This window comes from Epargyreus clarus, unplaced genomic scaffold (assembly GCF_041222505.1).
Source record: "Epargyreus clarus isolate Ecla_fem2 unplaced genomic scaffold, WU_Ecla_fem_2.2 ptg000007l, whole genome shotgun sequence".
NCBI classification, from domain to species: domain Eukaryota; kingdom Metazoa; phylum Arthropoda; class Insecta; order Lepidoptera; family Hesperiidae; genus Epargyreus; species Epargyreus clarus.
Window position 1 is genome coordinate 15,202,058 of NW_027332215.1, and position 72,089 is coordinate 15,274,146.

The following is a 72,089-nucleotide window of genomic DNA, read 5'->3' on the forward strand; positions in this document are numbered from 1 at the left end:
ACATATACATCATTCATTACACTCATAGCCCTACACCACAATTATCTATGTCATGAGTGCCGCGAACATAAACACAGACGAATGTAAAAACACCCAGACCCAGACCAGAAATCTAAATCCATCGTTCAGATATATATCTGGCCGAGGATCGAACCCGGAACCCTCTGCGCGTGAAACTGGTATGGTGATTGCTCCGCCACGCGAGTCGTTATCACGGCTGGTCGAGATACAATTAATTCTAATTACACATGGCAACTTTTTACTGCGATTCCGTAACTTACAATGGAAAAGAGATAGGTATTGTATCGCGTCACCCGAAACCCTCTAGTCAATTGCAAAAAGTCATTGCATGTAATAAAGCTACTAGCAAATCTCGTCAATTCCTACCGAATATAAAAAAAAAGAACAGCAGACCTCATGCAGGAATTCTTTACGAAATCAGTCACTGATGTCCATTGACAATAACTACTTAATCTCAGGTGGGCAGCGAGCTTTCCTATGTTTATTAGGGCGCGAAGAGGGATAGCATTAAAAATATATATATCCGACAGTAAGTGGCTGCCGCAGCTCATAGACATTTGTAATCAAGCCTAGATAAGATTAGATTCCTAACTGACGTCGGCCACAGATGCGACGCTACCCGTGATAAAGCTGGAATGTCTCGGAAAATTATGTCTCCCTTTCCACGCCCTTCAAAGCAAACCACAGCACCGCTTATCACTGTTGTTTCTAAGCAGAAAGAGGAGTGGCGGTGGTGCCGCCGAAATTAAACCACAGAGGTTCTACCACCTTCAAATATGAAGAATATGAAATATGGACCATGTTTAACAAATTAATTTTAAAGTTCCAAAATGTTAATAATTGTCCCAGTGCGAGTTTCATTTTATTTAATTTATTATAGGTATTAGTTATTATAGTAGCCATACAATTACAAGAAATTTAATTAAAAAATCAAAAAAACCCGAAATCAAAAGATGTTCAAAAAATATTACCCTATTTCATCTTCGTATTGCTCATTTACGCCATATAAAGAACCTATGTGTAAAATTCAGCGGTTTCCCTTTGCGTTGATCTCTGGCACAACAACTTACTCATTTAGTCACACAGTCATCTCGAATAATATATTATATTGTATGTGTAATCTCCTTTTGATTTCTTTTATTTTGATACCCTACTCGATAGGTTCGGTTAACTTTTTTTTTTAAATGTGTTACTATTTCGCGCCAATAATCCACCGTTTTGATTTTTTTTCTAACTTCTCTCTAAGGACACTCGGGTCATTGAGACAAATATAATAACACCTTGACTGTCGAAATTAATCCAGCCGTTTGTTAGGTCCGACCGAATAAAGAAAGACAAACATATAAGATACGCGCGAAAAATATAACCCTTCCTTGGCAGTCGGGTAAAAACCATAGCGAACCATTGCTTTATCAACACAATCGGTTCCATAGATAAAGTGGTTTCTCACAAGAAACCGCTATTACCTATTCGTTTTTTGCCATACATTCACGACCCTGTTTGTTTTGAAAATTTTATTTCTTTTATTATTTTCTTATTTTTAGTATAGCGCCCACCATTATACGAGTACATATAATCTGTGAAAAACAACGCGGGTCGTTAAGGGATTACATTTGATTCAACTCAGTAGGTAACGTCCATCGATTTCTTTGTTCAAGATTTTTTTGACTTTTCAAGGAACGATGACAATACATAAATTTAATAATTTTGTTCCATTCTTAGCAGGATCGTCAGGGTAAACGATTTCTCTCGTGCGATTTTAGCAAGGATCGCATTAAAATCCGATCAGTAGTTTTGGAGATGAATGCTAACATACGAGCAGGTGTGTACCAACACCCTTTCACCCCAAACGCCAAACTCACAACTCAAACCCGAAACTTATATAATGTATAAATTAAAATACAAACTTATATAATGTGCAAAATATTTTTTTTTAGAAAACTTTATTTAGGAGTGTCTCGGGGGTTCGAAGCGTACCGCACCTTCGGCCACACCTTCCCTTAGTCCGCTAAAGGGCTTCCTCAGCGCATGTTTTAAACTTCAGGCCACGAGACTCCGCTCAAAGTGAAAGACCAATGCGTGCCGCGGCGAGTGCAAATAATAATAGACTTGGCCTTTAGAACCCTTTTGTTGTTAAAGAATAAGATGTTTGTTGGTTTCCTTGCGAACTTTTCACTGTTTAATTAAATGACAAACAATTCCTTTCGTCACTTTCGTCACGAGAAGTGAAAGCCTAGGTGAAGCAATTTGGCTCGTTCGATAGGTCCGAGGTTCAAATCTTATATAGGATACTTGCATACCTGAGAAACCTTAAAAAAAACATTTTTTTTAAGGGTACCCATGTGAAGTCTACCAATTCGCACTTGGCCAGCGCGGTAGACTATGGCCTAATCCTTCTCATTCTGAGAGGATACCCGTGCCCCGCAGTGGGACAGTAATGGGTTGATGATGAAATAATTTCTAATGACAGCCTATTAATTTAAACTTGAGCTTAAAACCGGGTTGTCCAGGGTTCAAATCCCAGGGACACGACTCTGACATTTCAAAGTTATGTGCGTATTAGAAATTAAAATCATATTTGGTAATGGAGTAGAATTGGTAATGGAATTGAAACAGGAGGCGTTTTGCGTTGCTAATACACGACGTAGACTTCGCATAAGTCCAGGAATAGGCAAGAGGGGGCATTTATATATCATTGAGACTATACTAAGTCTGTAAAATGAATTTCGTTGAAGGTGTGTTAAATGATTTTTAAAAGAGTGAAGTTAAATGTTTTAAAACAAGGCTACACATCTATACTGAAATACAAATGGTACAAAATATATAATTGGGAAATTAATGGAAAACATATTTGCCTACGTTTCCATAAAGTTTTCGAATGTATTTGGAATCTACCACTGTGCAGTTAAGAGATTTTTTTATTCGTATAATATAGGAGCAGCAGACGAGCTTCCAATCCACCAGATGGTAAGTGGCTACTGCCGCCCATGTACATCTGTAATCAACTCCAGATAGGCTTAGATATTCCTACCTGAGGTCGGTCACGGATACGCCGCTACCCCAGAGTAACGCTACTAAGTTGGAACACCTCGGGAAAAGTATGTGTCCCTTACCACACATCTGGACTATCTAGCGTAGCGAAAAAATAAGTCTATGGGACTGTCCTAGGGGACATTTATTGGTCATCATCATCATCATCATCATCAACCCATTACTGTCCCACTGCTGGGCACGGGTCTCCTCTCAGAATGAGAAGGATTAGGCCGTAGTCCACCGCGCTGGCCAAGTGCGTATTGGTAGACTTCACATACCTTTAAGATTTTTTATAAATCTCTCAGGTATGCAGGTTTCCTCACGATGTTTTCCTTCACCGTTTAAGCAAGTGATAATTAATTTCTAATACGCACATAAATTTGAAAATCAGAGGTGCGTGCCTGGGATTTGAACCTCGGACCCCTCGATCGAGAGGCCGCGTTTCTTAACCACTAGGCTATCACTGCTTTTATTGGTCAATACATTACAATTGATTGGTATCCACACACAGGTCAAGCCATGCAGTGACATTTTGAAAAATAGGTTATGTATTGTGGTGAATACTAAAATACATTATGCTTTCCCGAATTGCTCTTTGTAAACGCAATATCAGTAAGGGCACTCACTGACATGATATTTATACTCTGGTTAACTTGTTAATGTACCATCAAAGCCTTAATTGAATGTTTTAATATAATTTTAATGTTAAATATCATGCGGTTTTCGTCCATCAAGGTACCAAAGTGAATTCCAACATATATGATATTGATATGATATCAAGTTAAAATGGATTGTGGCGTCTACTGTTCGTCACAATAATTATTACGTGTAACATTTTTAATGCTTGTTTCATTAGTAAATAGGCACGCGTTTGGCGTCGTTCTCGCCTGATGGTAAGCGTTGATGAGACCTAAGATCCTTAGCTAGTAGTAGCCTATAACTCGTGATTTGAAAACGAATCAGTATATACGAGTGGTATGTTTCAGTATATAGTATGTTGATAATTGTTTAAAACCATCGGACTGCTTAAAATAAACTCTATGACACTTTAACACAGCACATGTTAAAATCCGTTAAGGCGTATGGGAAGTATGTGCCGAAGACTGAAACATTCTACATACATTTAAACGTATATGCACTTGAAAAACATTAGCGTTTTTCGAGTGCATATAAGTTAGGGTACGTATATGATACACATGAACTATATTTGTCACCATAATCGTATCTTAGCAACCGGCGATACATTATATTATGAAGTCGCCTACATTGTTATGATCAGATATCTCTTTTTACAGATCAATTTGATCGTGAACGCTGATGATCGAAAAGATAAGATCGATACCCAAAATTACGATTTTACGAATTTGTATACAAAGGAAGAAGCAATCAATACAGTTTAATTGATGCTAAGTAGCAATTATCATGAAGGCCTCCTTTCAGCCCACCGGTCAACTATCGCCTGAGCAACTAGCTTTGGCGATGAAATAGTGGTTAACGAGATTGGTAAAAGTTGCTCGGTCACTGTTTTGTAGCTTATTCATCTATATATGTTGGCAATAGATTCTAAAAATCTTGTTTTTTTTTAAAACTCAAAAAAATCAGTCATGCGGACTGTCGACAGAAGTGAAAACTTAAAAATGTATTTTGAATTTTCAAAAAGATTGTATTGATTTAAATTGACGCATATTGATTAAATGTACCACTGTTGAATTCTTTAATGATATTAATCCCTATTTTTATTTGCATACTAAGAATGTATGTTCATTGATTGTTTATATAAATACCTACTTATACAGCATAACATATATTAACTTTTATTTTACTACGAGTTTCTTTTGCTTTATCGCTCGCGGTAGCACTTTAGATTCTCTTACAGTTGTTAGGTAAAGCTCTAAACTACATTTTCCATCTTTCAGTGCAAGAAAATGGACTAATATATAAATATGGCAACATTTATTTGATTCCGCTGACGTACGTCTAGGGTAGGACGCTTTCAGAGACGCCTTACAAAGTCTAAGAAACTTAATTTCAATATGGTTAAAAAAATATGAAAGGTAAGTTGTAAAGATAATTAACATTTTTTTTCTATATGAACAATATAAAGAGTATTTTTTACGTTTAAGGCAATGTACCTAGCGTAAACGTGGACAGTCCACGTGTTTTACAGTCATGAAATAAATCATTATACCTATATATTGAGTACTATAGGCATTGAACTTCAGTCATTGCATATCATATTTATTCTATGAGCATACTTAAAGTCCATTCTTTGAATTAAATCTTGGTTGTTTATTAAAACAAATAGCCGAGTTGGCAGGAGCAAACCCGCTGCATTATCGTAGTGTCAGGTGACCGCGACATAGTGAGTTCCTAGATTGATTGGGCTTACCATTTTGAACGTTGAAGTGCTTATTGTTTTTTAGGACTCTCAACGGAGCGGACACCTCGTGCATATGAAGGTACCGTTTATCATTTGTTTTTATTTGTAAACAGCCTTTCCGTTGTTAGTGATATTCTTTTGTTATAAAATTTGTGATTATTAAAAGTAAATTAAACGCAAAATATACGATTTTCTTGTGTTTTCTACGGGGGTAAAGTTAAACTTAACGAACCGTTAAAGCACTTGTTTGGTGCGTTGGACTTTTTAATCTATCGTCATTTTAAATTGTCTCTTAATTCTGAATTTAACTCACACTAAAGTGATTATAGAATTAAGCGATTGTTTTGATGATAAGTGTTTATTATATTTATATTAATGTTGTATAAGAGAACATAAAAACGTTTCGTTTAAATGCTCTGTGGCTGTCATTTCAAACTTATCAGCAACCCGACAAGTAAAACAATTCCGTTCGTATACCTAATAATATTATTATGTTATCAATAAAGTCAGTGGAACGCACAAGTATAGATTATTGAACTTTGTAAAAGTATTTTAGTGACTTTCACCATTTTTATTACAATTTCTATTCATATAAAACCAAAAGTGACTTTCGGTGCAAGTGGTTTGAAGTGGGTTAAAAGTTTTAACAATGCAATGATCTATGTAAAGCTCTCTCGTGACAGTATCTACGTAGTATTGACGTGCAATTTACCTACTTGAAGAAAAAACGTAGGAGACATTTTGTGTGCTTATTTATTTGAATATTGTTTAATTAATTAAAAGCGTAGAATTTAGTGTAGGTAATGACTGTTTGTGTAGAAATTATCAGTTATATTATATATATTTTTTTGGTTATATCGATTCGCTTGGATTCAAGGTTATAAATTCCCATGTACATGTTTTGCACACGCAATATCGCTGTGTAAGATATGTATATAAGTGTAATATGAAGCAGCTTGCTGTGTAAAGCACAAACGTTATGAAACTGTATAGCGGAGTATATGATTTTCTAACACATGCATTTACGTATGTATACCTGTTTTATTTAGGGTTTAAAACTATGTCGCATAAAGTCTCGTTGGATCCGTCTAAATTGTGGGAGAGACATGGGCAATATTTTTAATCAGTTAGTTAGTATCGTTTTAATAATATTTTGATAATTTATTCTACGTTCTTAATAAATTTATTTTTCTAGTGAGCAACGATGTCGGAGCAACGCAGGCGAAAAGATCAACCGGATCCTGAAGATAAAGGAGTTGCGGCATTTTCAGAACAAAATCCAAGCACATCTCAAGCGAGGGGCGAGGTATGTTCCTATTTGTTATTCGTTATGAATTTTAAACTGTTTTAAATAAAATGAAGCAGAATAATAGATGAGATGGATGTTTTTTATAAGATTGAAGTCGCAAACGGGCATGCAGGCCGAGTCGAACCTTAGAGGGTTCTACTGTGAGGTGCGACTCCGGCGACACCACCGCCATACCTATTTCTGCCTCATAACAGCAGTGTTAAACGCTGTTATGAGGCAGATATTCTGGTTTGAAGCGTGTGGTTAGGAAGACATACTTTTCTGAGGCGTTCCAGCTTAGTCTGTGGCCGACCTCAGGTAGGAATATCTATCCTATCTGAGGATGATTACAGATGTCCACTTACCATCAGGTGAACTACATGCTTATCTGGTGCCGCTCGTGGACATCTGCAACCAGCCTCATATGGTAAAGAGGTTCTATGTGAAGCTGATCACACATGCGCTGACACTCTTGAAGATTAAGATGCTCGTCTCCTATATAAGTAAGCCGGCATACACTCTTTCACCGGAACGGATTTTGTGTTCTGGTGGCACCTTTACCTTTAAAAAAAGAGAAAAAGAGTAATAATTATTATTAAAAAAAGACTAACCCACTGAGTTTCTTACCGGATCTTCTCTGTTGAGGCGTTTCGATCCGGTAGTAGTTTAAGAAAAAATATTGCAACTGAAAATTTGTAAGTGCCGCCGTTGGTCTATAAAAAATATTCATTATTTCACCTATTTGGTTCAACCACATTTACCAGTTCCTTACCGTTCAAGTTCCTATATATTCAATATCAACAAAAATAAGGCTGAAATAAAACTGAAATTGGTTTTTGTACTATTATATTACGATACGCTGTTATGCTAAATGTATAGTTATTTGAGCTCATGTGGGAGCTATCTGATTGTGTAGTTTAGATATTAGAATGAAGAAAAGGTATATGATGTTTATCATCGGTAGAGAACGTTTACGGGGTTTCAAAAATGTTAAATAATAGTCGGTATCCCCCTTGAGAAGAAAAAAAAGGTGGTTATACTCGAGCGCGTCAGATTATCTGTCGGAAATATGTTAACCTGTCGGTTTGCATTCGACACTTGTACGAGAGAGTAAAAAAAAGTGGGAAAAAAATTACTTACATATTAACTGAATTAAACGAAGCTTCCATTCAAAACATTGACGATTCAGACGTGACGCAAATTCACGGCGACCTTTTGAAAATGTAAAAAAATATTACCATTTTGACATACTGGAGCGCGTCATACTTTTATGTAGGTAAATGGTGCACCTTGATGTATTGATCGTGTTCCTCTTTATCTGACTTGTTGTCTTGTTTTTTTGTTGTCTTATTTTCTTAATTACTTAATGTAACACACCGGAAATAGTATGTGTCTGTATACATGATACGTTTTGAGCTTTATTGATGATTTTTGTTACTACGGCTTATCGAAGTCGGCATATACGTTTCTATGGTATTCTAGCATTATTTCCATTATATTCCTTTGACTGCACTCGAGAAAGTTAAGGAAATGTTTTTTTTACACTCCCTAATGCCACGTTTAAATCGTCAGATTAGGTATAGAAATTCATTATTTTCAGTATTTAATTAACGTTAATTAATTTAATTAACTTACAATCATTTGGATATTTTAAAGACGTATATAAGGGTGGGGTGGTACAGGTGGTCTGGTCTCCCTTTAGCAGAAGCGTGGAACTAAAAAATCTTTAAACAGGAGGACAATTTTTTCACCGCCTTAAGATACTATTTATTCCGAGCAACCTTACCCTTACTATATCGTCGTTTTCTTTCGCCGTCTCCAATTTTGCCTTTGACTCTTAATAAAGTTAAGTTAGGATAAGTTAAGATACTAAGAAGTTAAATATTTAGCCTAAAGGAGGGAGTACCGACTAAACGTTACAACAAAATAAATGCATGCATTCATGCACGTTTGCTACTTATATTATTTATTTATTTATTTATTTACATGCCAACAGCAACACACACAATACATTATATAGTACTTAGAAGTACACTATAGTAGTATTAATAATATAAGGTTCGTATGAGTGCCAATTATAGGCATGAACAACGTTGTATTATATTAGTCTATATTTTTAATTTGTATGGAACAAATCGAACATATGAAATATTATGTAACTAAAAATACTGTAAGTATAACGAACAAGTTATTTAGTTTTAAGTACAGTGTGAAAAATATTTTACGAACGTATTTATTTTAATCACAGTTGTGATTTGGTGTATTTAGATTATTTTTTTGGTGCATTTCTTCATAATCAAGTAATAAGCTGGAGAGTTTGGAACGAATTTAGGTTTATTAGGTCGATTGTTTAATTTTAGAGATATGTAAAAGATATGACATAAATTATACTTTATATTGTGTGTATGTGTGCGAATTTCGAGAGCGGCGATGTGTGCTAAATGCATTATCCCGGCGCCAGACATAAACAAATATTTGTACAAAGACTTAGCTCACACATTTGAACACTTATTTGTTTAAATTTTTTACCTGTCACTCATGTCATGGTCTCCTAGCAACTGGACTTTGCGCATGTGTAGCAGGCTCCGCACATATTTGAAGTTTGAACGCTTTGATGTGCGCTCGAAAAACCGACATCAAATGGCAATATTTGAAACAAGCTTTGAACAATACTCAAATACCCGTGCTTCACTGTGTTCAAACATGTGTTCGAGTATGTGTTCAAATGTTTGTGCTATGTCTGGCACGGGCTTTATACGGCCAGGCGTTTTACATTTGTTTTTCTTATATTTTTTGCTCGAGAAGTTATATAAGGCGTTTTACATAAAATTGTTTACCCGCTCGCAGCCGGTGTTAGATATCCGTACGACCTATTTTTGAAAGTTATATTGCAAATTTTAATGGAAATCTTCCTGAAACTTTCATGTGAAGTTTTCCATTCAGTTCTGAAAGATGTCTAGAGTTTGTCGGTATTGTGGACAAAACGGTACTTACTCGTATTTTCAGGGTAGACTCGGGCTTAATATTGGCTTAATGGCTTAACAAAACTGAATAAAGACTGTTCATTATTTCTAATTACATACAATCCAGTTAATATAAATTATTGTATTAAATAATAGATAGTTAGATAGAATACTCTTTATAGTACACTTACAATTGAATATAGAAAATAAGTAAAATACACAGGTTGAGTAGTAATATTTGTATGTATGTTGGCGTTGCCATTACAATCACGAAGGTGTTTTTTTATTAGATTTTCTAAAGTGTCTTTTTATCACTACTACCTCAAATTTGGTACCGGTGGTAGGTACTCCGGAGGTACCACCACACAATTCTTTGTGCCTAATAACAACATTGTTAGCGCTGCTGTGTTCTGGTTTGAAGGGAGACATATTTACTTGTCCAAGGCGTTCCAACTTAGTCCTGAGTAAGGTAGTAGAACCCGTTGTGGTTCGACTCCACACGGGACCACCGCTATTCCTATTTCTGCCTAATAACAGCAGTGTTAGGTGTTGAAGGGTGTGGTAAGGGAGACATACTTTTCCGAGGCGTTCCAGCTTAGTCCTCAGGTGTAGCGGCGCATCTGTGGCCGACCTCAGGTAGGAATATCTAATCCTATCTGAGGTTAATTACAGGTGTCCATGGGCGGCAGTAGCCACTTACCATCAGGTGGACTGCATGCACGTCTGCTACTCCTATATTATTATAAAAAAAACTTGAGATTGGTTACAAATGTCAACTATTTTCTCGTTTACTATTTCCATATTACATAAAAATAGGTCGTCGGGCTATGTGCTTCGCGCCCCAGTAATTACAATCAACTACAAAATTTTAACGATATTTTATATATTTTACATGACCACATAAAATAGTATTCGAATGAATTATACCAATACCGAGCAACGGTTGTTCTATGAAATTAAATGATGCGTGGAGGACCTCACATTAATTCAGTGACATTTGGAATAATTTTAACGTAATAATATTATTTAATAATAATATTTAAAAAATCAAAATAAAAAATATATTGAAGTTAAAGAACATATTTTGCATTGCGCCCCGTGATTGTACCATGTATGGTAGTCAGGACTGTAGCAGGTGTTAACGAATGTTAGCAATTTAGCATCTCAAAAATTACTAGTCCAATTTTGATGCAATTTTCAGTTAAACGTTTTGATTAGATTGATTTTATTGTTTATGTACATTGGTGAAAAAAATGATTATATTGGTGCAAGTTATAATTTAAGTTATAAGATAGGTGTCCTGACAACAATTCGGTGCTGCACCGAGACATAGGGACGATTTCTCGTCGCCTCTAGCACGTTGCCACGTCGTGTCGGGAGACTAAACAATGTCATGGAAATGTATGACGTAAATTGTAAAAAACAATGTTATCGTGACTACTGGCGATGCAATTCTTTATTTTTTGCAAAGCGATTTCCATCATTCATAAAGATTGTCGTTCCAAGTTTCCATTGAGTGATGGATGGCGTAGGTCGTATGATGCGACATAGCAATACGATATGACGTCGTAACGTCGTAACTCGTGTATATGTTATAGCAGTGTCTTGTGCCCAGTATTGGGCAATATGAAATCTATATACTGATCACTAACTACGACTATATATAGTAGTCAGTAATTATAACTACAAAAGTAATTATAATTACAAAAAGGAATCGTAAAAAGTATCTAAACTATATTTAAAATGATTTTGGGCCTTTAAAAATCGCATACACGCACGCGAGTTGTTCATGTACAATGTACATACTAAAGCAGTGATAGCCTAGTGGTTAAGAAACCCGCCCTCTCGATCGAGGGGTCCTAGGTTCAAATCCCAGGCACGCACCTCTAATTTTTCAAAGTTATGTGCGTATTATAAATTAATTATCACTTGCTAAACGGTGAAGGAAAACATCGTGAGGAAACCTGCATACCTGAGGGATAAAAAAAAATCTCAAAGGTATGTGACGTCCACCAATACGCACTTGGCCAGCGCGGTGGACTATGGCCTAATCCTTCTCATTATGAGAGGAGACCGGTGCCCAGCAGTGGGACAGTAATGGGTTGACGATGAATGTACATACTTGTCGTTTGTTAGGTAGTTAGTTAAGAGCCTGTTAGAGCGTGAGTGCATCACTAAGTCCTACCACCAAACAGACCATAGGCGGGAATCGAACCCACACCTTCGGGTTTTAACTTGGGTGGCTGTACGGGCTGTACTCTTATTCCACGTTTTATTTCATTGCTAAATACGCATATGAGTCCATAGAATTGAAATAATCAGTAGTTATAATTACTAGATTAATAACTAGATTCATCATGTAGTTTGATTACTGTCGTTAAGTTATGTTACGATTAAACGTAGTTAACTACAAGGTAATCATAACTACATGTAGTTAAGTACTTTTAATCGTAGTTAGTAATCAGATTACAGATTGTAGTTAACTACGCTTTACACTGGTGTTAAATTGTAATTAACTACGCTTTACTTTGGTGGTAGAACCTTTTATGGTTCGACTCCGGCGGCACCACCGCCACACCTATTTCTACCTAATAACAGCAGTGTTAGGCGCTGCCGTGTTCCGGTTTGAAGGGTGTGGTAAGGGAGACAGACTTTTCCGAGGCCTTCCAGCTTAGTCCTCAGGGGTAGCGGCGCATCTGTGGCCAACCTCAGGTAGGAATATCTAATCCTATCTGGGTTTGATTACAGATGTCCATGGGCGGCAGTAGCCACTTACCATCAGGTGGACTGCATGCTCGTCTGCTACCCTTATATTATACAAAAAAAAAAACCACACTGCTTGTGACATATGCCGAGTCCAATGCCAACCAAACCATACTAACATTTATGATCTCCAATGGTCGACTATTATGGAACGGGCCTACAAGACAATGTTAATGTTTTTCATCATCTTAATTACATTTGTTGATTGTCTGCAATGCGAATGAAGATAAATCGTTTTATTTATAGCCTCGCTTACTTATAAAACACTAATATGTATTCATGGCTCATGTCGAATTGTTGTTTATTATATAAGTTTATCAGCTGTTTCGCGATTTAAAATTTCGTTGCAAATCCTACTACTTTTGTTTAGTCTATGTAGACTAGCCAACGTTAAAATAATTATTTTCCTACTCATTTGTTCTTATGTATAAAAAGGCAATAAAATTAGAAAGTAATTGTCACTTGCTATAACGAGGATGAAAACCTCGTGAAAAAAAAAAAAAAATCTCAAATGTGTGTGAAATCTACCAATTTGCACGTGTAGGTACTGTGACCAAAACTTTTCTTACTCTGAGAGATCTGTGCCCAGCAATGGGACAGTAATGGGTTAATGACGACATAAATACACAACACAGTATTTTGTTCGCCAATGGATTTTTAGGGTTCATCCACCTTGAACCGGTACCTTGTTACTAAGCTTTGTCTTTAAATAAATGGGGGTAATTAATTTTTGTCTGGTATTGACAACCTTAATATCATTAAATAATTGTTTTAAAGGTTTTTAAGCTTATGCATAGATTTTATCGCGGGCTTTGAGCGCGGCAACCAAATCAAGCAATTCCGTGACGAAAATAAGACCTAACACGCCCCACTCGCCTACCATGTAGCTCGGCCAAGCGTTCACTTAACGTGGATTAAATCCTCAATATATTCTTATATCATAGATAAGTATACATATCTCACCGCCTTGTAATTGAAGGAAGCCATTAAATGACTCCGTTTAATGGTTGTCATGGTGTAATTTACGCGGTATAATGCCGACATGCGCAGTTAAGACACGAAATGGAAGAAAAAGTGCGGAGAAATATCGTTTCATTCGTAAATGATCTAAAAACTACATTTTTTTAATATTTTTCAAACACGAGAATAGATGACAGTGACAATTGTCAAAAGGTTACATTTTCTTGTTAGGAGCGAGTAATCTTTACTAATCTATGTCTTATATATAAAATTCTCGTGTCACAATGTTAGTTACCGTACTCCTCCCAAATGGCTTTACCGATTTTCACCAAATTTTATATGCATATTCAGTAAGTCTGAGAATCGGCTATTATCTGTTTTTCATACCCCTAAGTGATAGGGGTTGTTCACCCTTAACATTTTTTTATTGATATGGCAACACAACGTTTTCCGGGTTAGCTAGTATATATAAATATACATATATGTATATATATATTCTCATTCTTCATTATCTATATAATAGAACCCATTCAACCAATCACGTGTACAATTTAATATCTATGATTTTTGTATATAGGTAATACACATAAATTCCGCGCTTATATAGACCAGTGCCGAAGCCTTTAAAAATGGTAAAAAATGAAAAAAAAAAATACGTGTGGCACTCGGAGACTGCCGCGGTAAAGCTATTGCATAGCATTTTTTATGCTATGAAAACGCTCAGAAGGAATTCCAGAAATACAATATATTCTTCCATAATCATCAACATTTACATTAATACATCTTTATCCACTATTTTATCATATCTCCATTATATAAGACATTGCAAATATCAGCTGACATTTCATAACTCCAAGCAAGACTGAACATTCTAAAATATAAAATAGAAAAGGATTTAATAAGTGACGTAAAGTATTAACAACCAGCAATATAAATGGATCAATGCGATGTGCCTGTGACATTTGGCCGAATGTTACAGGTACATCGCATTTTTCATTAATAAATGCACTTTGTTTATTCATATTTAAAACACTTTGTACACAAATTATTTGTACCATAAATCATAATGGCGTTTTGATTTTGTGCTGTCAAGTCTGTCAGTTGTAATTGTACGTTTAAAAATTACAAACACTCTTTTACGTTATTTTATCAATCCAGAATTCAACATAGCTTATGTTGATAAAACATATTATTTGGATAATATGGTAATATAATTTTGAATTTTATAATGGGAATATAAAATATACTTCACGCAATTTTAAGATTTCTTCACGGATTATAAAAAAATGTGTATTACTGCCAACTGTGTTCAAGTTGACGAATTAAGGTTATCAAATAAAATAATAAGGAATGTAAAATAATACTTTATTCAATTATATCCATATTTTTCTATTGACAGTCAACAACTCGGTTGCCTGGAGACTTGATATCCAACAGTCCTCCACCGCTATTTTCACTTACACCACCAGGGGCGCCGGCAGCATTTGGTCAAGGTGACGGCGCACCAGTATACCATTTTCAGTTCTGACTTCATAATGGAGTCTACCTAATCTTCGGATGACGACTCCGAACTCCCATTTAACTCTTGGGTTGGTGTAACTGCGGTCTTGTACCTTATCACCTTGTCCGAACTCCTGCGTTGGCGGTGCATTGTAATGTAATCTGGATAGTGGGGCGGATTTCTTAAATAAGGCATGCATATAGGTTCTTACCTCTCTGCCGAACATTAACTGATAAGGTGATAACTCTTTTGTATTAGGTGTACGTCTCAAGCGTGCCTTGACAGTTAACAGTTTATCAAATAAACTTCCGCTCTTGCTGATATAAAAGAACATTCAGGTATTAGCCGATTATTTTCTTTTTGTACATTCAAAAATTTAAATTTTATTTTTGTATATATTTCTTCAAATTCGTACCTGTATTTTATTTCCTCTTCTAAATTTTCTTCTTCTGTAAGCCATTCAATTTTTTCTTGAATCGCGTAGAATTTGTTCAAATTTTCTTGTAAAGAATTCAGTCGTATATTTATTTCTTCAATGTCAATTTTTTCTATTTCCGAAATGTAATTTTCGGTTCGTTTCATTAACCCACGTAATGTGGCTCGTATTTCCTTATTGTTTTTTAGTTCATTCGACATCTCGTCGCCAATATCAAATAAAATAATAAGGAATGTAAAATAATACTTTATTCAATTATATCCATATTTTTCTATTGACAGTCAACAACTCGGTTGCCTGGAGACTTGATAGTTGGATATCAAGTCTCCAGGCAACCGAGTTGTTGAAAGGTGTTACTTATTTTCGTTACGGAATTTCTCGATTCGGTCGCCGCGCTCAAAGCCCGCGATAAAAGCTATGCAATAGCTTAAAATCACAATAGAATGAAACCCATTGGAAAAGGAGGGGAATATGATCAAAATGAAAGGAAAAATAAATTACGGTCGATCCGAGTTCGGGAAGTGGGAGGGGGTGAGTTTTTAAGGGTAAAAAATGGTTTATCTTGATTTCCGGCTAAACTACACGTCCTATGCGAAAAAGTTCAATGGCAAAGTTGTAGGTAATAAAAAGATCTACAACTTTTGTATTTGCAATTTTTTCACATAACCTCAAAATTTGGGTGAAAAATTCAAAAAACCAAGTTTTTGGTTTTTTATTTATATCTTATTCAAAAATTTTTTTATTTTTACGAAATTTGGTGAAAACTTACCTTATTATGTCCCAAATACACTGTAATTTATTTGATTAAAAATATTTATTTTTTCGCCTTATTTTCACTTAATATCAAAAAAGCACCCTAATTTTCAATCGAAAATTCTGACGTCAAAATATCAGCTTTTTTCAAAAAGTTTGGGGGCTTTTTGTTCGTTGAAATATCTACTTTCTGATGGTGTAAAAAAAATATACATTACTATAGGAAATGTTCTCAGAAAATGCAAAAAATTGAAAAGAACCCAATTGTATTTATTGTCGATTCTCTTCTTGCTAGACTCCACTAAACGATACCACTAAAAATACCAACCAAATACCAAAAACCACTAAAAATTGCAAATACAAAAGTTGTAGATCTTTTTATTACCTACAACTTTGCCATTGAACTTTTTCGCATAGGACGTGTAGTTTAGCCGGAAATCAAGATAAACCATTTTTTACCCTTAAAAACTCACTCCCTCCCACTTCCCGAACTCGGATCGACCGTAATTTATTTTTCCTTTCATTTTGATCATATTCCCCTCCTTTTCCAATGGGTTTCATTCTATTGTAATTTTTTTTGGTTTCAAAAATTATCGACCCTGGTCTAATATTAATTTATCTTGTTATAAATACATTATATTTCATAGCTAGATGTAAAATTACTAAAATATATACGACAATTAAATTATTTATTTACGCTAGGGCTTGAAAAATGGTGACGTCATATTATATCGATAATGTGTCGATAATATAATAATAAAGATCACTTCGTGCATCACAAAAATAGTATAAAAGTAAACTTTGTTGACGTATTGTAACGGAAACTACATATTCTGAGTTTTTACGTTATTATAATTCGAATAATATTTGTATCGTCCAAATGTTTTCAAGCATACCACGTCGATCAAGTGAGGTAAGTGAGAATAATAAATCGGCCCGAATGGACTCCTATTAAATCATCGGTAATATGTAACAAGCATTTCGAGGAAAAATGTTTCATACCAAGCAGTTCATTTATATTTCATAAACTTGTTTCATAATATTAATAAATAATCATCTATAAAAAGGTAGTATTTTATTAATTTGATAATTTGGATACGAAAGCTACGTTGCCACGCCAAGCGCATCAAATTAATACTGGATGTCAATCGATAAAATGTATGAAGGTAACAACACTATTACGCACACATACATATATCAAATTTGGTATTGCGTTTAAACTGACATTGCGTATCTTTGACATCCTATATCTATGGATCATACATATATACTCATATATGCGAGTTATATGCATATATAACTCGCAGTTGTAAGACGTACCTACTTGTATATATCATATTATATTTATATATTCTAATTTGTTTACTGGGTACCTAAGCGTCATAGAATCGTGTCTAATCCCGGTCCTATGAGGCTTTGAGTAGCCCATTGATAAAGAAAGTCCCACTTGTGAAAACAACTATTTTGTACAGGGAGAAATAAGTAAAATTGTGAGTGAGAAATAAATTAAAAAACAAAACATTCTTCCAATATTTCACCAACTTTGTTCTACAAATACTAAGGCATTGATGGTAAAATATTTTATTGTTATAATATATAAAATAAAAAACAAAGCAAATACGAATATACAAATAAAAATATACAAACAAAAGAGCAAAAAAAATGGCCCACTCCTATGATGAAGCGCTCTCGGGAGGGTTCGAACCTCCGACCTCTCAGTCTATCGGCCGAGCGCGCTATCCACTGCGCCACGAGAGCTATGTATTTGATTGGCGAAAGTATCCTACAGTTAATGCTTTTTTACTCGCTACGGAACAGAGACTGTATATTTATGCGTTTGTAGTGAGAGGATGCGATTTTTATGCGGTTTTCAGTGATGGGTTTTGATTTGATTGGTGCATGTTTTTATATAGGTGTTACGGTAACAACTCACCAAGTGGCGTTGCAGTAAACATTTTTTTTTGCAAACGAATGTTAGCATGTATCTCAAAAACTACTAGTCCAATTTTGATGCGATTTTCAGTTATACATTTTGATTAGATTGTATATAATTTTATTGATTATGTATATTGATGAAAAAATAATATTATATTAGATCGGTGCAAGTTCTTAGATAGGTGTCCTGAAAACAATTTACCAGGGGGGCGCTGCAGTAACATTTCCTCGTGCAAAACCAAAGCTACTAGTACGATTTGGATGCGGTTTTTTCGATAATGGGCTTGTTATGGATTAGTGAGTATTCTTAAATACGGGTTACGGTGGCAAATCATTAGAATCACTACAGCCATATATTTCATTTTAGTTATTACATATTTTAGTATACTACTTACTTACTTACCTGTTTGGTTCTCGAAAATGTAGATGTGGCAACAATATAGGTATTCAACCTCCAATGAACATAATACAAAAATAACATTATAACAAAATGGAATGAAAGTAAAACAAGATAAAAATATAAAAGGTTAGAGAATATTGTAGGTGTTTCAACTTAGTCCTCAGGGGTAGCAACGCATCTGTTGCTAACCTGATCTTACCTGTGATCATAGATATCCATGATTGACAGTAGCAACTTACCATCAGATGGACTGCATGCTCGTTTGCTACTTCTGTATTATAAAAACTACAAACCATTCTACTGCTTTAACAAGATTTGAACAATTTTATTTTTAGAGTTTTGGTAGAGTCTCTACCCTTTGTGACCGACCTTTTTGTTGATAGATTTTGCATTTGATCCAAATATTCTATATTATTTTTGGCGATGAATATAAAGTCAGTCATGCATAAGATTGTTTAAAGTTCGTACCACCACGTGCTTTTGATATAATGATGTAATACAACGAAGTGAAGTGACATCTTAGTCTATTAGATTTATAGTGTTATGTTACTACGAGTAGTTAAAACTGGCGTGTGTGCGCGGAGCGGGCATCCGCTACAGACAGCCTGTGTTGTTGTTGAGCTTGTGTTGTTGTTGAGCTGCGGGCGACCCTCGCCTACAACACGCGGTATGTTGTAGCGACGCTCAAATGATTTTCAAAAACAGTAGTCAAGTGGGCGCCCAACGCGTGCGAATGACTTGCGCCCTCATATGGTGCTACTTATATTTCAATACAAACTCGCGAGCGTGCATCACCCTCTGTTTTAGTGGACTACCGCAATGCTTAAAATTCCTGATATTGCCTGTCAACAATATTCTGATTTTGCCTATCTACATATATAAAAATGAATGTTTGTCTGTATGTCCTTTATATAATCATACATGCAAAGCTGTCGTGCATGAGCGTAGGCTCAACTTGGTCGTACCAACTCAGAAACCTTCGCGGGAAGGATTCTGAGTTTGTACGACTGATGTTGACAGACTGTTTACATCTACGGGTAGTGCTACAATATCATTTTAACCTCCTTTATAGGAATATATTATAATCATATTTGGCGTTGATTACAGATGTCCATGGGCAGTAGGCACTTACCATCAGGTACACTGCATGCTCGTCTGCTACTTCATATTATAAAAAAAAATGGGTGTCAGAATTTGCCCCCAACGTGTGGGGCCAAATTGAAAGCACTAGAATATCACTATTTTTTCACACACTCAATTCAACTTAAATCTAGGTATCCAATTTCACGTAGGCGTAACTGTAACTGACGAGGATATCTTTTTGCAGACTCACTATTTGTGTGTATTCAATAACATGATATCTAATATGACGGATGTTTAATAATGCTGATCAGAAATACACGAGGTGCGAACTGTTCATTGGAGATATTCCCATGCAAGCATATACAACTAAAGCCCATGGGTAATGTTTCGTCTGATAAATAAATGCTTCTTCATGAAATTATGAAACTAAGGGTGTCTTTAGATTTTTTGTGTACGGTGTACCTAAAGTTTGTTTCATTTACTGATAAATCATTTTTACATATCACTTTAATATCCACGCAAATTTTCCGTACATTTATATGTAGGTATGTACCGTTACCGTTACCGTAGTTCGATCTTTTAAATTCGTTATTAAAAGATCGAACTACGGTAAAAGGATTTAACAATCGTCATCAACCCATTATTGTCCCAGTGCTGGGCTCGGGTTTCTCACAGAATGAGAAGGATTAGGCCATAGTCCACCGCGCTGGCCAAGTTGGTAGACTTCACATAACTTTGAAAACTATTTTTTTTAAGATTTCTCAAGTATGCAGGTTTCCTCGCGATGTTTTCCTTCACCGTATAAGCAAGTGATAATTAATTTCTAATATACACATGGTAACTTTGAAAAATCAGAGGTGCATGCCTCGGATTTAAACCTCGAACCACTCGATCAAGAGGCAGAGTTTGCTTTTGATTTAACAATATGAGTCGGTAATTTTATTTGAGTTTATTAAAAATCGATGTTTTCGGGCTTTTACAAATCGAATTTGGTAATTTTCAGGAATTTAGGTGGTGGTATATCTTGGCCTTGAGATATTTCTATGAATACTAATTGCGCCCATTCTTCTACACGGCGAATCACCTTCCGAAGCGATGGTAGAGTGTTGACGTTCAATAACAATTTTGATTAAATTCTAACTTCAATGGCGAGATGATTACTATTCACGTGTATTGGAAACAAATGATTTTGATTTTGGACTTTTGATTGTAATGTTTGTCTCCATTCATTTGATTGCGTGCTATGGAATAGGTGTGCATTGAATGACAATGTAATTCGGTTGCTATATGCACTGCATTGATCAATGTTAGGCGTTAAATGTTTTAAATGAAAACATTTCGTGTTTCGCCTCCAACCACACCACTGCCGTAGTTCTTTGTTGACTGCGCATTGAATGAAAATGTTACACGATTGCAATATTCACTGCTTCATCAATGTTAGGCGTTAATTGTTTTTAAGGCAAACATTTCGGTTTCGCCTCCAACCGCACCACTGCCGTAGTTCATTGTTGACTGCGCATTGAATGACAATGTCACATGATTGCAATATTCACGGCATTCATCAAATTTAGGCGTTAATTGTTTTAAAGGTAAACATTTCGCGTTTCGCCTCCAACCGCACTCCCGCCCTAATTAATTATGCGTTGGCTGCGCATTGAATGACAATGTTACACGCTTGCAATATTCACTGCTTCATCTTATTAGGCGTTAATTGTTTTAAATGAAAACATTTCGTGTTTCGCCTCCAACCGCACCACTGCCGTAGTTCTTTGTTGGCTGCGCATTGAATGACAATGTTACACAATTGCAATATTCACTGCTTCATCAATTTTAGGCGTTAATTGTTTTAAAGGCAAACATTTCGGTTTCGCCTCCAACCGCACCACTGCCGTAGTTCATTGTTGACTGCGCATTGAATGACAATGTCACATGATTGCAATATTCACGGCATTCATCAAATTTAGGCGTTAATTGTTTTAAAGGTAAACATTTCGCGTTTCGCCTCCAACCGCACTCCCGCCCTAATTAATTATGCGTTGGCTGCGCATTGAATGACAATGTTACACGCTTGCAATATTCACTGCTTCATCTTGTTAGGCGTTAATTGTTTTAAATGAAAACATTTCGTGTTTCGCCTCCAACCGCACCACTGCCGTAGTTCTTTGTTGGCTGCGCATTGAATGACAATGTTACACAATTGCAATATTCACTGATTCATCAATGTTAGGCGTTAATTGTTTTAAAGGCAAACATTTCGGTTTCGCCTCCAACCGCACCACTGCCGTAGTTCATTGTTGACTGCGCATTGAATGACAATGTCACATGATTGCAATATTCACGGCATTCATCAAATTTAGGCGTTAATTGTTTTAAAGGTAAACATTTCGCGTTTCGCCTCCAACCGCACTCCCGCCCTAATTAATTATGCGTTGGCTGCGCATTGAATAACAACGTCACTCGATTGCAATATTCATTGCATTCATCAATGTTAGGCGTTAATTGTTTTAAAGGTGGTTCGTTTCCGACTACGCCACCAATCTAGCCTATTTTGTGTTATAAAGTAGCTCGCGGCACAGCTATGTTCTGTTTTAATGTTTGGTAAGTGACATACTTATACGAGGCGTTCCAACTTAGTCCTCAGTGGTGAAACACATCTGTGGCCAACCTCAGATAGTCTAATGCTGTCTGGAGTTGATTGCAGACGTGGGCGGTAATTGCCGTTAATTGGACTGCGTACTTGTCTGCTACTTTGTTTTATAAATATGTTGCGTGTTGGTTACAAGTATTACTATTATTATTTACTCTTTATTGACCATGTTAAAACAGTGTGGTGCAAAAGGCAGACTTAATGCTAAATAGCATTTTCTCCCAGTCAACCTTAGGGATGTGCAGAAAAATTGAAGGCGGTACAACGATACAAAAAAAGAATAATAATAATAATAATAAATAGAAAATAATATCAAATGAAAAACAAAAAAAAAATGGAGAAAGGAGACCATGAAAAATGAAATAATGTGAGAAAGAAAGAGAAAAAAAGAAATAAGATATAAATAGATGAGAAGTAAATACATTTCAAAATAAATTAAAGTATGTGGTAGATATACTTATAATAGTATATTCAGGCATCTTCTGTCTTCTTCGGGGTAACACCATTTAAATAACTGCAAGGCGCTAGTTTTCTTATAAGAAAGGTTTTTTTTTATAATATAGGAGTAGCAGACGAGCATGCCGTCCACCTGATGGTAAGTGGCTACTGCCGCCCATGGACATCTGTAATACACCCCAGATAGGATTAGATATTCCTACCTGAGGTCGGCCACAGATGCGCCGCTAACCCTGAGGACTAAGCTGGAACGCCTCGGAAAAGTCTGTCTCCCTTACCACACCCATCAAACCGGAACACAGCAGCGCCTAACACTGCTGTTATTAGGTAGAAATAGAATAGGTTATCTTAATACCATCCATAAGTTAAGTTATTATTAAGTATTGTACATAAATGTGCCGTAAATAAAGATATTTGATACTGTCATAAAACTATTCTACCATAAATAATGTCCATCCAATAAATATTTGCACAGTAAAGTAATTAACCTTTATTAGACGGTACGGCGGTAGTTAAGCAATTAGTGGGCGAATTTGTGGTTGGTTTAGCTGAAGGCAATTTTGCTATTATTCCGGTGATTAAACTTTCAATATAATGGTTTATCAATACATAAATATTTACGATTTAATTTTTCGTATTAGGTACTTGTAAAACAAACGTGTGATCCATTTTTTGAATAAACTTCTGACATTTTTGAAAAAAAAACATAAAATATGAACCAGCGAGAAGTACCGATATTTAAATATCAAAATTAAAGGTAAAAGTAGAGTAAAAAACAAGTACCCTTTAATCTAAAAGTGACGAATAATTTTAATTTAACTAATAATTGTTTTATTAGGTTGTGCTTTGTGTGTATTAGTAGATAAGCTTTGGTGCTACTCGTAGATATAATTACTTTTACTATATTATAAAGCGTGAAATAAAAAGGCTATGTTAAAAGTTTTCAACCAGGGGGGTTACTACCATTTAACACAATATTATTTTAATCATACTCTTACTTTTTTGCAGGAAATTTAACGTTTTAAGCAAAATATGACAATTTCAGTTGATTTTATACAACGGATTAGCGACAAATTAATAAGGGTTTAAGTTTGTTCAACTGTGTATGACGGAATATTTTACTGTTTTAAGAAGGAAATAAAACTTTCCTTAACTATGATGTTTTTTAAAAGATGGTGGTAGGCCCCCAGGTCTATGAAGATGCTGAAGGTTTATGTTTATGATGACAACCCCTTCTATGTCCTACTGCTGGGTACGGGTCTCACCTCATAACTGGTGGTCTGAGGCATATAAAGTACATCAATTTACTTCAATACAGATTGATGCCGTATGGCTTGGTGACACGAAATTATTACCAAAAAATTAAAGATTAGATTGAGCCTTCTTTTTAAAAAGCGGACGCTGATGGGTAGCGTCGTATCAGTGGCCGACCTCAGGTAGAAATATTAAAACCTATCTGGGGTTTGTATAAAGTTGCCCATGGGCGTAGCCACATCGAGTGGACTGAATGCTAGTCTGCTCCTGTATTATAAGAAAGACCTAAGTGTAAGTGGGCACTGTCGCTCATCGAAATCTGTTATCAACACCAGTACCCTTACCATGAGTTTTTACGTTTTGACCAATATGGCTGTTTTGGTATTTGTTTACGTATTTTCCCATACAATTTCCAATCAGCGCCCCTAGCGGATTGTATCAGAACTATAGTGACAGTAACGTAACATTAAATGTCTAAATTGACAAAATGGCGCTTTATGTTTTGTCTCTTTTTTGCGAACATGTGAGGTAGACAAAAAGACTTGAGCACTTACTTATGTTACGTTTACTCAGTCTACTAAGCAAACGGAACAGTATAAAGGATTGAATAAATGTAACGTAAAATTGTGGGATGTTTTGAAAACTCATGGTAAGAGTACAGATTAGAGTCTTCCCTGAGGTCGGCTATAGATGTGCTATCCATGAGTAGGTACTAAACTGGAATGCCTCGGTTAAGTACGTAAAATATTTCCACACAAGGTTTTTATTTATTTATTTATATATTTATTGTAAAAGTAATACAAAGTTATATTACAACAGGGCAGACTTAATGCCTAATGGCATTCTCTACCAGTTAACCCTTGGTGAGTGGAGAGAATTTGCGGCAGGTGTTAAATAAATAAACAATATAATACATTAAGGACAAATAAATAATATACATATTTTATACATACAAAAATACATACATACATAAATATGTTTAAAATGTAATAAATAAATATACATATAAGTGATAAGAAAAGAAAAGAAGCTTTATTTGTCAAATGAGGTGCTCAGATGCTCCCGGACAAGTTTTTTGAAAATAGCTTTGCTGGGTGCTTTCCTGATGTGCAAGGTTGTGGAAATAAACCAGAATACAGCACATGTCATAATGTCATCTAATTTTCTTTTTCTAGGATACAGTTCGCTTCTCAAACGTGAAGTGCACGCGGTCGCTACTGACGCCAGACTTTCGGTCCCTGCGGTACTTGCCTCCAATATCGGCGGATACAGAACTAAGTATGTACCTTTTATTATATATGTATTTTGAAGGTAGAACCCTTTGTGGTTCGACTTCGGCAGCACCACCGCTACACCTATTTCTGCCTGATAAAACCAGTGTTAAACGCTGCTGTGTTCTGGTTTGAAGGGAGACATACTATTCTGAGCTGTTCCAGCTTAGTCCTCAGGGTAGCGGCGCATCTGTGGTCGACTTCGGGTAGGAATATCTAATCGTATCTGGGGTTGATTTCGGATGTCCATGGGCGGCAGTAGCCACTTACCATCAGATGGACTTCATACTTCTCTGCTACTCTCGTCTTATAAAAAAGTAAACAAGCTTGAAAACCATTCACTATGCTAGCAATTCCAAATAGGATTAGAGTTCAAACTGTGGTCGATTCAGTTATGAAACCTCGGATAAGAATGTCTCCTTTATCACACTCATACCGGAACCACAAGCTCTTAACACTGCGGTTATATGGCAGAAATAAATGTGTTAGTAAATGATGTTATAATCTAAGCATATCACTATAAAAACAGGTAATTTAAAATTCTGGTATGATACCGAGTTTCGTAATCTACTTAAACTAAGCCAACGATCTTCTGAAAAAAACGAAATTATGGGATGTCGAATAACCGACATGTAGCAAAATATATCGCCCGAACAGGGACTTGAACCCTGGACCCTTGGATTAAAAGTCCAATGCTCTACCAACTGAGCTATCCGGGCTATATAATGTGGAAGTAGAATAGATACATACAACTTTGTAATAAGAGAATTAAGAAAGAACTAGACATGAACAATGGTAACTCATTTTTTTCGTACGAGAGTGTAGTGCAAATATAGTTATCGCCAAACTGCTAGTCTGCTCTGAAGTTGTTGCGAGCAGTTGTTGTCATACAATTTGCTATGGCGACGCGTTTATTTTCTATGTTCAGAGCGGACTAGCAGTTCTACGTGGACTATAACACTTATCTTATATAAAATTATCAATTTACATCAGCCCGGTGTCTCCAAAGTCGAACCACCAAGGGTTCCTAATGTAAGTAGCCTCTATCAGTGATGGACGTCAGTAATGAACCTCGTATAAGCTCAGACTCTAGTCTGGTTGGATACATTGTTGTACTTATACAATGTTAGATACATTTTGGTTATAACCATAAAGGTATCGACGGTGCTTCTGGCGTCAAAACACAACTTAAAATTCAAAAGTGCCACTTTGTAAGCGCAATTTTCAAATTTAAAATTTCTATTTTTGATATAACATTGAGTTGACATACTTTACATAACGTGCCCTGTATCATTTGTTACATAAAAGACGATTGAAGGTTGAATTTTAAGATATGGATAATATCGTGTATCTTTGAGCTTATAAGCAGTTGTTATACAGTAATCTCTTTTTAGGGTTTGAAAGTGTTGAGAGACGCAGATTATGTTAAGTTAATAACAACATAATCTGAATGTGTAATTTGGGCCATTTATTCCATTATTTACACGATGAAATAATTAAACAGTTTTACAGCGAAGGCAAAAATAAATATACTTACCGGTATTTTTCAATACTTGCGGTTAAAGAAATAAAGGCTTTTAATGCACGCAGCGCATTTTGCAAGAATCATTAAATTCGTGGACGATTAGAAATTACGTTAAAAAGAACATAAAACCTAGCTTAGTTCGTCCCATTACTGTCCCACTGCTGGGCACAGGTATTATCTTAGAATGGGAAAAACGAACCAACAAGTTGTATTCTACAATATTTATATTCCCAGTGCAATTTAAATATATATTCCACTGGAAAGTACGTCAGTATGAAAGGATATGAATATTCCTTTTTAAATAATATCTTTAAATGTGTATGTGGTCTTCTTATTACGTCTTTTCATAAACTGTAGAGATTTCTTGAAACATTTGAAAGTAAATGCTCATTAACTTCATGGATTGCACATAAATGGATTAGCTTCTTATGCCTGCCGTACACACTACGGTGCCCTACCGGAGAGGTTTACCTGTCCAGGTATGACTGAGTAGGTACACCAGACCGAGTCGGGGAATAGACGTGTGCAGTTTTTTTAACCTGAGCAGGCGACCGGCGTAATATTATAAAAATCAATTCTTTCTTGTGACACCGTACGGCGCCACATCGTCTTCAATGGATGCCATCGCTACAGTACTCTTACCATGAGTTTTCAAAACATCCCACAATTTTACGTTACGTTTATTCAATCCTTTATACTGTTCCGTTTGTTTAGTAGACTGAGTAAACGTAACAATAAGTAAGTGCTCAAGTCTTTTTGTCTACCTCACATGTTCGCAAAAAAGAGACAAAACATAAAGCGCCATTTTGTCAATTTAGACATTTAATGTTACGTTACTGTCACTATAGTTCTGATACAATCCGCTAGGGGCGCTGATTGGAAATTGTATGGGCAAATACGTAAACAAATACCAAAACAGTCATATTGGTCAAAACGTAAAAACTCATGGCAAGGTACAGAACTGAACACCGTAGGGTACGCCGGAACGTCCCCACACGCTACCGACTTGAGCTTGACCTGCGCACCGTCGTCGTTCACCCGTCGTTGGTGGACCATCCCAGGGTCCTCGAGCTGACGACAGGCCCAAGGGTTACCCCCCCATTGTGGTGGAGCGGTTCCCAAATTGGACGCAGCACTTCGAGGTGCTGCGAGCCCGATTGGGTCGCGCGCCGAGCGCACGGCCCTATGGACGAGGGATTAGGTTTATCCCTCAGACGCCCGAGGAGTACCGGACGGTCCAGGCGTTCCTGACCGACCTAGCAGGCACAGAGCCAGATCTCTCCTGGTTCTGCTATACGCCGCGCGAGAACCGCCCCACTAAGGTGGCTGTGTGGGGCTTGCCGGCGGATACGAACCCGGAGAGAGTATGCGGGGCGCTCAGGGCGCTTGGATTTCCGGTACGTTTCGGGACGTACATTCCACCGAGGCGAGGACGCCCGGGTTGCACGTTTCACGTGCAGATGGACCACTTGGGCCAGGGGGAGCTCGCCCGCCTTTACAGGGTGGACGAGCTACTTAACATGCCGGGGGTGGTTGTCGAGGCGTGGAGGGGCCGAGGTGGCCCGGCCCAGTGCCACCGCTGCCAAGGCTTCGGCCACGCCTCGTACAACTGCTTCAAGCAGCCGAAGTGTGTCCGTTGCGCGCAGGGACACGCAACTCGGGATTGTCCCCTACCGCGCGATGCCCAAGCCAAGTGCGCCAACTGCCATGGACCGCACATGGCCAATGATAGGCGATGTGCGGTTCTTAGGCGAGTGGCGCGGGCTAAAAGCATCGCGCTACCACCACCTATTCCCGGCCCTCGTCAACAGCGGGGCGCCGCACCTGCTCCGGCGCCTCCAGCCAGGAGCCGTGCGCCGCCCACCGCAGTGGGGCCCTCAGTGCGGCAAGTGGAGGAGTATGAGCCCGCGGCCGGTGCATCTCTAATGGCACCGGCGAGGCGCCCGACGTCTGCTAAGCGTAAAAGGCATAACAGGCGTCGGAACGCCGCGCGTCTTAGGAACCAGAGGGAGACCCGGCGGGTACCCCTCGCCGAGTCGACCCCCCAGCCGATGGAGACAGAACACCCAGCTCCAGAGACGCATCCGGCCGCGGGGCCAGCCCCCGCTCCGGCGGTGGAGCCGGCCCGGGCACAGGTAGTTCCTGAGTCCGCGCCGGCCCTACAGCCGCGACAGCCCGCTCCGCGCCCCCGCCGTGCCCAACTCCCGGCCCAGCCTGTCGCAGAGGAGGGCACCGGCCGCAGGAGACCGCAGAGGCGGCTAAGGATCGAGGAACCGGAGGAGCGACCAACACCCCGCCCCCGTCAGACCACAACACCGGTCGCCGTTGCGCGGCCCTTTCGTGCCCTCGGGCTTGACACGCCCGCAGATGCCCTTGTCACAGCAGTGCAGTCCATCTGCGAGGCAGTGGCCCGGCACCCGGACTTGGTTGCGGCCGTGCAACGGATTGTCTCAGACGTCCTCGGGGTCCAGTGCAGCGTCCCTCAGGGTGCTGTACTGGAATCCGGGCGGCGTCACTAGACACCTGCAAGCGCTACGTGGTCTCATACAGGCGCAGGACATTCACGTCGTGCTCCTGGGTGAGACCAAGCTGCGTGCAGGCCTCGATCTAAGGCTACCTAATTACCACGTGTACCGGCGTGACGAACAGACGCCCACGGGATTTCCTTTCAGGGGAACCGCGGTTGCGGTTCGACACGACTTGGTACACGAGGAATTGCCACACCCGCCGTTCACCCACACGCGCTCCATAGGGGTAGCGTTGAGTGCGGCGGGAAGGGACCTGCGACTCTATGCGGCGTATCGCCCACCAGGTCCCCAATTTGACCCGCAGGACATCTCGAACATCATGGATGGTGGTGCTCCGACCTTGGTGGCTGGTGACCTCAACGCCAAGCACTTGGCTTGGGGGTCCAGAGTCATCAGCCCCGTGGGACGGAAGCTGTATGAAGACTCCGAGGCTAAAGGCTATGAGGTACAGGGTCCTGAGGCCCCTACCCATATCCCCTCGGACGAGTCCCACCGCCCAGATGTCCTGGACATCATACTCCACAAGGATCTCGCGTGTCCAGTCCATGTGGAGGTGTTGTATGACCTGGACACACAACACCTGCCCATATTGGTCGTTCTTGGCCTTGGGGCGGCGTGTGTGGAACCCCCCAGACTCCGCAGCAAGACGGACTGGGATAAGTTTAAAAATACCTTAAATTCTATTAAGTTTAGCGGCTCGCTCTCCTCCACCGAGGGGGTCGAAGCCGCCACCGAGGCGGTTCAAACCTCAATTATTAATGCCCTGGCGGCTTCGACTTCGCAGTCCCCTGTGGAGACGGGCCGCTATAGTACACCACTCCCAGTCCGTCTAAGCGACATGCTCGCTAAAAAGCGTAAGCTGCGCGAGCTCTGGGCGCGCACGCGTTGTCCCCGGGTCAAGCGCGACCTGAATGCGTTGGCCGAGCGGCTGTCTGCTGAGATGGCGGAGCTGCGAGGGGCCACCTGGGAGATGAGAATCGACCAGGCTGGCGAGTCGCAAACGTCTCTCCATCATCTCAATAGACAGCTGACTCGTGCTAAGGTCCCCGTCACCCCTCTCCTAGATGGCGGGGGGAGGCGGGTCCACGCAGCGAAGGACCGCGCGGAGATACTTGCGGGGTATATGGAAGAGCAGTTCTCGCCCCATCCACCCGCACTGTCAGCCTCCGCGCATCACGAGGATGTAGGGCGTAGAGTAGGGGACCTCCTTAGGGACCCGACACCGGCACTCGAAGGGATCGAGTTTATCTCTCCCACTGAGGTAAGGAAGGCGGCCTTACGTCTACCAAGGCGTAAGGCCCCAGGTCACGACGGGATCCCCAACGCGGCGCTAGGTATGCTGTCCAGAGGGGCCCTTGTCGCATTGACTCGGGTCTTTAACGCCATCCTACGCACAGGCCATTTCCCGACCATCTGGAAATTAGGGAAGGTAATCGTCCTCCCGAAACCGGGGAAAGACCGCCGTCTCCCGGGTAGCTACCGCCCCATAACCCTGCTATCAACCACAGCTAAGCTGTTTGAGAGACTGGCGTTGAAACGACTGCGTCCGTTCCTTAATATAAGGGACGAGCAGTTCGGGTTCCGCGCCGGTCACTCTACAACGCTGCAGCTCACGCGGGTTATTCATCATTTAGCATCAGAGCTCAACTACGGCCGTCACACGGTCGGCGTCTTTCTCGATATCGAGAAGGCGTTCGACCGCGTATGGCATGAGGGGCTCATATGCAAAATGATGAATACACCTGCCCCGGCGACGCTGATACGGTTGATAGCATCGTTTTTAAGTGAGCGGCAGTTCTATATTTCGGTCGAGGGCGTCGCCTCAGACCCTAGGCCCATACGTGCGGGGGTGCCGCAGGGCAGCTGCCTCTCTCCGTGGCTCTATGCTCTATACACCAACGACGCCCCCACTCTCCAAGGTCACCTGGAAGACTGGGAGCGCGACGTTATGCTCGCGTTGTTCGCAGATGACAGTGCGTACTTCGCGTCGTCCCGCCGAGCGGACTTAGCTGCACGGAGAATGCAGCGTCTGCTCGACTTACTACCTATGTGGCTGGATAAGTGGCGCATGGCTGTCAATGTCGGAAAGACAGTCGCAATACTGTTCGGCCGCAAGCGTATCATGCCGGCTCCGCTGAGGCTCCGTGACACGGAGGTAGCTTGGCAGCCAATAGTTAAATACCTAGGATGTAACATCGATCGCTCGTTGCACATGATCCCGCAGGTGGAACAATCGATCCACCAGGCCCGAGCGGCCCGAGCGATGCTCCGACCGGTGCTTACATCCAGGTTACCGTTAAGGACGAAACTAGGGATCTACAAGACCTACATTCGTTCACGACTTACCTACGCGGCGCCGGCATGGTACGCGTTGGTATCTAGGTCGCAACGCCAGCGTCTCCAGGCCCAGCAGAACCTGGCCCTACGAGCAATCGTGGGGGCGGGTCGCTACGTCAGGAACGAAGTGGTGAGGCGCGACCTTAAGATCGAAACGGTCGAGGAGTTTGTGGTCCGCCTCGCACGCTCAATGTATGAGCGGGCGGAGGCCGGACCATACTCCCATTTAAAGGGGTTCGCGCCCCTACACGATCGACCACCTACGGGGCGCCCGCTCCCGCGGGAGCTCCCAGGGCTGGCGACCCCCGACCATCAGGGGGCCGACCGTCCGCTCGGTACAACGACGCGATAATTACCGAATCACCCCCTCAACAGGGGGATGATAGAAATTTTTAATATTTGTTCATTATCTTATTATGTTTTAAATAACATTATATTATTATGAATAAATATCAAGAATCCGGGGGGTATTTACCACCTGAGAATCTGCCCGGGCAAAGAGGGTATCCTCGAGACCCGAATTTCCTGCCCACCGCCCTTATGTTGACATTGCCGCAATATATGTGCGCCCGGAGGGTAAGACGTCCCAGCGATAGATTGACCTGCGCAGGTAAACTGTCCGGTAAACCGTAGCGTGTATGGCTTACATTAAGCTGTTGACAAAAATTTGAATAGATAAATGGATTATTTTAAGGTCGGCTGACGGTTAAATCCCCCTTACAACATAAGCCGCAGTGGTCTTACTATCATAGGAATTGTACCAACAGGGATCCCAGTTACATGGATTGGTCAAACTCTACCTCTACACCAAATAAAAGAAATCTAGGGTCATGTGAGTTTCTTGAGTGTTGGTGTTAGGCCCGTGCCATACATAAACAAATATTTGATCAAAGCATAAAGCATCTTTGCTCGCATATTTGAACACTTATTTGTTTAAATTTTTTAACCTGTCACTCATATCATGGTTTTCTACTAACTGGACTTTGCACATATTTGAAGTTTGAACGCTTTGATGTACGTTCGAAAAACCGACACCAAATGGCAAAGTTATATTAATATACAAATATTTGATGCAAGCTTTGAACAAATTCTCAATTGACTGTTTCAACTTTGTTCAAACATGTGTTCAAATGTTTGTGCTATGTCTGGCACGGGCCTTAGCATAAGGACATCACAAACCAAATTTTGTACAATTATTATTTGTGGTGACCACTTGTGGTCATTTTTTAAATAAACAGTTAATTTGAATTGAAGTGTTTGGTTGTGGTTAATAATAAATGTTACTTGTTTAACTTGTGTGTTTATTTAATATAATATGAAATATAAAATTGATTAAAAATGGTTTGCGTTGTGCTTCTGAAAAATGAAATATAGGTCACAGAGCAGTTCACGCACTTTTTACTTTTAACATTTTAATAAACAAACATTGAAATTTGCATACTATAATATAAGTTTAGATGATTCACGGCTCTAAATTTGTTATTATTATTAACTGCATTATTCGATGAAATAATGCAATTTGCGAATGCTACTGGCACTATTACATGAGGCTTGAAACTTAACACATCACATCACCTTAACTACCTTCATGTGTAGGTAGTATACGTAGTAGCGCTTACAATGCTATGTGCTTGAGTTTTTAGCACAAATAAGAACGAATTATTTAGTAATTCGCAATTCACTCATCGAGGAATGCACATTATAATTAAAAATTTGCTCAACCATGTAGGAACAGCTCTGTATCCTTACCATGAGTTTTTACGTTTTGACAAATATGACTGTTTTGGTATTTGTTTACGTATTTTCCCATTAATTTCCAATCAGCGCCCCTAGCGGATTGTGTCAGAACTTGGAAATTGTACGGGCCAATACGTAAACAAATACCAAAACAGTAATATTTGTCAAAACGTAAAAACTCATGGTAAGGGTACAGTACCATTTTAGACGCTCGTCGTTAAAAGGCGAAAGTTTCTCATATGACAGTTAAGTTATAAATCTTTACTAATTCTAGTCCACTAATTTTGTAAAGTTTGTAAATTTTGCGGTACTACTGCATTAATTATGTTGTTTTTATTAAAAATCAGCGATACCTAGTCTAGTAGTTTAGAAACTCCACCTCTTGATCAAGGGGTCCGAGGTTCAAATCCCAGGCACGCACTTCTGATTTTAAAGTTTTGTAGCGTATAAGAAATGAATTATCACTTGCTTAAACGGCGAGGGTAAACATCAGGAAACCTGCATACCTGAGGAATATTAAAAAAGTTTTTTAAGATATATGAAGTCTACCAATTCGCGCTTAGCCAGCGCGGTGGACTATAGTCTAATCCTTCGCATTCTGAGAGGAGACCGCACCCAGCTGTGTAACAGTAATGTGTTGATGATGATGATTCATTGTCTTAAAAGTGCGACTATAATTTTTAAATAACCATTTTCTCTTTAATCTCAGACGTCATTGAGTACCTGGACCAACACAAAGAATTTCTAGAGTCGTACGTGGTGGCAAATGTGCCCCTGAGTGAAGTGGAAAGATGGGTTGCAAAGAAAATGGGTGGAAGATGGGTAAGTATATAATTTTTTGAAATACACTTTCTTCACTCACAGCCCTAAACTGGTATTACCACACATAAACACCCATACCCAGAACAGAAGTCTAAATTCATTATATCAGGTATGGACGGGAATCGAACCCGAAACCCACTGCGTCAGATCAGACCGCTCCGTTGCGACGCGGGTCCAATAATAATTATAATTATTAATCGTCAATAGATTTCTAGGTGATTTTTTTTATTATTAATACTTATTTGTTTATCAACGCGGGTTAATTATACTAGAAAGACTTAGACGAGATTTTTAAACATGAGATTTTTAGTGCGTCATAAGTATTCCATTTTTAAAGCTAAAAATATTTACTGTTAGTGGAACTAAAAATATCATTAGCTTTTTATTTTCAATCAAGTATTATTCAAAATATATAAAGGCAGTGATGGCCTAGTGGTTAAGAAACTCCGCCTCTTGATCGAGTCGGTCCGAGGTTCAAATTCCAGGCACGCACCTCTGATTTGTCGAATTTAAGTGCGTATTAGAATTTAATTGACCCTGCATACCTAAGAGATTTCTTAAAAAAATATCTCAAATGTATGTGAAGTCTACCAATACGCACTTGGCCAGCGCGGTGGACTATGGCCTAATCCTTCTCATTCTGAGAGGAGACCCGTGCCCAGCAGTGGGACAGCAATGGGTTGACGATGATTATCCAAAATATCTAATTCCAATTATAAAATCTTTTAATAAGTTTTAATTAGTTAATATCTTGAGGAATTATAAGATGTTATTGTATTATTGTATCGTATTGTTTTTTACCTTATTATTTAAAAAATAATGTATTTATAATGTGTGGAAGAAATTACAGGGCAGAGAATCTGCTTTCAAGAGAGTGGATACTAGGTACAAAGAGAAAGATTTGCCAACCCAAAAACAAGTGTTCATGGTAAGTGATTTCATAAATCGACATTAATTATTTAGAAATAGCTATTGCCGTCGTATTTACGTCCTGCCCACACCAGAGGTTTGGCTTCAAATCAATTGGAATTGCTTTTTTTGAAATTAGGTTCAGGTATTCATTTCTGAAGCCATACGTTTTTCTAATTGGTTGTCTCTTAGAGAGTAAAATATCTCGAAATCCGTGCTTAGAAGTTGTCTATTCCACGATGCTGTCAAGTATTTATTACACAGACTATCACAGGTTACAGTTTTAGTTAATTGCAGTAGAGTACATAGATTAGTAAAGATTACTCACTCCTAACATGAAAATGTACCCAGTTTTGAGAATTGAAATAGTTGCGTAAAAAAGTTTTGCCACGTCTCCGTGCTGAAATGTCCATAAAATATTTGAAATAATTATTTATTTATTACGTAAATTACGTAATTATTACGTAAATTACTTATTTATTCGTAAAATTTCTCTAAAGATGTTTTTATTTATGAAGAAATCAAAAAAAGAACTTACTATAATAAGCCGTTTGTGGCTTCATTCAATTTGAAGGCGGCGAAGTATCTTTACTAATCTATGGTAGAGTATAACAGTTACTAAGTTTTAAGACTAGAGCTAAGGTAATATAAATGCCTTCAATGTCTGTCCGTCTGGTACAGGGATCTATCTCTTGTACCATAACGGTTCATAGATAGACAAATAGACACTCAACATTTTTACAGAGTATGTATATGATTGTCGCTATAACAACAAATACCAAAGATAAAAAACCTAAATAAATGGCGGTCGCTTTTCATCTACTGAATCTTAATAAGTAGATAATTCAAATTTTCACAATGCATTTTTTTTTAATAATATAAGAGTAGCAGACGAGCATGCAGTCCACCTGATGGTAAGTGGCTACTGCCGCCCATGGACATCTGTAATCAACCCCAGATAGGATTAGATATTCCTACCTGAGGTCGGCCACAGATGCGCCGCTACCCCTGAGGACTAAGCTGGAACGCCTCGGAAAAGTCTTTCTCCCTTACCACACCCTTCAAACCGGAACACAGCAGCACCTAACACTGCTGTTATTAGGTAGAAATAGATGTGGCGGTGGTGCCGCCGGAGTCGAACCACAAAGGGTTCTACCACCTTCACAGGTTACAGGTTACAGCATTTACTTCTATAAGCTTTGATAAGTGCAAGTTCGACTCGCGCTTGGCTAATTATATATTTACTAGTTGAACTAAAACTGTTGTTTCCATATATTTATAGGAGTTGGTGAAGAAGCTACAGGTAGATACAGATGAACACTCAGTGCTGTGGGAGTTGGCCAGATACATTAGCGCGTCAGTTGAAGTGGATGCGTACAAAGTGTACAAGTTGTTCCCGGATCATCCCAACTTCGTACAATACTTCGATACTAAAAGAGTGAGCTACTTATGTTAATATTTAGTAACTTCGAAGCTTAGATGAGTAAAATACATAGACAAATCACTCCTATCAGAAAGTGTATACATTTTGAGAATTGAAATTTTTGCGTATCTCCGTACTAAAATGTCCCTAAATGTTTGAAATACGTAGTATTATACGTACATTTTCTCTAAAAATGCTTTTTATTTGTCAAGTATTCAAAAAATAACTGACAAATCAGCCTTTTATGGCTTCATTCAATTTTAAGGCGGCGAAGTATCTTTCCATTTTACTTATCAAAGCGAAGTTAAAAATCTACACTGTCTACACTCATAGACATACACACACATAGTCATAGCACACACATAGTCATAGCACACACAGATTCCTCATGTCGCGCGGACCATGAACACAAACACGAATACACGAACACCCAGGAGATAAATCTAAATCCATCATTTAAATATCTTTTTAGCCGGGGATCGAACCTAAAACGCTTTGTGCGTAGACCGGTGTAGTGACCAGACAGCCACGCCGGTCACACCTATTTTTATTAACCGACTTCCAAAAAGGAGGAGGTTACTCAATTCGACCGTATATATTTTTTTTTTTTATGTTTGTTCGGCGATTTTTTCACGATGCCGCGACCGATCGACATGATTCATACACCATTGTATGCGGCTAGTTTCACAGGGGGTCCCATTTCGAGGAAATTTAAAAATTTTCGCCAGTTTTCTCGGGAAATTGGAAAAACCCGATTTCTTTCTTTTGTTTTCCGATATAAACTTCAATAACTCGAGTATTTCTTAACCAATTTCAATTTTCTTTTATTCATATGAAAGGGTGTTTTGTTGCGGTACTTTCCTACTATAATATTAGTATGCTCTGATGATTGGAACTTAAGTAATGGGGTGGAACTCATCATCACTACCCCTGCTTTTTACATATTTTATGACAACTTTCCTTCTGCCCACTCAATTCTCATGAAACTTTAAATAAACATTGAGTATCTAGATTAACATGATATGATGGAAAATTTGACCTTCAACTCTTCAACCCTGGTAATGCAGAAGTGCCTCCTGCCTCAACCATACAAGTAAGTTATTTGGAACTTATGGATATTTAATAAGGTTGATAGGTAGAGATATATGATGGAAAATTTGGCCTTCAACTCTTCAACTCTGATAATGCAGAGGTGCCTCCTGCCTAATCCATACAAGTTAGGCATTTGGAGCTTACGAATATATGATAAGGTCTTTGAGTAGATACATATGATGGAAGATATGAACTTCAATTCTTCAATCCTTATGATGCAGAGGTGCCTCCAATGTAAAGTATATAGATTAGACATTTGTTGTAATGAAGTTGGTAGACAGAGATATATGATGAAAAATTTGACCTTCAACTCCTTAGATCTGATGATGCAGAGGTACCAGCCTAAACTACATGAATAAGCCATTTAGTGCTTTCACGCATATTTTACAGGTCCTAAGCAGGTACATGTAATGAAAAAAATTACCTTCAACTCTTTCACTCTGATAATGCTGGTGTGCTTCCAAGTTAAACCACAGGAGTTAGCCATTTTGTGCTTTCATATATGTATTAACGTCACTAAGCAGACACATAGGATGAAAATTCAAGGTCTTAACCCTGATAACTGTGACCGTAAAGTCTTCAATCCTAGTGACGCAGAGACACTGCTGGCCTAAACAACAGTAACTTGACAAACACTTCTTACAAATATAAAATATGATTAATGAATACGATGTAGTTTTCCTTAACTATTGAATTAAGGTAAATTGGACCGACTCACTCGCAGAGTTTTACCATCTAATTTGATTTATTTACTTTTCTGTTCCAACCTAACCTAGCAAACAATATAGAATTGCATGTAGCCTCGCCTATAGTGTTTCGTATTGAATTGGTTAGGTTAGGTTGAAACATATAAGGCAAAATAAAACTAAGCGAGCAGGGCGCGGAAGCGCCCTGCGAGCGGGTGGGTCCAATTCGTATGAATTCAGACCTTACCTTTATTCATGATCACCTTTATACAATTTTAACATAATATTAATACAAACGTTAGCATATCATCACTAAAAAGGGTGAAAAAAAAAATTTTAACAAAAAAATAAAACCGACTTCTATGTCACTACAAAGTAAAAAATAATTGAAATAAATGTTGGTTTAATACATATTTCTGAAGTCGGCGCTCATATTAGACACGCTGTTTACGCCATTATCAAACGAAATATATTGAGCGCCAACTTCAGAAATATGTATTAAACCAACATTTATTTCAATTATTTTTTACTTTGTAGTGACATAGAAGTCGGTTTTATTTTTTTGTTAAATTTTTTTTTTTTGTAAAGATGGGTGACCATTTGAATGTTTTGTTCCCGAAAAATATTTTTATTGTATAAGTTGATTATATGTTCTGGTTTGAAGATTTTGAAGAAATTTAGAAGAGCATAGGGGTTTAAATATACTAACTATTGAAAATTTATTCTTATGAGGTGTGTTAAATTGGTCATTTAGCAACATGTCCCTGATGAAGTTTCGTTAGTCTCTTCTATTCCAGTTGTTTAAAGATAAACGAAGTAACCATAATTTAATCAATGAAATGATGTATTTTCCAGGTATCCCTGGAACCAATATACTTGATACGAGCTGATGCTGATAAAGTGAGACACGTGATCGAAGTAGCCAAGACAGGATCATCTTGGTATTTGCAACGGATCGACAATCCAGATAATTTCCCAGAGACACCAGTAGCATTACTCAAATCGTTCGGTGTAAAACATGTAGTAAGTATAATAATAAGCGTTTATTTAATAGCTTTTGTCTGCGGCTTCGCTTACTGTCAGAGGTCAATAGTTGTTTTCTGTTTCTGTTCTATCCCTTGGGAACAGTACTTCATTTCGGAGTAAAAAAATACTATGACCTTTCCTGGAACCTTCACAACATGTGTACAAAATTACATTACAATCGGTGCAGTACTTAAGGCATGAAAGCGTAATAAAGAAAGAAACTTATTTTCGCAGTTTTATAATATTAGTTAGGATTCCGGATGACTGCTTTTATATCGTATCCAGACTAGACATCATATTTCATATGGATTTTTCTACGGATTCGTGCATAGATATATTATCCTATGGATTCGTGAAATACAAGCATGAACTGCTCCATTGATGAATTGTTCCATTAAAATTGACAATCATATCGTCGAAGTCGAAGCGTCGAAAACCTTATTGTATCACTAATTCTATCTGTTCCTCTAAAAATTCTTGGGAGTAGATCCATTCAAAGAAATATGTTGGTTAAACGTCAATAATGGAACCTAACCAGTGTGTCTACAAAAGTTTCAAAATTTGTAAAAATTAGAATAAGACTCGAACTTGGGTCGGCAAAAATTGTATAAGATTTAGAATTACTCCCAGACATAAGCCAAAGTCGGTATGCTACTATGCTATTTCAAAAGCTACTGATACATTTCTGAGATAGTCCATTTCGCAAATGCACTCTATAGAATTAATTCCTTATGAAATGAAGTGACTGGTCTGTCTTCCCTTATCTACAAAGCACCTCGGTTGCCTTTGACGTTGTGTGTATGTCAAGCTGGCATTCTGTGAACGCAAGCGAGAGAAATTAGTATTAAGTAAGACATACTCGTATCTATGTATCTCGTGTATACAGAGTAATAAATCAAAGGAGTGTTTTGGATAAGGCTCTGGTCCAAAATACTTACAAAATTAATGATGATTTTATAATGCATTATCCATTAAAATACATTTTTGATTTTTATGAACACTGATCTCGAGGGAGATCTAGCTTGCTTGCTAGCAAGATCATGTCGCAACAGTTCGCTAGCGCTATTTATTTTATTTTATTCGAAAAACATACAGTGCTTTAAAATTAAGTTACTTACAATACATACTTACATACTACACTATTTAATAGTTTAGCTATACTGTCCTTTCGCTCATTTTACTACATTTTTGTCTTGATTGTTTGTGTAATTTATAAATATATTTCGACGTTTATTTTATCTCCTGTGAGAATGTATTATCACGACTTTGATTATGTCCGTCATCTAATCTTCCACCATATCGATGAATGTATGAATGGTGAGTTTACATGACGTAATAAATTAGATAGTGTACATTTAATTACATTTATACTGGGGCCTTTCGGCATTTATATATACATAGAATTGCTTGTTTATGGGTAGAAAAAAGAAGTTTCAGTGGAAATGCTAATTATTGTAATAATGAATTTTCACTACACTTTCCATGAGGTAACCCCGCTAAATTATATGAGTAGACATATAAGGCTATTCATATGTAATATATATAGATTCGAAAGCAAATTGCATAAAAATATCAACCTAAGATGACGTACTTTCAATTAAATAATTTTGAATTGCAGAAAGAATGCAATCACGTATTGTACCAGCCGATACTATCTGCGAACGGTAAAACCGTTTATGTGATAGAAATGTGGAGAGTCGACAGGGAATTCTCTAAAAAGGATCAAGACATTAGCTCGAATTTCCTCGTGTGTGGCAGCTTGATACTGCACTACTGCAATTTGTATTTGGACAAAAAACGAGAGCGCAATATGTCGGATTTCTTACTGGACGTCGTGAAGTAGGTATTTCTACAATCTCTTTAATGCGGTTTTCTTTGTCTATTAGAACCTTAGCTACGTTTTACGAATTAGCTTGTATTAATTAACATGCTCGGTTATATTTAATACACGTTTTCTCATATTTTAATACTTAGTCCGTGTTTGCGCAAAAAGGAACCACCCAGCAAGATGAGATATCAAAGAAACCACACTTCTGAGATATCAAAGGATTTGCAAAATAATTTGCAGCTCTGTTAAATGAAGTAATATTACTATTTATTTTATTTGAGTTTATTAATTAATTCCGTATATATTTATAAATATGCTCTATATGTATTTATAAATGTGCTCTTAATACCCTGAAATTTTCCAAATTAATAAGAAAATATGTATGTGGTTCCTTTTAACATGTACTAATTGATCGGTTTTCCTTATAAAAAAAGAACCATAACCCTGGGATTTACTGCTGACATGTAAGTATGTTTTATACTATCACAAAAAATCATAAATCGAGAGATCGTTTATTCAATGTAATCATCAAATTGGATTTCAAAATCCATCGTGTCTAGTCCATCTATGTCATCTTCTTTTGCATCATTACAAATAAGTACATCATAAAAACTCTGTGCAGCTATGGAATGAGATGTAATGTGGAATATGTTAATATCGGTTAATTTGGCTGGCGATACTGGCTTTCCTAAAGACCTTGTCTTTTTTAATAATATAGGAGTAGCAAACGAGCATGCAGTCCACCTGAAGGTAAGTGTTTACTGCTACCCATGGACATCTGTAATCAACCCGATAGGATTAGATATTCCTACCTGAGGTCGGCCACAGATGCGCCGCTACTCCTGAGGACTAAGGTGGAATGCCTCGTAAAAGTATGTCTCCCTTACCAAACCCTTCAAACCGGAACACAGCAGCCCTTAACGCTGCTGTTATAAGGCAGAAATAGGTGTGGAGGTGGTGCCGCCGCAGTCGAACCACAAAGGATTCTACCTCCTTCAAACCTTAGTGTAATTAAATGTTTCAATAAGATTACCGCTGGTAACTAAATGACAATAATATCCAGACTATTTTCGTAATCCATTTCTGTTGTAATAACTTTTCGCGCAATATTTTTAACATGGCTCCACAATCGGGAATGAATTAAACGTAGATAAAGCGTACGCCTCAAATTCATTAAGTACTTAAATGCATTAAATAAATCTATTACCTATTTACTTACCTGTTGTATCCTCATCATTATGTTTGGCGTTTATCTCAAATGCTTTATTTACAAATAGCTTGCTTCTACTTAACATTTTTACACTGCATTTCAAAAGAAATACAATAGAATAATAATAAAAACAATAGAAACAAGTAAATATTCCGTTGTTAAAAAGATAGAGGCATGTACATAATTAGTCATGTCATTTGGTACCTTGGAGCGATGATGGGTTCGTCATCATCAACCCATTACTGTCCCACTGCTGGGCACGGGTCTCCTCTCATAATGAGAAGGATTAGGCCATAGTCCACCGCGCTGGCCAAGTGCGTATTGGTAGACTTTACATACATTTGAGATTATTTTATAAATCTTTCACGTATGCAGGTTTCTTCACGATGTTCTCTTTCACCGTTCAGCAAGTGATAATAATTTCTAATACGCACATAGCTTTGAAAAATCAGAGGTTGGGATTGCCGAGTTTTTAACCACTAGGCTATCTCTGCTATATGCGTTGATGGGTTACAAAAAGTTTTATGCATAATGGAATCACGTACCAGTGGTTCTACCGTTTTACAATATTTATGTATAAATGACACAACCAAATTATGAATTTATTTTACCATTAATGCCACAGAAACTTAGTTCCATTTTGTGTATTAAAAATAATTGTTAATGAATGAAATATGTGTAATGTTTAATGGTACCAAGTATTTTGGATCTATTTTGTTGTATAAAATAAACATACAGTAATATCGTTTATTTGTAAGAACAATCGAGTCCCATGGTGCTATGGTTCGCTTTTGCTTTCTATTTTGCTGTTGGTTCCATTCTCCTTTTAGTATACCTAGTTACTAAGAGAACAAAACATGTAGTTCTTTTTTAATACGAATTTAGACCACTTTTAAATACGTATTCTTCAAAAATTTAAAAATACATTTTGCATAGATACGTACTTCCAAAGGTATATTATATACCCTTGAAGGAATCTTTGTTGCCCTTTTATTTTTCCGGTAGTTTATGACTGTTGCTTTGTCCAAGTAATCGTTTCAAAAATAAACTTGTAGTTAGACAGATTAATTAAACTAAGTTTTATGTTCAGACTCATAAGTTATATATATATATATGTCGGCTGATGGCCACACATCTTCTTTGCTTGCTTCAGATAATAAGATCGTACATAGGGTGATGTAAGAGATCAGCGATCCAAATGACAATCATCACTAAATATTCAACATTACACTTTTATTATACAAACACAAATTCACAAGGGGCATTAAACAATGGAAACTAGAACAGAATAATAAGATGCATCTCGATATCGGTTTACAACGATCCGTCGGAGCTCTCCGATCATTGCCGTCTGTCTTCTTCTCCAACGTTCCGTTACGCCCGGCGCCATCTATCGCCAATGCGATGTAAACTCCAATATGTTCGTAATTTGAATCACTCAAATGACCTGCGCCGACATATATATGTATACTCTTAGTTTTTGAGTACGAAAATGTCTGTTATTTCGGACGTGTACCACAAACACTTCAATTAAATTCATGTGGTGGAACGAACTTCATATACATAAAATTGCAACAAATTGTAACAAAAAATGTTTTTAATGTATATTCAACCCTGTATTGTAACACAGAATTTTTAGATTTCTATTTAAGTATAATAATACTGTCATTTCTCATTTCAGGGCGATATTTGAAGAGATGGTATCTCTCGATCAACTGATCAAAAGGATCCTTGAATTCGCTCAGCGTTTAGTGAACGCGGATCGTGCTTCACTGTTTCTTGTAGATTACAGGAATTTTGAGCTGGTATCGACAGTATTTGACTTGAAATTCGATCCAAGTCAAGGAAATGATATGGAAAAGAAGGAAATAAGAATGCCTATCAATCGAGGCATAGCCGGCCACGTCGCTTTATCTGGCGAAACCATGAATATACCTGATGCGTATTCTGATTACAGATTTAATAGGTTTGTAAACATATGTTTATCTGGTATAGTTGGAACATATCACTCCTTAATTAATTCATACGTATTATAGAATATGAGCTTTTTCCCGCGGCTTTGCTTGCGTTACGAAGTAATATTATTAACTAAGAAGATTTATACAAACTTCCATCCCCTATTTTATCCCTTTGGGGGTAGAATTGATCAAAATCCTTTCTTAGCGGATGCGTACGTCATAACATCTACCTGTAGGACTACCATGAGTTTACAAAAGTATTACTCGCTAACGACTGCGTAAAATAAATGTATGAAAAATTGTACAGCGCCTCTGGTGGTTACTCGTAGAACTAAAATCCGTAGTGACGTAACTCGATACGTAAAAAACCTATCGAAATCAAATCGCTAGCGAATGTCATTATGATCTATTGCCATACAAATTCGGTCCCATGAGTCATTAATTTGACAGACGTTGTCAAGAAATACCGTAACGATAGTAGTTATGTTATTCACTAGAAAAATGACAATAGTTTTCTATTTACCATTTCTATAGTGGCGTTTCTATGCCAACTCATGGTAATGCTACTGCATGCCAAATTTCAGCCCGATCCGTCTAGTGGTTTGGGCTGTGCGTTGATAGATCACTATGTCAGTCAGTCACCTTTGAGTAATATATATTTAGATTTTGTTTATTAAAAATCAATTCTAAATACTACAAAATATTGTACATTTTAAATATTATGAAATTAAGGCACATAATTTTTACTAATGGTATGCTATCACAATTATGAATATTTGCTATATAATATTTAACGTTTTAATATATTTAACGTATTTTAGAGAGGTGGACGAAGCCACTGGGTACAAAACGGTAAGCATTCTTTGCATGCCAGTCAAAGTGCAAGGCAAAGTTATTGGCGTCGTGCAAATGGTGAACAAGCGGAACGATAATAACTTTGACCACGAAGACGAAGTTTCGTTTGAAATATTCTCAACCTTCTTCGGTCTCGCTCTTCATCATGCTCGTCTGTACGACAAAATCATAAGGAAGGAGCAAAAGTATAGAGTCGCTCTAGAAGTATTGAGCTACCATAACACCTGCAAGGAACATGAGGTGAAAGCAATTCTTACTGATGAACATCGCTTGACTCTAAACGTCAACGACTTCTACCTAGATCCTTATGAGCTTGATGACATGGATAAATGCAAGGCAGCCATAAAGATGTTCGATGACCTATTCGACATGTCTCAATTCGACATAATGACTCTGACCAGATTCATTTTGACAGTGAAGAAAAATTATAGATCTGTGCCGTACCATAACTTTGATCATGGGTGGTCGGTGGCGCATGCCATGTACGTTATGCTGAAGAATGATACCCAAAATCGATTTGATTACAAAATGGTAATGCAGTTTATTATCTACTTCGCTCATGTTCATTATTATAAATGAATACTATCATGTTTCTATTAAATACCCATCTACATATGGTAGAAGATCCCGATAAAAGACGACCTTCACCGAGCTGCTTAATGGATGAAAAGTTTTTATATCAAATTAAATATGTCAACAAGTATATTTCAGTCCTGAATATGAATTTTTTACAATTAAAAAAAATATTTCTTGAAAATTTCACTACTCTGATTTTTGCATAAAATACATACCAATCGAAAGAATGAAGCCTATAGACTACTTTTTGACATATTTAATTTCATATAAATAAGGTTTCATCCATTAAGCAGCTCGGTGAAGGTCGTCTTATATCGGGATCTTAGACCATTACTGGGTCGTCGTACCTAATGTTCGCTTAAAAAACGGAGAATATATCGTCCAGTTTAATTAATGAACAGTCTTGATTAATTAAACAATTTTGATTTGTAGATCATGAGATTATTACTTCCAATTTCAGCGTCTGTCTTTGTTCGTGGCGTGCTTGTGCCATGACTTGGACCACCGGGGTTACACCAACAAATACATGAGCGAGACAGCATCGCCCCTGGCAGCTATGTATACCACTTCAACTTTGGAACACCATCATTTCAACATTACTGTAACGATTCTACAGCAGGTTGGTCTCATTAAAGCAATTGTTTGATTTTTTTGTAATTTAAAATTAAGGATCATAAACACTTTAAGTTGATTGTATTGTCTTAAATCGGCTCCAAGACGTTTGATTATAGTGGAGTCAGTATCTTTTGACTTAAATATTAAAGTGTTATTTTGAATAGGATGGCCACAATATCTTCTCAAACTTCTCAAGCGATGAATACAAGGATATCCTGCGTTCCATAAGACAGTGCATACTAGCTACTGATTTGGCAGTCTTCTTCCCTAACTTGGAGAAGCTGAAGCAAATTCATCAAGGCAAATCCAAACATCCTAAGTTCAACTGGGCTGTCCCTGGACACAGGTAGAGTATACTGAAATGATTGTCGTATGCCTTTGTAATATTTTATAAATATTGATGTATTAAACGAACATCCAGTCCATCTGGTGGTAAGTGGTCCATGAACGTGCGTTATCCACCCTAGACAATTTTTACCCGAGGTTGACCTCATTTGCGTTCCGAATGCCTCGGATAAGGATGTCCGCTTTTACAAACCTTTTAATGTAAAACAATTTGAATCAAGTTTTGTGGTTGGTTGATGCGTACAATTTGCAAAATTTAGTTGCAAATTTTACGCACTGGTACGCAAGACTGATCATTACCGTCCACATTTTGATTTACATTTACAGAGATTTGGCAATGGCAATATCAATGACAGCAGCGGATTTATCTGCTTCAGCAAAGCCTTGGGAAGTCCAAATTAAAACCGTTAAAGTCATATTTGAGGAGTTTTACGATCAAGGTGATAAAGAAAGGGCTGCAGGTAAAATCCCCATCCCAATGATGGACAGAAATAAACCTGAAGAACAACCTTCCAGTCAGGTAACTTTGTAAACACAATAATTTATTGCATTTAAATATTATTTATCTATGAATATAATTTTTAAATAATATATAACTATTATTTTTTTAATTATATAAAAAAATACATTAAAAATTATATACGTACCACCTTTTTATTTCCAGGTTGGTTTTCTTAGCCAAATATGCATACCGTGCTACAGTATGCTCTTTAAAATACTACCAAATACAAAGCCTATGTACATCATGGCGTTGAGAAATCTCAATAACTGGAAGTCCAAGGCATTGCGTATCCGAAAGAAAGTGAAGAAACAATCATCAAGCGATACATTTGCTAACATATCAGATTCGGAGCTGGATGACGACGAAATAAGTGACCAATTTCTGTTGGAGAGAGAAGTAAGCCCCGTTGCATACGCGAAAAGAATCGGTAGTAATGGAGAAGGAACGTCCAATGACGTATTAGAAGAAGTTGAACAAGTCAAAGAGATCAGCAGTGAGATACAGGCAGCATGGCAAAGTCTTAAATCAAATTCAGTTACTTGGGAAGAAGAAGAAGTGGCGACCAGCATAACTAAAGAAAGTACGGATCGGAAAGAAGATAGCCTTTGGGTGGAAGAAGAAGGCGCAGTCGCACGACCAAACAAGGCAGTAAAGATTGTACTTATCAGCGATGATGAAAGTGACCAGTTTAAAAACAGGCATTTTTCCATTTAAGACGGTTTAAACTCTTGTCAATAAGAGTACAAAAAGTAAGATATTATTTAATTGACACGAAAATACTCTAGATGACACTTTGTGTACAATGCAAAGATATTCAAAATATTGTACCTAAAATCTATTTTGAATTTATTCATGAAATAAAAAATCTTGCATGATTATTAAATATAAACAATTTAAATTGATAAGAATCTGATCAAACATTTTTCTCAAATAATATTAATGTTTAATTAACTGTTAACTATTGAACTGTCTGAACTGTCAACTATTGAAGCGATAAAATAATTGCACTAATTTAGAGTAAAGAGAAGTTAAGAGGACTCTTACGCATTAAGCAAATTATGCCACTTTTACTCATACTTTTTAATTTTCATTGAATACAAAACTGTATTTTTATTATGTTCTGAATTCTGCAGTTTCACTGATAATTACGCCTCCTTTACCGATATTCTGCGCTTGTAGATCATAGAAGCTTATGAAGAATCTGCAAAAAAAAAATACGTTTTTAATTATTGTGTCTGTCTTTGTAATAGAGCGTGTGTGTGTGTGTGTGTAGTCTCTAGTGTTTAGTGTGTTAAGCCTTTTCTCATATTATACAACATAATTTTATGTGGAAATTATGTTATTTTTAACGTGTGGTCCTTGTGGATGTGTTTTTGTCAGCTTACTTTCGAGTTCATTCAAATACTCGTATATTATTCAAGATTTTTTCATTTGATTTGATTAATTTTATAAGATTAAATTTTAATTTGAAGCACTGGTAACAAGTATTAATACCTAGTAGATATTTTCAGTATAGATATAAAATTGATAAAAAAGCTATTTCTGATTTATCGTCTTAATTTTTAACGACTATTTTCCTTTTTTTTATTTTTGAGGCCTATATTGAAGGCATTTTAAACATATATTTTTGAATTGTTGATTTAATTTCATGTAACTTTTTTTCAATTTTTCATTTTATTGTCCAGAATCTTAGCTATGGAGCTATCTTAAAGTAGATATGTACGATTAGTATGTAATTGTGATGCATTTTCTTGTATTAGGATATGATAAATATGAAATAAATGTTTAAAAATTATTTGACTTTCTCTTCATACCAGAACTAAATTTTCGGAAGAAAATCATTATATTTGTACTTCGATAAAAATAATTGCATTGAATCTAGTATATAAAAAAGTTATATTAGCATAGACTCCTTTATCAGTTACAGTTATTTTCCTTTTATTATAAAGGTAAAATTAACTTTAATTATATGATATTTTCACTCAAAGTAATCAGTCTACCATAATATGTTTCCAAATTCCGGTACATTTATCATGTAGTTTGAGTTTTACAGTTTAGTATTCGAATATGAACATATATATATGATGTGCTCAAACTAAACGTGGTAGTAATGTATGTAGGTATAATGTATATGTTGTCAGTAAAAAAATAAATATGGTCGTCTTATTATTATTATATCTTATATTATTATTATATTATGTCTTATATTATTATTATATGTCTTATATTATTATTATATACCTTTCCGGTTTGATTCCCAGTTCTCTGTCCATGAATTCCGACAATTCCTTCGTTACTACTCTATTATCTTCAGGACTTATGTGACCAATGGACTCCAGGGAAGCAACGGCACCTGGTAACGTGGAATCTTCGCCGAAGGACACTACACAGTCACTTGAAACTGCGCATACAAATTTCTGAAATGTGTGTGTTGATTAAGTTCATAATATACAATATATATTTTATAGTAAAATATGTTATGTCATAATTATGTTATATCTTTGACACATGCAATAACCAAACAAGCATTTCGCCGGCGGCACCGTTTCTGATTTTTAGGGTTCGATACTCAAAGTGTAAAAACGGAACTTTATTACTAAGCCTTCGCTGTCTGTACGTCTGTTACAGGGCTCTATTTCTTGAACCGTAATATATAGAAACTTGTTTTTTTTACAATGTATATAATGTTAGGCGCTAGAACAACAAGTACTAAAAATAACAAGTAATTAATTAAAAAAATCAAAAACCCGACTGCACCAAAAAGGCTGAAGTAAAATTTCCAAAAGCAATGAAATAGGCATTTCGTTATTTTTATCCAAAAAGCCGAATACAAAGTTTCATAGTAGGTGTCTGCTTCAAAAACAAAAGATGTTCAAACAATATTATCCTATTTTATCCTCGTAGTGTTCATTTACGCTAATAAAGAACCTATGTGTAAAATTCCAGCACGCTTAAGTTCAGCGGTTTTCCTTTGCGTTGATCTCTGGCACAGCAACTCACTCATTTAGTCAGACAGTCATCTCGATGTGTATATACGAGTATATATGTACTAGCTGATCCGGCAAACGTTGTGTTGCCATATAAATAAAAAATGTTAAGGATGAACAACCCTTATCCCTTAGGTGTAAAAAAAAATAGATAGTAGCCGATTCTCAGACCTACTGAATATGTATATAAAAATTGGTGAAAATCGGTGAAGCCGTTTCGGAGGAGTACGGTAATTAACACGAGAATTTTATATATAAGATATAATGTATGTGTAATCTCCTCTTAATTTCCTTTATTTTGACACCCTACTCGATAGGTTTGGTTAACTTTTTTAAAACGTGTTACTATTTCGCGAAAAAAATCGCTATTTACGCTCTATAAAATATATAACTTCAATCAATCAAAGTTTCGGTCATTATTTTACCTCGTTAGAGGTAGCATTTCATTATTTTTATCCAACAAGCCTGATACAAAATTTCATAGAGTTTGCTTCAAAATTGACGATTGTTCAAATTAATTTTTAACCCTTATTTTACCCTCTACGGGGTTGATTTTTCGGAGGGGGATAAATAAGTGCGTCCTTGTTCCTATCCAGAAAGCCAAATACAAAATTTTATAGTAGTTGCTTCAAAATTAAAGGATTTAAAAAAAACTGTTTTCCCCTATTTTACCCTCTTAAGGTTAGAATTTCCAAAAGGCCTTTCTTAGTACTTATTCAAGCTATATAGAGAACCTGTGTGCAAAATTTCAGAACTGTGAGGTCCTTGGTTTAGGCTGTACTTTGATTTCTGAAAAATGAAAAAGTCATTTAGTTAGTCAGTCAGTCAATCACCTTACTGTTTTATATATATACAAATATGTTTTTATAATCTCGGTTTAATTTCCTTTCATTTGATACCCTACTCGATAGGTTCGGTTAACTTTTTTTTTTAAATGTGTTACTATTTCGCGCCAAAAATCCGCCATTTTGATTTTTTTTTACTAACACCTATCTAAGGACACTCGGGTCATTGAGACAAATATAATGACACCTTAACTGTTGAAATTCATCCAGCCGTTTGTTAGATCGGATCAAATAAAGAAAGACAAACATACAAGATACGCGCGAAAAACATAACCCTTCCTTGGCAGTCGGGTAAAAATATCTTAAATATAAAAGGGGGTCCAAATATAGGAAATCCACCCCAGACATTACGACTAACGCCATCTGTGTTTACATATACTCGTAATAAGTTGTCAACGCACATACTATGTATTATACATCGGTAATATACAGAACTTCCAATAGATGGCGTTACTTGCTACATGTAGTTACTGTATCAATTATCAAAATACATGTACTTATAGCTGTTATGGTAACCAACTTACTTAAATTAAAAATAATGGACATTTGGCGGTACGGATGCCACCATGAGCGAATTCGGCACGTACTTGGTCAATTATTATCTGAAATCATTTTCTGTAGGATTCCTATCCTGTGGTCCATAGCTGCAGTATTGATTTTGTGTTAATATCTAGTAGTAGTTAGGTGATTAGTGTATATGTAACATATGTATTAATAACATTGACCGACCAATGTTTAAAAGTAAATAATCATGATTTATTTACGTACAAGCTAATCGCAAAGTTACTCGTATTAAAAATACTCGCTTTGCTTATTTGCTTCATTGATTAAAAATGTATTATTTTTAAATTATACCGTGATAAATTACCTAGTAACTGTTTACTTTATATGAGCAAATAATAATAAAACACAAAATTAAAAACTGGGGCCTCTGCAGGCAATTACTCGGAAAAAATCTCAATTTTAAATAAAAAATATGTTCTCTTTGATTAAAATACGTCAAAGGAAAATATTAAGATTTCGCAGGATCATGTAAAACATTTCTATTAAAACAGGAAATCTAGACACAGACTCTTTGCGAGCTAATTAGCAGCTAAGGAACGTAAAGAGACTTACGTATTCTGGTTTCCTCACGGCTTTTGCTAGTACCGGAATTATTTTATCCACAAAATCTTTGGGGATGCTGCTTTTAGGTATATTCGTTAAAATCTTGAAACACGGCATTTTAAACGTTTTCGTATTAACTACACTGACGGATTTTATTATTTTGTGATACAAAAGGGTAGCTAAACGTATCGGCGTTCGATAATAACTATCAGTTTAATAACATGTAACAATCCTTATCTGTTTGCTTGTCACTTTATTACACGAGATACGGATTTGTGACGAGTACGGATTTTATTTTTGCAGATATTATTTTATTATGATATATTATATTTTACTAGTTGACGGCAAACGTTGTGTTACCATATAAATAAAAAACTGTTAACAACCCTTATCACTTAGGGATATGAAAATAGATTGTAGCCGATTCTCAGACCTACTGAATATCTATATAAAATTTGGTGAAAATCGGTAAAACCGTTTCAGAGGAGTACGGTAACTAACATTGTGACACGAGAATTGTAGTATGATACTCGATTATATATTTTATCGTTGATGAGTTTTTAATATACTGTAATTAGTACGACGTTATTAACAGACTTATGTGTGTATGTATATGGGTTCTCGCCTGTAAAAGTTGTTAGGTAACAAACAAACTACAAAGAATATGTCTACCTAACTTCAAAATTTTAATGAGTAATGATTATGAGTAAAGTCGTATTGTTTTTATTTTTCTTGGCATTCAACCCAATTTTCATTGAGTGTTTTTGAAGTTATATCTTTATATATATATGTCTTATGTGCGTGTGTATGTCACTGAACTCCTCCTAAACGACTGGACTGATTTTGATGAAATTTGTTGTGTGTGTTCAAGGGGACTTGAGAATGGTTTAGATTCACAATTTAGTCCGTGGGAAAAGGTTTTTTTAATTAATTTTTAATTCGTAAGTAGTTATAGAATCGGAAACTATGCATTTGATCAAATGATGATCTTTAGCAAGGTTGTTGTCCAAGAGCCTACGAGGGTTTGGGAGTTGGTAAGACCAATTTTCGACAGATGGCACCACTGTCATTCCAATGCAGGTATAAATTTTCCGTTTTATGTATGTCATATTATTTCTTCATGATGCGGGCAAAGCCGCGGGCACCACTAGTATATTTATTATATCGTAGTAGCAGACGAGCATGCAGTCCGCCTGATAAGTGGCTACTGCCGCCCATGGGCATATGTAATCAACCCAGATAAGTTCAGATTAAGTAAGTACCTGAAGTCGGGCACAGATGCGCCGCTCCCATGAGGATTAATCTGGAATGGACACTTTTAATCCCGAGTGAAACCGCGGGGCGCAGCTCGTTTTAACCATAATTATGGAATATTCCGTTCATCGTTAGATTTGTGGCAAACAGAGCGACCGCAGACGTTATTTTTATTATATTGTTTAAAGCTACACAATCTTACATAAGACCTTTATCAAGTTTTCTTGTCTATTATTTGTGGCGCTAGGAGAACACGGAGTAATCAGAAATGGATGTGGCAAAACAATATATAAACTGTATAAGCCGCCCCCACCTCCCGGTTATAACTACATACAATAAAATCGTGCAGACGTAAACATATTTTTCAGGTACCGTACCGAAAGGGGTAAAAACGGAATCCTATTATTTAGCCTCCGCTGTCTGTCCGTTTGTCTGTCTCTTACAGGGCTCTATCTCTGAAACTTTAATAGATAGACACTCGAATTTTACAGAATAAATAAGTGAAAGTAATTAAAAATGGATGCAATGGTTACAGAAGATGTGTTATTCCTTCTGAGGACTAAGATGCTATAATTAAGTGTGACGGTGGACCTCGATGTTATTCTGTTATATCTGTTTCTATCGCCATTTAATTTAATTTATTGCATTTTTGGTAGTAGTTCGTACTACTTATATTTTTCATACATTAAAAAAATAATATGGCGTGTCCAAAATTTCTTTGCGTCATATGTTATAGCTAAATCAATTCTCATCTATGTTGGCCATCGTACGGTTCCACAATATAATGGCGAAGTCGATAATATCTACCTATATAGTTATGGAAATCGATTATTGATTGGAATGATGTGGATAGCATTCTTTACGACCTATTGAGAAACTTATAAACATTTGTTAACAAGATTTCAATGGGTTTGCGACACGGTTGCCAACTTAGGGGTTTTCCCCCCAGATTTAGGGGGTAAATGAGTGGTATGGGATTTTTCTAGGGGTTTTATATGTCTAGGGGTATTTTTAGGGGTTTTGTAAAGGCGCGGCGAGCAAAAAAAAAAAAAAAAAAACGGGAAACGTGTCATAAGCTTGCACGGCGTCCAAAACAAACAGGTTCTGAGCCGGCACGGCGGGGCTAAAAAAAAAAAAAAAAACGGGAAACGGGTCATAAGGTGGCACGGCATCCCAAAAAAAAAGTGTAATATAGTTTTAGGGGAATTTTCAAATAATTAATGCAATTATAGGGGGTTTCGACTTCAGTTTAGGGATACATATTTTTGAGAGTTGGCAACACTGGTTTGCGAACTTTTATGTCGGTGTCATAGATTAGTAAAGATACTTCGCCGCCTTGAAATTGAATGAAGCCACAAACAGCATTTTAGTAAGTTCTTTTTTTGAATTGTTGACAAATAAAACATTTGAGAGAAAATTTACGAATAAATTACTAATACTACGTAATTTAAGTAATAAATAAATAAATATTTGAAATATTTTAGGGACATTTTAGCACGGAGACGTGGCAAAACTTTTTACGCAACTATTTCATTTCTCAAAACTGGGTACATTTTCTTGTTAGGAGTGAGTAATCTTTACTAATCTATAGTCGGTGTTGGTAATTTGTTTTTATATCCGACTAGCAGCACTCACGGCTTTGCTCGCGTACAAAATACCTGACATACGTATAACTGAAAACTGATTTTTTTGTAGCACTAATAGAGAATTTTATAGCAGTGATAGCCTAGTGGTTAACAAATTTGGCCTCTCGATCGAGGTGTCCGAGGTTCAAATCCCAGGCATGCACCTATGATTTTTCAAAGTTATGTGCGTATTAAAAATATTTATCACTTGCTAAACGGTAGGAAAACATCGTGAGGAAACCTGCATACCTGAGAGATTTATAAAAAAATCTGAAATGTATGGGAAGTCTACCAATACGCACTTGGCCAGCGCGGTGGACTATGGCCTAATCCTTCTCATTATGAGAGGAGACCCGTGCCCAGCAGTGGGACAGTAATGGGTTGATAATAAATAGAGATCAACATTTTTGATGCACATTATGTTCGTCTATACCGAACAGTTTCGTCAGCGCACGCCGGTAAAGTATCACATCTTGCCAAATCTTTGCTGACTACATATGCTATTATTTTCTTCTGAACTGTTTGTTCAATCATAGTAAAGTATATTCTATAGCACTCTTGAATAATGTAACTTTCTGATTGTGAACGAATTTTCGTGATCGGTTCTGTATTTTCGAAGATTAGCCCTTACAAACAAACAATCAAAGTTACAAAATTTACCTCTTAATATTATTAGTATAGATTTGCACATTATTGTTATGGTAGTGTAAGATCTATTAAATCACATTATTCAGGTTTGCGAAATGTGTTAGTAATTCCTTCATAGTTATTTAGTTAAATGTAAACATTGTCAAATATTTTATTTTGTCTTTGTAAATAGTAAAATAAGTCTATATGTTAATAAGTTATTGTTTATTGTAATTCTATTCCTTGTAGTATTTTTTTTGGTTAACGAGGGGGAAACCTTCAAAAGGTACCCGGTGCCGTGGGAGCGACACAGGGTTATGTGGGACTCTTACCGCACTAAAATCCCCACGGTGGCCGTCCTCGGCGCTGCGTAGAGGACTCCGGGATCTCCAACGGAGCGCAACCGGAGTCCTCTTAGCGCAGTGCCCCGGCGGGCTTCGCCCAGGTGAGTTTGAAACTCACCACACCATCTGGTGTGCACGACGGTATGCCACATATACCGCCGTCCTTCCCGGGGTCGCTGGCCGGGCGGTTTGAGCTCCCACTCTTGCCGTCCGCAACCCGCGATTCCTTGTAGTCTGCTCCACCTCTAACTTCGCACACCCTATCCTACATTATTATTTATTATATCCTAACTTATTTGTCCTTTTCTCTTTCCCATGCATAGGTTGTCTGGAAGAGATCGCTGCTTAGCGATAAGGCCGCCTATTGCACACTGTTTTAACCTTAATTAATACTACTGTTAAATTCTGCTGTAAGTGTGTGTAAGTGTGCAATAAAATGTATTCTATTCTATATGACATTTTGCACTTACTTTAAAATGTAAAATAATAAATTAGCATTTAAGTAATAACATTGTTGAATTCTGAAAGTGTAACAAACAAACAAAAAAAAAAAAGCTCAAATTCGCATTAAAATATAAGTTAGGATAGTAGAACCACTCCTATGTGTACATGAAGTCACTTTTCATGTATACTTAGTGTAATAAAGTACAAATTGTTACTAACGTACTCATAATAAAATTTAATACTTATGTATAAAAAATGCTATAAATGTTAATGAGATAAGATAATAAATAGTTAAAACAATTTATAGATGTACTTATAACCGATGTCTGTATGTATTTTGAATAATATCTTATATATAAAATTCTCGTGTCACATTGTTAGTTACCGTACTCCTCCGAAACAGCTTTACCTATTTTCACCAAATTTTATATGCATATTCAGTAGTAGGTCTGAGAATCGAGTACTATCTATTTTTCACACCCCTAAGTGATAAGGGTTGTTCACCGTTAACATTTTTTTATTAATATGGCAACACCACGTTTACCGGGTCAGCTAGTAATATGTATTAATTAATACATATTTTATTATTTGTTGAATTGCCATCCAAAGATCTAAATTCTCGAATTTCTATCTAGGCTTTTGTTAACATTGAAGTTATATAGTGCAACTCACTTTAAATGCGAAACAATAGTACAAACTATAAAGAGGATACTCAAACATAACCACGAACTGTTACTTGTATAGTTTTGGTGAGAGAAGCCTTTAAGCTCACAGAGAACAATCGTCCAAGCGTTTCAAATTATATAATTAAATACTTAAATTAAAATAATAATACATGTAACTATTGTTGTACACAATACTCTGCTTTGCATTAATATTCTTGAAAATAACATTATAAACGGCTTATAAACTTGCAAATTTTGTTGAACATTTCCTTACTGTTATTTCCTTAGTAATGGTGATTATGATTATCATTTTAATGCTTAAAATTAAATGAAATATGTTATTGTTAGATACTTTAGAAACAAGTTATTGATTGCGTCGGGATGCATCAGCCAGGATACAGAAAGACCGAATAACTTATATATACGTATTTAATCAAAACCGAATATTTGTAATATTCGGTTTTGGATTAAATCTAACCTAAATTATAACTAACTATCCTAAGTGACTTGCTGGGGCAATGCTAGCACCCAGAGTGAGTTCCCACGTTCGGGATTCAACGTAACGTAACGTAACGTAACGTAACGTAACGTAACGTAACGTAACGTATCGTATCGTAACGTAACGTAACGTTACGTAACGTAACGTAACGTAACGTAACGTAACGTAACGTAACGTAACGTTGGCAACGTAGGTGCGTAGTCAGCGTTCCCACGGCACGGCGGCGGGGAGGAATCGGATTTGTTCCTGATAAATTTAGTTAAGGCGAATGCCTATTGTTGGTTAAGGCCAGTATATAACAAACACATCAATATGTTGTGTTAGAATAAACCAAATTTACAAACATACAAGATATACGCCCGAAATATAACCCTTTATTCCCCGTGCTTCTTGAGAAAATGAACTAAAATAAATTCCTAAATTAAATTCATCGTACCTTTCTGGGTGAGATAGGTCAACGACTGCAGTTCTTTGTTACCATAATAGTTACGGATTTAAATCAAAACACAATTCAGGCCATCATTTTTAAGTTCGCAAACATTGAAATGCACTTTACTACTCACCCTACGACGCCGGACTTTTCCAATGTGACTATTTGTACAGGTACTGGACTAATAAATTATATTTATTCGTACAGTTATTCAATTTTTTTTTTAAATATATTTATTCGTACATTTATTCAATTTTTTTTTCTTTATACAATGTGACAAATTCAATTTTTTTTAAATATATTTATGCGTACATTTATTCAATTGGTTAGGTTAGGTTAGGTTAGGTTAGGTTAGGTTTTTTTTTTTTTTTTTTTTAAATAAATATATTTATTCGTACATTTATTCAATTAGTTTTTTAAATTGATTTCGAACGGGCTGATGGCGATCGACGTCATTTTTTGATGTTAAGAGCTTAGTTTCTAAAATCGATCGGTAGAGCCGTTTAAAAGTTATTAAAAAAAAAAACATTTCAAAAAATTTTTTTTTGTACTTTTTTTGAGATTTCTCAAAATCTACCGGTTCGAATCGGATAATAATAAATTGTTTGTCCAGTACCCGTATTAATAATTATAAATTATTCGTACGGTAACCGTATTAATAGACTCAGCCGGACTTTTCAGGTCGATCTGAACACGAAAATATCGGGCTAATTCAATAAAGTCAATTTCAGCAGGCCGATTAAATCGCGTGGAAATATTTTTGATCGAAATTTTAAATTTATTATTTTAATAGGGTGAACGTTTTTGACATGAAAATTGCACTTGGTAATTGATTTAACTGGTAATCTAACATGTCCATCAGAACATGGGGCCTACCAATTAAAATCATACTATCATGCTTCAGGAAAGTTTTCTTTCAATACTGCATTAACATTATTTTGTTTCGTACCATAAACTCCTTAAAACAGAATTGTTTTATTCCTGCCGAGTGATTTAAAAGAATGAGTAATTTGTCTATTCCTTATCCGAGAGGAAAAGGAATTATGGAATATACATCGAAACTAGTGTCATCACATTTAGCACATAAACCAGGAATCCTCGTTCACATATGACCACATTGCCTGATGTTTTACCGGAAAATATCATGTCTTGGTAAAGTTCGTATTTGACCATCAAATTAATTGCACGCCTATTTGCTTCAGTACTGTGTAATTTATTTTCCCTGGCGTTACAATCCAGTGTCCGGTAATTGGAGCTCGACCGCACTTGAACGTAGTGGAGTGTACTCCGGACCTTCTCTAGTTGTGGGAGAACACTATGTGTATATCGTATAGAATAGAAGGAGAAAGATGGATTTTACTCAGCAATCAATGTAGTTAGTTTTGATTCGAAGAAACCATGTTCTACTCGTATTAACTTATCCGTCTTTAAATTTATTTTATGTCTTTTTGAAATAGGAGTGGCAGACGACCATGCAGTCCACCTGAAGGTAAGTAGCTACTACCAACCCCGTATATGATTAGATTCCTACCTGAGGTCGGTTACAGATGCACCGCTGTTCTTGAGGACTACGTTGGAATGCCTCGAAATGTATGTCTCTTTTACCCGCTTAACTAAAAGTCGCCATCTAAAAGTCTAAATAAAGGCATTTCGTTCATATGTATTCATTTCCATGGTAGGGGCATCATTCTTCAACCATAAAAAATTAAAAGTCACGAACGGTAATGTTATTAATTCTTCGGTATTGTTTCTTTATTAAATGAGACAACATTTTCATATTCGCATAATTAATGCGTTAGTTTTGTTTACGTAAAAATCTCTATAGAAAGCTGAATAGATGCGCAGTGAATAAATTAATAACGTCTTTGTTACGGTTGCCGTGATAAATAAACCGGTTATGTTACGGTACTTTAGGCGTATATATGTATATATGTGTCGGAACAGGATGGCCGAATTAGTTGATTTTTAATGTATTCCCGAACCGACATCTTTGTTACTTCATATTTGTCAGGATAATTTTGATATAGGTACAGGTAGGAATACAGTCACAGATATTCTTATCACTAGCTTATGTCTCTTAACTCAATCACTGGTAATACTTTACATAGTCCCTAAATCACTATATTGAGAATACTCTAATTAATCGAACTACAACTAAATGGACACTATCAAAACGGAGACAGTTCCTCGGTGCGCGCGAGTCAACTTCTCAACTTCTCAACAAGTCGCTCTGTATGCGTTCGTCCCTTACGACCGCCGCACCGAGACTCTGTCGAAGCTCCACCAAGTGCTTTAGGTGTAGCTTGTGTTCTGAAGTACCCATTTTATGACGTCACAGGTGACCACTCCGACATATGTATATTGTGTGTTAGAATAAAAGAAATTTACAAACATACATGACATACGCCAGAAATGTACCTCTCCTTGGCAGTCGTGTAATTTTGTTTTATTATTGTAAGTAACATAATACTTACGTCTTTGTTACGGTTGCCGTGATAAAAATAACCGGGTTTGTTATAGTACTTTAGGAGTATATCAAATTGAGTGTTAGAATAAAATAAATTACAAACGTACATAAGTACAAGACATACGCAGAAATGTAACCCTTCCTTGGCAGTCGTGTATTTTTTATTTTATTATTGTAAGCGTAGATAAGTAAAGATACTTCGCAACCTTGAAATTGAATGAAGCCACAAACGGCTTATTAGTAAGTTGTTTTTTTGAATTCTTGAGAAATAAAAACATTTTTAGAGAAAATTTACGAATGAATAAGTAATATTGCATAATTTACGTAATAAATAAATAATTATTTCAAATATTTTAGGAACATTTTAGCACGGAGACGTGGCAAAACTTTTTTATGCAACAATTTCATTTCTCAATACTGGGTACATTTACTTGATAGGAGTGAGTAATCTTTACTAATCTATGATTGTAAGCAACTTAATATATACTTAAGTCTTTGTTACGATTACCGTGGTAATAATAACCGGTTATGTAACAGGGATTTCCAGTGCCAGCAATCGCATTTGTAGACGATCAATAAACGATTTGTCTATTAATATGATGGCAAATGAGTTCATCGGTTCAATACAGTTCACGAGTTCATGATGGTATGTTAACGATAATTTTAGGGTTTCATACTCAAAGTGGAGAACCGAACTTTATTGCTAAGACTCCGCTGTCTGTCCGTCTGTCACATGTCAAATACGGAGTAAGTATAATAAGGAAAATAAAAAAAAGTTCAAAATAAATAGGGGTGCATTACAAGAAACCGCTGTTTTTCGACTTATGTTTCGTTTTTCGCTTTATATATTGAACCATAATAGGTAGATAGCTCTTCACAATGCATGTACCTTAATGGCTGCTTTAATATCAAATACTAAAAAAAATAAAAACATGGTGGTACGGTATCCTCCAGGTGCGAGTACAAGTAAGGTTACTGCCCCCCATGGACATCTGTCATCAACCCCATTCGATTCCCATCTCCCTTCAAAACTTCTGTAAGGTAGAAAAACTCTGAAGCCGAACCTTTGTTCGACTTCAGACTTTTGTCAGACTTCAATATTTTATGATATGCGTAATGTTAAAAAGAAATGGCGGGAACATAGCTGCCATCCTCATATTACGAAGCAAACACACCGTAATGAACAATGTAAGCGGAATTACGGTTTCTCTCGATTAAATTACATACGCTGATAATTGACGTACGTGTACGCGCTAATTGTCTTCATACGCAAACACATAATGAAGTGACTAATTGTGGGACTTTAGATTCCGTATGAAACTTTATCTCACGTATTAGAAAGCGGGAGCTTTAAATAATTATCCCCACGGATTATGTATTCACAACAAAGTGTCTTGGTGCATAGACGTACCTATAGATTAAGGGCCTGAGCTGAAATTGGCACATGTGCTCGTAGCGGACTTCCGCTCCAGACGGCCTGGGACCTTTTTTAACCTTATTTTATTTGAAAAATAGTATACACGCGGGCACACGTCGGGTGCGAGTGCTCACTTTCCACTACGCGAGAAAGATTGTGGCACGCGTGCCTTTATGGGGTTGCTCATATTATTTTTCAATACAAACATACAAATATGCATTCGTGTCAGTTTGAGGGAGTCCGCTAAATCTAGCGCCTGTGCACGGAGCGGGCGGTACGAGCAGAGTGTACGAGATGGCACCAGAGGCGTGCGAATGTCTACTGCGTCTGCCGTCCATAGAGCGTGAAAAAGACCCGTCGTACGCGTTCGCCTATGGCACTGCTCATACTACGTTTCGAACAAACACGCAAGCGTGTACCCGTGTCAGTTTTAGCGGATGCCCTAAAGTTGCTCATCGACGCTTCGTCTAGCAAGTTCCCAAAGAGCTCACTGATTTCAATTGATGCAAAGTGATAAAAATTAAGCAAATTTAAACAATAGTTCACTGAATAGCGCTTCACTATCTACCTGCTTTTGTAGCTGAATACTTTAATCAATCATCAACAACCTATTACTGTTCCACTGCTGGGCAAGGGTACTCTCTCATAATGAGAAGGATTAGTCCATAGTCCACCGCGCTGGCCAAGTGCGTGTTGGTAGATTTCACATACATTTGAGATTTTTTTTTATAAATCTCTTAGGTATGCAGGTTTCCTCACGATGTTCCTTCATCGTTGAGCAAGTGATAAGTGATTTCTAAAACGCACATAACTTTGAAAAACAGAGGTGCGTACCTGGGATTTGAACCTCGGAGCCTTCGGTCCAAAAGCCGAGTTTCTTAACCACTAGGCTATCACTGCTCAGCTCAGCTGAATACTTTATGTACGGCTAAACACAGATAGGTGACGTTTCTAAATTGGCAGCGTGGCAAAGTGCTTCCTCCCTTTCGTTCCAGTTCGTCGCAAGTAAACTAACTTCAGAATTTCAGACCATTTAAAAATATACGCTTATAAAGTAGACAGTAAGTATGCGTTGTGAGGAATGTAATAATCAAAAGTTGCTTTTTTTGACAACAATGAAAAGATTTCTTGACTATAAAACTTATAGCTAAATATAAAGCATTCCTTCATGCCATATTGTACAAAATGCGTTATGTAAAATAATTGAGCATTTAGTTACCAATAAATATACCATGAAAATATTTACGTTCTTTTGATAGGTGATATGCTTTCATAATCCAATCAAATGAAATATTTGGGTATTCATTTAAACTTTATTACGCGGAAAACCCTCGTCCGCTGTCGGTACGGTAATATTGAAAAATAAATCCGAGATGAAATACGCAAAATATGAATACGAATGCATCGAAATCCTTTGATATCTGACATTCCGCGGTCTCTTTCATGAATCCATAATTAGCACGTTTGCAGTTGAAATTTACTGAATATTTCCGATAGGTCTGCGATAATTAACCTCGCAGCGATTCAGGTTATTTTCATTAACTGCGAGCATCATTATTACCGTAGATTATATTTGTATGTTAATTTGAAACCATAACTTTTTTTTGTATAATATAGGAGTAGCAGACGAGCATGCAGTCTAGTAAGTGGCTACAGCCGCCCATGGAAATCGGTATACAACTCCAGATAGGATTAGAATTTCCTACTTGAGGTCGGCCACAGATGCGCCGCTATCCCTGAGGACTAAGCTGGAATGCCTCGAAAAAGTATGTCTCCCTTACCACACCTTTCAAAACGGAACACAGCAGCGCCTAACACTGCTGTTATTAGGCAGAAATAGGTGTGGCGGTGGTGCCGCCGGAGTCGAACCACAAAGGGTTCTACCGCCTTCAATGATGTGGTCAAAAGTGGTCTCGACCGGCGGCACCACTTCACTGTCACACCTATTTCTACCTAATAACAGCAGTGTTAAGCGCTGCTTCCGCTTAAAACCACAAAGGGTTCTACCGCCTTCTTTTGTCGATAATTATAATTATTATTGACACTTACGATCGTTAACGTAATGTTTTAATACACCATTAAAGGACGTCATAATGACGACCTCGTGGCTGTGTTATCATACCGGTTTCACACGTAAAGTTTCCGGGTTCGATCCCCGGCCAGACGGATATAGCTGAATAACGACTTTAGATATCTGTTCTGGGTCTGGGTGTTTGTGTATTTGTCTGTATGGTCATGCCGTGTAGAAATTACAGTGTAGGCCTGTGAGTGTTGTCCCTGTTGTTCCAGGACTAGAATAGGGCTATGGTATCCCCTGCCTGTCGTAAGAAGCGATTAAAAGGGAGCTTCTGGGGTCGCGGCTGGAAAGAGTGCGAGCTCGAACCGCCCGGCCAACGACCCCGGAAAGGATGGCGGTTTGTGTGGTCACATACCGTCGTACATACCAAACGGTGTGGCGAGGGTCAGGCTCACCTGGGCGGAGCCCGACGGGGCAACGCGCTAAGAGGACTCCGGTTGCGTTCCTTTGGAGATGCCGGAGTCCTCTACGCAGCGCCAAGGACGGCTACCAGGGGGGTTTTAGTGCGGTAATGTAACATAACCCTGTGTCGCCCTCTGCATCGAGTACCTTTTGAAGGTTTCCCTCTCGTGAACAAAAAAAAGGGCCTGTGAGTGTAGAAAGCTTTTCGCTCATACAATAGACATAGACAATGTAGTAAATATGTTATATCAGTAAGTTGATCTTAGATCAGTTAACTCTCGCTTTCAGTTCAACCATGTTTATAATGTAGCATCGTTCACACCGGTACGGAAAACAATGCGAAACAATCGTACTACGTAAGTTCAAGTACGTTTTTTCTCACGGACAAGTAGATTAAGATTTTTATCCGGATGACTTTAAATAATATCGTGTATCTCTTCCGCTTTAATATAAAATGACGGTTAAAAAATAAGGGAAATAAGTTATTCATGAAAAATGAAAGGTACTGTTTTTGTGGCCGCGGTGACACCGTCCATTTCTGTTTTTTAGAAATGTCAGTACCCTTAGTCTTTACGTTTTTACAGAAATGACTGTGTTTGTATTTATTTACGTATTTGCCCATATATTTCCAATCCAGCGCACCTAGCGGACTGTATCAGAACTGATTGAAAATGTATGGGAAATACATTTACAAACGCAGTCATTTTTGTTAAAACGTAAATACTCATACTATGGGTACAGCAGATTCATAGTGCATAATTCAAACTATGCCTATTCGTCATTACTTAAAATATATAATTAGTAGTGGTTATTAAAGTGGTTGCAGTGATAGCCTAGTGGTTAAGAAACTCGGTCTCTCGATCGACGGGTCCGAGGTTCAAAACCCAGGCACCCACCTCTGATTTTCAAAAATTATGTGCGTATTAAAAATAAAATATATCACTTGCTTAAACGGTGAAGGAAAACATCGTGAGGAAACCTGAATACCTGAGAGATTTATAAAAAAAAAAATCTCAAGTGTATGTGAAGTCTACCAATACGCACTTGGCCAGCGCGGTGGTGTATGGCCTAATCCTTCTCATTCTGAGAGGAGACCCGTGCCCAGCAGTGGGACAGTAATGGGTTGACGATGATGATGATGATTAAAGTGGTTGCATATTATTAGTAGTAAATATAAGAGATATTATAAGTACATTTATTGAATACGTTAAAATGATAAAAACAATTTTATTATTACTACAAACACTGTTAAGTCGTTTTCATGTAAATAAATAAGATAATATGATATGTATTAGACGTGTATATGACGTCATACATGTCATTCCTCTATTATAATAAATACGGATTTTACCGTATTTATTATAATAATGACAAGATCAATCCTAACTAATATTATAAAATGCCAATGTGAGTTTGTTTGTTACGCTATCACGCCTTAACTACAAATAATTCGCTAAGTACGAGTCGAACTCGCACATGGAGGCTTCCATATCACCAAATGTTCATTAGATACTTATTACCTATTTTTATTCACTTTATTATTTTCAACAATACTTAGTTATATGACGTAACAATAGATGGCGTTGTGGTGATGATGAATGATACGTAAACAACGTATAATAAAATTGAAATAACTATATTAAAATATGTTTTATGGTTCTTATTTGTACATATTACAATACCAATTATAGTAGTAAACGGATTGTAAAAAATTCAACCGTCTTCCTAGTATGGTTTAACAGTTAGATCGAAATATGCCGAAAAATACCGGTTTGTTGTATGGAGACCCCCTTTAATATCTAACTTTATTTTATTTTTAGTATTTGTTGTTATAGCGGCCACTGTTATGCATCCTCTGTAAAAATTTCATGTGTCTATCTAATACGGTTCTATACGGATATAGCCCTGTGACAGACGGACATGCAGCGAAGTCTTAGTAATAGGGTTCCGTTTTTACCCTTTGGGTACGGAGCCCTAAAAACGATTGTCATGGAATTTTGTACATACGTTATCAGGGGTCTAAAAAAGGACATAAGGTAGCTTTTATCCCGAAAATAATTACTATTCTCGAGGGATAGATAAAACAATTATTGTCATCCAACTTTGACGCAAGCAAAACCGCGAGTGAAAGCTAGTATCGCAATAACCCCGCAACAGATACACGTTACTCTATAATTCGAGTTAGTGCGAGAATGCGGGCATCAGGAAGTGTTCTTACATGTAGTTACGAGGCGATGAGTTTAGCGTAGGTACAGTCAGCTCCAAAAGTAGATGAATAGGTTAAGATTACAAAAATAACTATACCCAAGCGTTCATTAGCAGCTAAACACAACTACCATCGTAATTAGATGAACGTTGTAAAGTTTCAAAAGTAGATGAACAGTGACATATCATATTAATGACGTTAGCCATTTTGCACTAATGGTGATCAGCTGCTATTGATGCATTAATGTTTATCTAATTTTGACGCGTTAGTATTCATAATTATGACCTATTTATTAAAGCTTGAGTGAATAGGTACTTTTGAAATCTTGCTCTACTGATCTGTGTATTCTAGAGCTGACTGTACATTGAGCCATTTTCTAACCATATTGACCACACTAGATGGTTACTACAAAACGCGTATGCAAGAAGTGTGTAACGTACAAAGTATAACTACTTTGTACGTATTTTTTTCACACCCTTCCGACCAGAACACAGTAGCGCTTAACACTGTTGTTATGAGGCAGAAATAGGCGTGGCGGTGGTGCCGCCGGAGTCGAACCGCAAAGGGGTCTACCAGCTCATTTATCAAAAATTATAAATATAATGAATCTATTAGCTCACTTATAAAAATCTATTTTGTACGCCACGCTGTGATGGACAGAATCTCTACTTAATAGAGATTTAATGTAACAAACATGTTTGTGAGCTCTACTACAGAATAGAATAGATTATTAAAACTTTTAGTACTTTAACAGCTCGTCACATCACTTCAGAGTTTTCGAAATTGCACATAAGAATTTAACTATCACTTGCTATGAAAGAAAAGTAAAGTAGCTTACATACGCCATTGAAGATAAGTGTGAAGTTTACCAAATTGTCTGCACTGCACTTTAGGGATGGCGAATCTTCCCGTTAAAGGTCGATTCTTAAATCGATTCGAATCGAAATGTTACATATCGGTTCTCAAAAAATCTAGGCTTAAAGAATTGATATTCAGAGGCAAATCAAGTGAAAAAAAAGGTCTCCAAGGCTAAGTAATCACTGAAATACGTATCCGTTAGCAAAAAAGTCTATAAAATTGATAGTGCAAATACGGTGACACTTTTACTAAGGTATTATTTTGTGGTCAGACCTTAACCTATGTCCTCCTCAAGTTTGTGGTGGTACTTACGGGACACTTTGTGTACTAGTATCAGATTGAGTGAGAATTATTGAAGGCTTCCTGATTCAAATTCATTTCATCGTGCACGGAGTGAGTGTGGTTTATTAACATGACATTATTTACTGTATGTAGATGGCATTTCAACATCTAGGAAGTGCTAACCATCATCAACCGTTTCATTATCATTGTCATATTACATCAGATGTAACCATTAACTAAACAATACGTAAGTTAAGTATAGCTGCATGGATCGAGCAAATGGTCCTCACGATAGCGACTTACGCAACCGGCTTTCTTCACAAATGTCACGGGTTCGATGTCCGACTGTGCATTAAGGTGAACTTTTGATGTCCACTTCCATGTTGGGTGCAGTACTCAGACTTTTGTATGTCAATCAATGCATTGTGCTTGATTGAATAATTATAATTACTTTTTGTTGTGTCGCTAATTAAAGTTCAATATAATTATAGGTACTCAATTTGTCCATCATCTTCAAAATGAGTAGGTGACGTGTATTATATTCCCTGATTAATACATGAAGACGTGTAGACTATTTTATTAAGTTAACTAGTGTAGATTAAAACTACTTCACACAACAACTCAACTACACGGGTGACAAGGGCTGTAGACTTAATATATTAGAACAACGGGAGATTATTAAGCACAATAACAACAGTAGGATTACACTGCTGAATGAACAAATCAATGTATCCAGCTCTCCTTTACTTCATATTTTTACCAACAATCAGTAAACAGATGATTATTCGCAGATTTAATGCGAATAATTAATCTATAACCTTATTATCACACAACTGTCATCAGTTGTTTAAATTTCATTGTGGAGGGGAGGGTTGGATACCATTATAAAAGGAATGCATTAGGTTGACAGCGTCACTTAGCGATTAACCGTCGTAGAGTCAACTTACCCTGATGATGCTCCGTTTTGGAGCGAAACACGTGTTGGTGGTGGTATGTATAGTGGTGTATATTTTTAATTTTTGCATCTGCATGCATCCTTTGAGGGAGGGAGGTACATACTGCATGGTTTAAAATATATACCATCATACATATTTGTAGCGGATTGTTGCGAAGTAGTTTTAATCTTAACTTAATAGCATGGATTTCCGCAAAGTAACGCCTGATACAATTAACTATGTAGACTATTTTATTATACGTAATACAACTTCATGACTAAGTTAAGATAGCTTAGACAAATTAAGATCTGCAAACAACTGCAATTATTTTTTTACTTGACTTAAACGATTATTTTTTACTTTATTATTGTGTTACTATTTTGGTAAGGTTTTGTTTCGATAATATTCGTAAGCTTTTTGTTTTGTGTAGCTTTTTTCATTTTAGGACACTGTTTATCAAAGAAATAATTAAAATACAATTTAAAAAACAGCTAAACTATATTTAAATGAAAACTGCAAATCTTAGTCTACTCTACACTAAGATTTATATATAAAATAAATGAGCCAAATCGCTGCCCTGAGGAAGTGTACCCAAGATACTAGCAGCATTACCTCGGTGAATTGACAAACTAATTTGTTGGCCGAGATAAGCTCCAGTTCTTGGGTCACAGGAGGCCTCAATTAGGCGCGAAGACAATTCTTTATAGAAATGCTTCGCTTCCGGTCCCCACGGACCCATCGTCTCGACTGCACAAACATGTAACTTTTTTTTTATAATATAAGAGTAGCAGACGAGCATGCAGTCCACCTGATGGTAAGTGGCTACTGCCGCCCATGGACATCTGTAATCAACCCCAGATAGGATTAGATATTCCTATCTGAGGTCGGCCACAGATGCGCCGCTACCCCTGAGGACTAAGCTGGAACGTCTCGGAAAAGTCTTCCTTACCACACCCTTCAAACCGAAACACAACAGCGCCTAACACTGCTGTTATTAGGTAGAAATAGGTGTAGCGGTGGTGCCGCCGGAGTCGAACCACAAAGGGTTCTACCAGCTTCAAAACTCTGTGAGATGTTAGCAAACTTGCGCCGCTTGTAGAGTTTGAAATGAATTTAAGAATGTAAAGCTACAATTTAAGAATGAAGACTTAAGACTACAATGGAATTCGATTAGGATATATACAAATATATCCTACAAAAAATACAAATTTGTTTTTATATTTTATTAAATTCTTTAAAAAACTATTTTGATATTAGCTTTTATGTAACTCATTTTCTTACTAAAAATAAATTGAAGCGTTGCTAAGTATGCACTCAGTATAGTATAGCATAGCATTAACCTACCATCCAGCATAACCCTATAATCTTTCAACCGGTTGTCGTGATGTCGTCCAAAATGAACTTCCGGGGCTGTGGACGGCAAGAGTGAAAGCTCGAACCATTCCGCCAGCGACCCCGGGACTACGACACTGTATGTATGGTTGCAAAGTCGTGAACAGTTAAAAGTTTTAAATTAAAAGTTTGGAGAGCGTAAATGCTCATAAGGGCAGAACTGGATATTTGTGTTTCGTTGGAGATCTCATAGCTGAGGAGAGTCAGCGGAGGTTTTATTGCTAAAAAATCCCACGTAATCCGGTGTCCCTCCCACGCAACTATTTTGAAGGTTAAATGTCATCAAAATTATCTTAGTGTTATATCCAGGTAATCAAATAACTGACTATATCGTAGGTAAAAGTTACGTAGCAATATTAATCCATACATATTAAAAGCTTTAAAAAATCTGCACAAAAAAGTAAATGTCGCGATCTTGTGGATCTAATGCTGAAAGAACCACTCTATCGGAATAACGAGAAGGTCGGCCAAGCATAAACGGATTCTAGACTACAAACAAGCTTGTGAAATTAAAAAGTTATTTTGCTTTCGTCGTAGGCAATATTCATAACTATGTTTATTGGCGGACAAATGTTTAAACAAAATCCATGAATAATCACGTATTTATGATCACTAATATTTTTGCTATTTATTTGTTTATTTTCCGCAATGTTAGCTCATCGACCATAGATTAGTAAAGATACTTCGCCGCCTTGAAATTGAATGAAGCCACAAATGCCTTATTATAGTAAGTTCTTTTTTTGAATTCTTGACAAATAAAAACATTTTTAGAGAAAATTTACGAATAAATAACTAATACTGCGTAATTTACAATTACAATGTACAATTTACATAGTAAATAAATAATTATTTCAAATATTTTAGGGACATTTTAGCGCGGAGACGTGGCAAAACTTTTTTACGCAGCAATTTCAATTCTCAAAACTGGGTACATTTTCTTGTTAGGAGTGAGTAATCTTTACTAATCTATGTTATCGACGATAATTTTTCTATAACGCGTAATTGCGTAGTTGTTCCAAATTTAAATGTCCCGCCTTACTATTTACGCTCAAAGTTTTTTAATATGAGTAAGTTAATGTAATGAAGATACAATAAATTAAAGATCCATTTTATTACGATATCCTAAAACGTCTATTAAATTTATTATAATGAATTACTACTACCTATATTATATGGCGTAAATTATAATTATTTATCAATTGTAATTTTATGGTATTTAAATACATAATGCAAGTAGCTCTATAAAATACAATTTTATATTATGACGCCTTTATGAAAGCGAACATCATTTCATTTTATTATGAGCCTATTAAATTTTAAAGCTTGATAATAAATAACATTTGCTTCTTATAATATTCATAATGATTACAATCTTAAGTAGTTTCAAGTATAAGTTTATTTATTACTGGATATATATTTTTGTAATTAATTTTAATTGCCGCCCATTTATTATAATAACTCCATTCAATCTTTTGCCTACCAAAGATTAACGTTTGACAATACATCGTACTTCATTGTCAAATTCGGTCATCGCTTTGTTATTATTAGGTAACATTAAGACAGATTAGGTATTAATAACGCCCCCCCCCCCCAAGTTGGATTGCGCCTTGTCGTGGTGGGGGGGCTCAGCTAAAGCGCTCCAGGAAGGCTTTGGCGTAGGACACGGAGGCGTCCTACGTCAAAATAACTAAGCCTCGAGGTGGCGCGCTGTTTTAACCGCTAGGAGTCCAGCATATCCTCTCCGCTGCCCACGCGGCTGAGAGGAACCCATGATGGGATTCCCCATGTATAAAAAAAAGGTATAGAAAACACACGGATATGTTTGAAAAAAATAGTAACCACCATAACTTTAATACTAGAAATAGAAATAAATTAGCAATTCCTAAACATAGATTATGCAAGGTGGCTAGATCTTTTATGGGTAACTGTATTCGCTACTACAATAAAATACCTGACCACATTTTGAATCTCACAGAAAAAAAGTTTAAACATGACAAAACGGTGTGGTCTGAAGTAGTTCCAGCTCCACATGTACCATTAGGTTAAGTTTAACATTGTAAAAAACATTTTTTTAAAAAAGATGTGTGTTATGGAGTTTCTTTCGCCGC

At 37.0% G+C, this 72,089-nt stretch overlaps 2 protein-coding genes and 2 non-coding genes across 8 annotated transcripts; 1 reads left to right on the forward strand and 3 right to left on the reverse strand.

Moving 5' to 3' along the window:
• The first annotated feature begins 5,372 nt into the window (after positions 1 to 5,372).
• On the forward strand, positions 5,373 to 48,074 carry LOC140743507 (probable 3',5'-cyclic phosphodiesterase pde-5). 5 transcript variants are annotated; one of them, XM_073074829.1, is made up of 14 exons: positions 5,373 to 5,513; positions 6,630 to 6,740; positions 25,049 to 25,151; positions 33,981 to 34,093; positions 34,935 to 35,021; positions 36,285 to 36,440; positions 39,059 to 39,226; positions 40,848 to 41,068; positions 43,949 to 44,233; positions 45,047 to 45,611; positions 46,117 to 46,275; positions 46,436 to 46,617; positions 46,944 to 47,136; positions 47,281 to 48,074. In XM_073074829.1, the coding sequence occupies exons 2-14, from the start codon at positions 6,639 to 6,641 to the stop codon at positions 47,830 to 47,832; spliced, it is 2,886 nt and encodes a 961-aa protein (XP_072930930.1). In that variant the 5' UTR covers positions 5,373 to 5,513; positions 6,630 to 6,638; the 3' UTR covers positions 47,833 to 48,074. The 5 variants fall into 5 exon arrangements, with proteins under 5 accessions (XP_072930930.1, XP_072930934.1, XP_072930933.1 ...); XM_073074833.1 differs by having other exon boundaries at positions 34,944 to 35,021; XM_073074832.1 differs by lacking the exon at positions 5,373 to 5,513 and adding an exon at positions 5,967 to 6,234.
• Positions 17,783 to 17,856, reverse strand: TRNAI-GAU (transfer RNA isoleucine (anticodon GAU)). The gene has a single exon. It is a non-coding gene; the product is annotated as a tRNA-Ile (tRNA).
• Positions 25,791 to 25,863, reverse strand: TRNAK-UUU (transfer RNA lysine (anticodon UUU)). The gene has a single exon. It is a non-coding gene; the product is annotated as a tRNA-Lys (tRNA).
• Positions 48,075 to 48,184: 110 nt separating the features above from the next.
• LOC140743508 (macrophage migration inhibitory factor) lies at positions 48,185 to 52,323 on the reverse strand. Its single transcript, XM_073074834.1, has 3 exons — positions 52,067 to 52,323; positions 49,360 to 49,535; positions 48,185 to 48,319 (listed from the first exon to the last, which is right to left on the reverse strand). Exons 1-3 carry the CDS (start codon positions 52,172 to 52,174, stop codon positions 48,232 to 48,234), a joined length of 372 nt encoding a protein of 123 aa, XP_072930935.1. The 5' UTR covers positions 52,175 to 52,323; the 3' UTR covers positions 48,185 to 48,231.
• Between the last annotated feature and the right edge of the window lie 19,766 nt (positions 52,324 to 72,089).

Excerpts from the sequence above, each read along its gene's own strand:
- LOC140743508 (XM_073074834.1), bottom strand. The coding sequence starts at position 52,174 with ATGCCGTGTTTCAAGATTTTAACGAATATACCTAAAAGCAGCATCCCC. Across the intron at positions 49,536-52,066 it reads CCGTGAGGAAACCAGAATAC|AAATTTGTATGCGCAGTTTC; the intron begins GTAAGTCTCTTT and ends CACACATTTCAG. Across the intron at positions 48,320-49,359 it reads CTGGGAATCAAACCGGAAAG|ATTCTTCATAAGCTTCTATG; the intron begins GTATATAATAAT and ends TTTTTTTTGCAG.
- LOC140743507 (XM_073074829.1), top strand. The coding sequence starts at position 6,639 with ATGTCGGAGCAACGCAGGCGAAAAGATCAACCGGATCCTGAAGATAAA. Across the intron at positions 35,022-36,284 it reads CCCAAAAACAAGTGTTCATG|GAGTTGGTGAAGAAGCTACA; the intron begins GTAAGTGATTTC and ends ATATATTTATAG. Across the intron at positions 47,137-47,280 it reads AAGAACAACCTTCCAGTCAG|GTTGGTTTTCTTAGCCAAAT; the intron begins GTAACTTTGTAA and ends TTTTATTTCCAG.